The 59423-nt window shown below is 49.1% G+C and overlaps 2 protein-coding genes across 3 annotated transcripts; both read right to left on the reverse strand.

The window, feature by feature from the left end:
• Positions 1 to 889: 889 nt before the first annotated feature.
• Positions 890 to 13412, reverse strand: MAPK12 (mitogen-activated protein kinase 12). 2 transcript variants are annotated; one of them, XM_031938672.1, is made up of 11 exons: positions 12662 to 13412; positions 12180 to 12309; positions 5936 to 5994; positions 3491 to 3602; positions 3249 to 3278; positions 2810 to 2872; positions 2487 to 2601; positions 2092 to 2163; positions 1351 to 1430; positions 1140 to 1218; positions 890 to 996 (listed from the first exon to the last, which is right to left on the reverse strand). In XM_031938672.1, exons 1-11 carry the CDS (start codon positions 12784 to 12786, stop codon positions 986 to 988), a joined length of 876 nt encoding a protein of 291 aa, XP_031794532.1. In that variant the 5' UTR covers positions 12787 to 13412; the 3' UTR covers positions 890 to 985. The 2 variants fall into 2 exon arrangements, with proteins under 2 accessions (XP_031794532.1, XP_031794533.1); XM_031938673.1 differs by having other exon boundaries at positions 891 to 996; positions 2810 to 2857; positions 12662 to 13411.
• Positions 13413 to 18660: 5248 nt separating this feature from the next.
• Positions 18661 to 34033, reverse strand: MAPK11 (mitogen-activated protein kinase 11). The gene is given in 10 exon segments (XM_031940968.1): positions 18661 to 20496; positions 21241 to 21414; positions 23017 to 23120; positions 24729 to 24961; positions 25779 to 25826; positions 26015 to 26044; positions 26200 to 26311; positions 26605 to 26663; positions 26766 to 26895; positions 33787 to 34033. Coding segments are annotated over 10 exon segments (1080 nt in total). The 5' UTR covers positions 33903 to 34033; the 3' UTR covers positions 18661 to 20422.
• Between the last annotated feature and the right edge of the window lie 25390 nt (positions 34034 to 59423).

Below are 59423 nucleotides of genomic sequence, written 5' to 3' on the forward strand. Positions count from 1 at the left end.
GAGGTCTCTATGCCGGTGAAATCACAGGGCCAGGCCCTAGGCCTGTGCTCCTAGTTATGTCCATTAGAATGAAAGTTTCTTGAGGGCAGGAGCCATGATTTTGTCTTTCCTTGTAGCACAGTGCCCCGCATACAGTAGGCACTTAATTAATGCCCTACATACAGTAGGCACTTACTTGGTGCTTGATGATTGGTATTATGAAATGGGGGTTATTATGCCCAAAGGGCCATCAAACTGTGCATACCCTTGGATCCAGCAGTGTCTCTACTGAGTCTGTAACCCAAAGGGATCATAGAAAAGGGGGAAAATGTTTGTGGCGGCCCTTTTGTAGTGGCAAGAAACTGGAATCTGAGTGGCCACCCATTGGTTGGAGAATGGCTGAATAAGTTATGGTACATGAATGTTATGGAATATTACTGTTCTGTAAGAAGTGAGCAGCAGGATGAATACAGAGAGGCCTGGAAAGACTTACAGGGCCAGGAGATCATTCTATACTTCAACAACAACACTATATGATGATAATCCTGATGGACCTGGCCATCCTCAGCAGTGAGATGATTCAGGGCAGTTCTAATGGTCTCGTGATGGAAAGAGCATCTGCCCCCAGAGGGAGGACCATGGGGACTGAGTGTGGATCACAAACTAGTGTTGTCACCTTTTTGTTGTGGTTTGCTTGTTTTTCTTTCCTTTTTTCCCTTTTTAATCGGATTTTTCTTGTGCAGCAAAATCATTGTGGAAATAGGATTAGAAGAATTTAACCTATACCAGATTAATTGCTGTCTAAGGGAGGGCAAAAGGGAGAAAAATAGGGAACACGACGTTTTGCAGGGGTGAATGTTGACAACTCTCTTTGCATGTATTTTTTTTAATTAAAGCTTCTTTATTTTTAAAACACATGCATGGACAATTTTTCATCATCACCCTGGCAAAACCTTGTGTTCCAATTTTCTCTTCTCTCCCCTCAGACCCTTTCCTAGAGGGCCAGTCATCCAATATCTGTTAAACATGGTAGAAATATATATTAAACCCAATATATTTGCATGTATTTTGAAAAAAAAAAAGCTATTAAAGAAATCACGAGTTGTTTTAAAAAAAAATCACAGACGCTAGAAAGCTCTGGCTGCTGGGGCCTTCCTTACCCAAGGGGGTCGCGTTCTTCAGGACGGAAGCAAAGTCCTTCTTCTCCAGCTCAGGGAGACTCTCCATGTAGTTCTTGGCCTGCGTGAGACAAGGGCCCGTCTCCCATCGGGCCGTGGGCTCCCCCATCAGGCCCAGGCCTCTGGAGTCCCATTGAACAAGCTCTGGGCCCGACTGTTGGGAAGCCCCCCCAGCCACTCCCAGGATACTCACGTCCTGACTCTGGAGCCGCTGCACAAACTCCGGGGGAGGCGTCCCGGTCACCTTCATGATCTCCATCAGCTGATCCAGGTCTGCCCAGGCAGGGCCACGTCAAGGAGAGGCAGCTCTCGGTTAGGCCCGGCCCAACCCCCACAACTGGCTGGGGGGGCTGCAGGGGCCCCAGCAGAGTGCAGGTCCCGGCTAAGGCTGGAGCTGGAGAATCAGGAGCCCCCCCCCTCAGTGTATCCCCTCTTCTGTTTTATCCGATCCTGGGGGTTAGTCTGGGAGCTAACCACGGCTTGGGGAAAGCCCCTCCAGTGTGGGAAGCCCCTCCACCAGACAGACACCTTTTCTCTTAGGGAATTCAGTAAGTTAACGTGACTCCCCCGGGAATGGGCTTCTGACCTGGGTCTTAGAGTTTAAGTTCACTCCCACACGCTGCTTCTTCAGCCCTCATTTGGCTTATACTTAAAAACAATTATTTAGGGGATAGAGCCCCAGCCCTGGGTCAGGAGGACCTGAGTTCAAATCCGACCTCAGACACTTACACTTCCTGGCTGTGTGACCCTGGGCAAGTCACTTAACCCCAAGTGCCTCAGCAAAAAACAAAAGCAAGCCCAGTTATTCAGGGATGACCCCCTGGGTCTGGGTGCCCACCGGGGGAGGGGGGGCTCTCTGCTACTCTGAATTCTCCCCTGACCACTGAGAGCTGACTCTGCCCCTCCCGTCCCCCCCATTCCCCACAGAGGATACGGTCACTCCCTTTGAACAGGATCTTGCCGGTGATCATCTCGGCCATGATGCAGCCCACGGACCAGATATCCACTGAAACATGCCCAGCCCAGTCTGTCAGGCTGGCGGGAGAGGAGGAGCGGGGCTCTTGCCCACTCTGCCCCCTTCCTGGGGCCCCAGACGCCAGGCCGGAGCCACCGGGGACCCGTTTTCCCAGAAATCTGTCCTGATTACTGACCCCCAACCCTTCCCTCCCCCAGGTTGCCCCCACCCACAGCCCACTCTCCAGGCTCAGCTTAAAGGCCACCTCCTGCAGGAAGTCTGCCCTGATTCAGGGGCGGCCCTGGGCTCCCCAAAGCCGGGCCTGACCGGCCAGAGGCCCCCACCACCCTCCCCGCCCAGGGCAGTTCTGCTACCTGTCTGCGTGTAACGCATCCAGTTCAGGATGACCTCAGGCGCCCTGTACCACCTGGTCACCACGTAGCCGGTCATCTCGCTGTCCGCCTGCCTGGCCAGACCGAAGTCCAGAATCTGCAGGAAGAGACACAGGGGGTGGGGGTGGCCTCCCCACCCCTGGAAATACCTCCACTCCCTGGCTCGTCTCCCGCGGGCGCCTCCGTGGGTCGCCCGGGCAGATGGCCTTTCCCACGGGGGAGCAGAACAGACAAGGCTGGTCCTGGAGTGCTCTCCCCGGCCCCCGTTCCCAGACACCCCCCCCCAGCCCCTCTGCGTCCCTCACCTTCAGTTCACAGTCCTCGTTCACAGCCAGGTTGCCGGGCTTAAGATCCTGTGGAGGGAAAATCTGCCGTCCCATCATCCCCCTGGGATGCCCCCCACTACTCAATCTGGCATTCAAGGCCTCTCCCGCCCAATCCCATCAGCCTTCCCAGCCTCACCTCCCCAGTCCCTTTGCCAGGTGTCCCCTTTCCCTAAGCTTCCGGATCCCTGGAAGCCCCAAAGGAGCCCTCCCTGGGCACCTCTGCCCACACCAAAGGGGGCAGCCGTGGTCGGGGGACAGCTGCAGAAAGGAAAGAGAAAGGGCTCCCACCTCGTAGGGAGTTAGGGACGATCTATGATGGGAGGGCTGACCACTGGCTCTGGGGGTCTGTTTGGGGCCCGTCTGTGCCCTCAGCCCACCCTGTCCCCCGAGCCGTGGCCACAAGTGGAGGGTGACTCACCCTGTGGACGATGCCGGCAGCGTGGATGTACTACAGGAGAGAGAGGCGGGCAGTGGGTCAGGGGTTTCTGGGAGCCCAGCCCACCCCAGCCCCCTCCTCCTTCCTGGGCCCCCCCTGCTCTCCCCAGGCCCGCGGCACTGCCCCAGCTGGCCAAGGTGGGCATCAGCGGCTCCGGGGAGCGCGAGCCTGGGGGCCTCGGGGGGGCTGGCGCAGGAGCCCTCCCTGCATCCTTAGGGACAGACCTTGAGGCCTCGGAGGATCTGGTACACCAGGAACTGGATGCGGTCGTCGCTGAGCTTCTCGTGCTTCATCAGCTTGCCCAGGTCTGTGCCCATGAAGGGCATGACGAGGTAGCTGCAGGAGAAGAAGCTTGGTCACTGCCCGCGCCGGGCGGGCAAGGACGGGCCGCTGGTGCCGTCGAATGGCGGGTGCCAACCCTCCCCCCCCCAAGCCATCGCCTTCTCTAAGAAACAGTTCCACAGCCCCCCACACGGCCACCCGGGGCCAGAGAACAAGGGAGGGCAGGGGGCATCTGCGCTCAGCCGGACAGGACGGAGGGAGGGCCGGGGCAGGCGGGGGCTGCTCCTCCCCCACTTATTTTTCTTACAGATTATCCTACAAGCAATTATATTATTATACAAGCAAGGAACCTCCCCCTCCCCCCGGAGCCAGGAGGGCCAGACCCTGCCCGGAAGGAGACAGATTCCAAACGTGTCTGGCGTTTGGAGGGCCGTTTGACAGCCGGGCCCTGCGGCAATAGGGAGAAATGGAGTATTCTGGTTATTTCTGAGCCTTGTGGGGCTATCTTGGAAGCTTCCACCAGCCTCTTTACCCCTAGGAGAAGGAGCTGGGGCTTGCTCAGCTCACTCGGCGGGGTCCGGGGCCCCTCTTCACCTTCAGCCTGGGGCTGAATGCAGTAGGCGTTTAATAAATGCAGGATTCAAAGGAAGTGGCACGAGAGCTGCCCCAGGTGCAGGGCAAAGGGAAGGGAAGAAGGAGAGAAGTTCTGAAGCCTCGGGCCTAGGGGCCCGGGGGATGGTGAGAGGGTCCTCAGCAAAGTCAGAAGCGACGGGATTTGGGGGCCGGGGAGGTGGCGACCTTGACTTTGGATCTGCTGAGTCTGGGCAGAGCTGCTGGAGGTGTCCCCAGGCCTCGCAGCACTCGCAGAGAGGAGCTGGGGGGCCAGGGCAGGGCCCAGGGATCACAGACCGGGGAGCCTGGAGTCCAGTCCAGCCCCAGAGGTCGGGGGCACTGAGGGAGCCAGGGCGGGCACCCCAGATGCCAAGCCCAGCAGGAGCCAGCCCAGCGTCCAGCGCCCTTCTCCTGCCCTCCCTGGTTGAGCCCTGGCCGGCAAAGGTTACAGCGGCTCCGGTTACGTCCCGCCCCCCACATCCAAGGTTATATTTCACACTCTCTGCTGCTCGTGAACCACCCGGGCTCGGGGTCACCCCCTCGGGCCCCAGATAGCAGGAGGTGACCTCAGAGGGGGCGGAGAGGGGGCAGTTCCCAGGAAGAAGCCAGCTCTGTCCCCAACTGTCCCCCTTGGCTCTGGGTCTGGGGCAAAGCCCGAGGAGCCCAGAACAAAACCCCAGAATTTCAGAGCTTCAGGACCCCCCCCCCCAGCAGCCCGCCCCATTCTGGGACCACCGTGTTCTTCCTGACCTCTGGCCTCCACCTGCCTCCCCACCCTGTGCCTGGGTCTGGGCTCTGGGGCCAGCAGAGAAGGCTGATCCCCTTCTGGTGCCAAGGAGGCCCGCCTGCTCCGTGCCCTTGAAGGCACGTGGGTGACAACAGGCCCAGCCTTCCAAGTTCCAGGTGAAAGGGAGTCTCTGTTCCCTTCCCTCCCACCCTCACTGCCAAACTCGCCCTAGGGCTTCCCTCCCTCGCTCAAATGCCCTCTGAGCCTCCCCAGCGCCTGGGAACGTCCCCTCCCTCAAACACCCTCTGAGGCTCCCCCGGTGCCTCCAGGGGGGCCTGGAGGGCGGGCAGCTCCCGGCCCCAGTTCCGGAGGAGTCTCTAGGTCCCTTCCAGCCCGGCCGTTTAGAGAATCCTGACAAGTCCGGCTCTGGGACCTCCCCATTTGTCCCGGGCTGTGGGCGCTCAGGGAGAGGGCCGATGTACCCCTGCAGCCCTCAGCAGCTCAGGCAGCCCGTTGAGACAGGAGGCACCAGGGGACGGCCCACCCTTCCTGCCCGGCTGTCACGGTCCCCAGCCCAGGCCCAAGCGGAATCTCTGAGAACTGGGCCGGCTTTGGCTGCACGTGTGGGTGGGGGGGTCTGTGTCCCCACAGAGAAAAGCCCCTGCTTTTCCGGCCATCACTGTCTGTGTTCCAGGGGCTGCTCCCCTTGGGGCTCCTTCCTCAGGGGACCCCCCAAAAGAAGGAGAAACAGCTTCCTGCCTCCACGAGGCCCACAGAGGTTAATGTCAGCTAGGAATCAGTCAGGGATCCACTTGGGGCTGGGGAGGGGCTGGACAGCTGGGCTTGGGGGGGACAGACCCTCTTGGCTCGGCCCCTTTGGCTGCCCATGTCCGGCTGGAGAAAGCAGGAGAGGCCGGGCTCCCTCTGCCCAGCCCTTGCCCAGGTGTTAGGGTTTAGGGCCGCCCTTGTCCCTCCTAGGCTGGCAGATCCCCGAGGGCAGGCGCCGGCCCTCTAGAAGCCACCCTCCCCCCCATCCACAGCCACTCACAAGTCTGTGAAGTCGTCCAGTGTGTCGTCCGGGGTGAAGACATCCAGGAGGCCGATGACCTGGGGAGACAGAACCGCCTGAGAGGCCGCAGACCCCGGGGCGCTGGGAGGAAGGGGCCGTGGTGAGGCGCTGGGCACTGAGGCAGGGGGGTCGGACCCCAGGGCCGGGCTGCCGAGTGTCTGGAGCCTAGTTCGGACTGGTCTGGCTCCGTGCTCTGCCCGGTGACAGGCGGCAGGTGGGGAGCATGAGCCTTGGTTCCGGCACTCGAGGCTTACTCTCCCGAGACTTGTGGGAGACCTGAGGCTTCTCCTCCTGCCCCTTGGGCAGCCAGGGACCAGCTCCCCAGAGCAGAGGCCCAACCCTCACCTGGGCCGGGCCCAGCAGAGCAGTCTGGGGCTCCTTTGTACTTCTGAGTCACGGGAGCCCCCGACAGCGCAGCTCGTAAGCCACAAGCAGGGGTCCTGCAGGGGGGAGTCGGAGCTGGGGGGGCTCTTGGGGCACAGAAATAGGTCCCCTAACGCTATCACCCTCCAGGGGGCTCCCCCATGGTCTGGGGGATTGTATAGTGTGGATAGGACTCTGGGAGGCAGGGTCAGCCCCGTCTCTCCGGCTTCCCTCTTCCGGCCCTGGCAGATGCAGCCCCCAAACATGTCTCCCCAAGCGCCTGCTCAGCCCCTAATCCAGTCACCGGGTCCAGCTGTCTCCTTGGCCCAGCAGGCCGCCCCACACCCCTATTGTCTTCAGAGACCTCCCAAGTCCGCCCCCCCTGGGCTATTTTCAGCCGGTGACAGAGGGAGCCAGGACCTTCTGGGAATGCTCTCCCTCCCTGCTGACCAGGCTCCAGAGAGCCTTCCTGGGGAAGTCAGGGAGCCCCCAAAGCTGGTCCCTTGGGCCCGGAGCCACCCTCAGTCATGGGAGACCCCATGGAGCTGGCCTGTGGCCGTCTCTTTTCCTCTCCCCCCCCCCAGGATTCTATCAGCCTGTGTGTCCCAGGATCCCCAAATCTCTGAGCTCCCCCCAGAAGCCATGGAGCCCAACCCCAACTGGACAAGAAGCCCTGCATCTCCGACCTTCAGGCCCCCTATAACAGCTCCCAGAATGGGAGACTCCCTGCTGTTCCACAGCCCGACAGCTGTTGGCCTGAGCTGTCCCGGCCCCCATGGCTCCTGTTCTGCCCCTGGGGCTGAGCCCCCTTCCCCTCCCGGCTCCTCGGGCCCTCTGACCCCTGCCCTCCTCCGACCCGGGGCAAGATCTGGCCGGGTATTGTCACCCTGGCTAACGCCAAGGGGCTTTGGGAGCCCCGGCAAGGTCGGTGAGAGCCGGCTCTACTGCCCGGTGGGGACACTGGCCCCAAAGGTGGGGGATTGGCCCTAGGGCGGGGGTCCGCGTGGTTCTGGCCACCCTTGCCTGGAAGCTGGAGCATCTTCACGGAGTAGCCGGGGGACAGCACCCGGAGCCCAGGCCCCTGAGGATCAGCTGAGGAGCGGGAGAGCACTTGGGGCCATGAGCTGAAGGGCTGAGAGGGGGGAGTGAGCTCCCTGTCCCTGGGAGTCTTTCAGCAGAAGCTGGAGGATTACTGTCCCGGACAAGGGGATTCCTTCCTGGGATCCCCTTCCAGCCTCGGCAGGGCAGCTGGGGCCCCATAATGCACAGAGCGCCCGGCCTCGGTCAGGACAATGCATCTGAGCTCAGACGCTTCCTGCTTGTATGACTCTGGGCAAGTCGTTTAGCCCCGTGAGCCTCAGTTTCCTCATCTGTAAAGGAGCCTCAGCTCCCAGCAGCCTGGCGGCTCCCAGGGCCCCCCTCTCCAGGACCGGGCCTGGTCCCCAGCCCAGAGGGCCCCTGGGGGCCCAGCAGGGCCTTCCTCTTCATTGATTGAATTGCGGCAAGTCCCGGCCTGGTCTGAGGGAGCTGAACTAAAACCAAACATCTCTGAAGCATTAGCTCACCTCGTTATTTGGGCACAGGCCGTCCTACCCTGGCTCACACGCGGGCCCGGCCAGTGCCAGCCGGCAGGTGGTGTGGGCCAATGTCTGCCTGAGGCCGGTGCTGGGGGCGGGGGTGGCCACCCCATCCCCGGGCTGGGAAAGAGGCCCGGCCACAGGCAGGGGCCTCCCAATGAGCCCAAGCTAGCAAGGACGGGCTCCCCAGCGTCTGCATGGCAAGACTGTGAACTCTCAGCCATCTCATTACTAGGAATCATCCATCGTTTTACAGATGGGGAAACTGAGGCCCAGGAGGTGCCCAGGGTTACATGAGACAGTCAACGGCAGAGCTGGAGCATCAGAAGCCTTCCTTAAAGGAAGTTTGGGGGCTCTGAGGGGCGGAGGCGAGGGGGAGCCGAAGCAGACAGGGGGAAGAGCCTGGGCAAAGGCCTGGAGGTGGGAGATAACACAGCACCTAAGCCAGAAATCTGAGAAATAGGATGGTGTGTGATGAGCCTGGCCCTCCTGCCTGTCTCTCCTACTATTTCTCTCTCCCCGCCCCTGTCCCTGACTCTCAGACACCCCGCCCCACTACAGGAAGAGTAAGGGACATATGCTCCTCTGGCTCATCATCCTCGGCAGGCTCACTCATTTCTCTGCTATCTTCCACCCCCGAGGTTGCTGATGGGCGGGGAAGTGGGCAAAGACAGCTACAGGCCTCTCTGGTCCCAACTCTCCCCACATGGGTCCAAAAGTCCCAAAAACCCACGCAAAGTTTCAGCCAGCACGGAAACCAAATCACCTTTCTGAGCCTCAACTCGCTCACCTGAGAAATGGACTAATCATGCTTGAATTACTCCCTCCCAGTGGGGATGACTGTGAGCAAAGTTTGTATTAATCTGTGATCATCTAGCTTTCCTCAGTAGAATGTAAAAGTCCTACACAAACTGATGCTAAGTGAAGTGAGTGGAATGGAGAGCACTTTGTATATGGCAACAAGATCATGTGATGGTCAAGAGTGATGGACACGTCAACAATGAGGTGATTCGGGGCAATTTTGAACGATTTGGGATGAGAGAGCCGTCTGCACCCAGAGAGAGGCCTGTGGGGACTGAGGGTGGACCCCAGCGGGATATTTTCGTCTTTGTTGTTGTTGTTGTTGTTATTTGTTTGCTTGTTTTTCTCTTTCTCGTTTTTTCCCTTTAAATCTGATTTTTCCTGCGCAGCATGATGAACATGGAAATATATTTAGAACTGCACATGTTTCATCTATATTGGATTACTTGCTATCTAAGGGAGGAGGGAGATAGGGAGAGAAAGATTTGAACACAAAGTTTTGTAAGGGTAGATGCAGAAAACTGTCTTTGCATGTATTTTGAAAAATAAAAAATTATTGTAAAAATTGTTAAATTAAAAAAATGAAGACTGTAAAAGCCAGTGAAAGATGGGGGCTCTTTGTTTCTCCTGGGACTGGCTCAAAGTAGGTGCTTCATAAATGCTTACTGATTGATTTGTAAGTCTCTGAATAAGCCATGGGGTGGTGAGATCTATTACACTGTTGTGGATTTTATTCCACAAAATGTCAGAATTCAAGAACTGCAGCTGGTGAGCACCTCAGGGGGCAACTAGTTCAGTCTCCCTCTGAATGGAAGGATTCCTTAAGGAGTCTCTGATTGAACACTTCTAGGGACTGAAAACTCACTACAGAGAACTCACTGAAGGAGGAGAACACACAGAGGGAGAACTCACTATGGAAGAACTCACTACAGATGGAGAAGTCACTATAGAGGAAGAACTCACTACAGATGGAGAAGTCACTACAGATAGAGAACTCAATACAGAAGAAAAAGATATAAAAGGAAAACTCACCACAGATGGAGAACTCACTATGGAAGAAAAACTCACTATAGAAGGAGAACTCACTACAGAAGAACTCACTATAGTCAAAGAACTCACTACAGATGGGGAACTCACTACAGATGGAAAAGTCAATACAGAAGAAAAAGATATAGAATGAGAACTCACCACAGACAGAGAACTCACTATGGAAGAACTCTCTACAAAAGAACTCACTATAGAAGAACTGTATAGTTGAAGAACTCATTACAGATGGAGAACTCACTTCAGGAGAACTCACCACAGAGGGAGAACTCAAGCTACATATAGCTTGAAATGTAAGGAAATTCAAATTGCTTCCTCTGCTGCACCTGTTCTGCCCGTTGGGGTCCAGCAGAAGGATGTAAGTCCCTGACACATGCATACCTGAAGACAGCTTCATGTCCTACATCTCCCCTCCCAAATCTTCTCGTCTTGAGGCAGCGAGTGGCTCAGGGGATGGAGCACTGTGTCTGGATTTAGGAAGACCTAAGCTGAAAACTGACCTCAGATGCTAGCTGTGTGACCCTGAACAAATCACTGAATGTCTGCTGGCCTCAGTTTCCTCAACTGTAAAATGGGGATAATAACAATATCTGCCTTGAAAAGTGATTGTGCGTGTCAAATGAGAAAATGTGTGGAAAGCACTTAACACATAGTAGGCACTATGTAGATGCTTATTCCTCTCCCATCCTTTCTCAAGGTTAAATATTCCCCATTTCTTCAGCAAAGAATAATTGCCCATTCCTTTGCCATCCTAAATTATCCAGTCTTACTAATGGATCAATCTGGAGCAGACACATACTCCAGATGATAAAATAGATCCAGAAAGGGTAAATCGCTTGGCTGAGGTCACACTGCATTAGTCCATCATGGGGCAGCCCTCTGTCCTGCTGCAGGCAGATCTGGGAACCACTATCTCCCAGAGTCAAGCCTACCAGCTTCCTGCCTCCAGAAGTTGGGCAGAGGGGAGTGCAGGGTGAGAGGGCAGAGCAGAGAAACAAGAGCAGACTTCAGACGTGTCCTCTCCCCTAACACTGGTGTTATCCTTTCTCCCTCCCCCACGAGTTCTTCTGCTTCATCCCTTCTTTACTACGACCCCCAGTTTGGGCGCCATCATTCTGGGCTAACCTGGACCAACAGAACAGCATCCTTGCTGGTCCCTCTATTTCTACACTCTCCTCCTTCCAGACCATCCTTCATACTATTACCAAAATAATCTGAGACCCCGTTTTGACCTGCCCAACAATCTCTCCAAAGACCGAGTGATACTCAGCTCCTTTACTCCAGCCTCGACTTCCAACTTTGGCTCACACTGTTGCCTTCACATTTATACTGAAAGATAATACGGTTGTGTATAGGAAGATGATGGTTTAAATGTGACTTCTTGGAGCCTCAGTTTCCCCATCTGAACAATGGAGATGACACCCTGATTTTTACCTCACTGAGTGGTTGTGAGGTTCAAATGATAATAACAATTAGCATTTTATAGCACTATAAACACTACTCTATGAAGTAGGTTTCTATCGTTCTCTGCAGCTAGATGGTACAAAAGATAGAGTTTAGAATCTGGAGGATTTGAGTTCAAATTTAGTCACAGATACGTACCAGCTGGGTGGCTCTGGGCAAGTCAATTAACCTTATTGCCTCAGTTTCCTCAACTGTAGAATGGGGATGATAATAACATTTACCACCCAGGGCTATTATCCGTAAAATGCTTAACACACTGCCTGGCACATAGTAGGGGATTTAAATATTTTCTCCCTTCTCCTGTGTTTTATAGATGAGTAAACGGGGTCTGAAGTAGAATCAGCTACTTGTTCAAGAAGTGTGTAAAGTATTTTATAAATGCCATAGCACTCTAGAAACAGACATCTCCAGACACCCTGAGTCATTTTGTGCCTCCCAGATACACTCCAAGTTCTGCTTCTGATCACAACTTTCCTCCCTGCCGTAAATGTCATCCTTCCTTCTTTCCCAAAGAGTTCCAACTCATGTTTTAAAGCCGAGCTCAGAGGCGACTTTCTCCAGGAAAGATCTGGGAATAGAGGAAAGGGGGCGGCATTTGAGGTACAGGCTCTAGGCCTTTGCTCTCCTCTTTGACCCACTATTACTTTTACCCTAATAACAGTTCCATCCTGTTGGCTCTGCTCAGCTCTCGGAACCGAAGGGCTGGCCTCCGACTTCCCAGATAATCTGTCATCCGGGATAAAAGAAGAAAGGATTTGGTGAGGGAGTTCTCCCCAATCCTATGCTGCCTCCGAAATGGGGGGCAGAGCCTGCCCCTCTTTCCTGAGAGCCTCTTTGTGTAGGAGGGAAGAGGGGCAGGCCATGGGGGGGGCCCAGCGGCCAATAGAGGGTGCTGAGGGTGCCGGCCCCCATCCCCGGGGAGCTGGCGAGCGGCCCGCGGGGCGGGCGAGCGGGTAGTTGCAGGGCTCACTCACGTTCTCGTGCCGCATGTGTTTGAGCAGCCGCAGCTCCCGGTATGCGCGCTTGGCGAACAGCTCCGACTGGAAGGGACGGTACAGCTTCTTGATGGCCACCTTGGTGCCGGTCCTGCTGTCAATGGCCGAGCTAGGGGCCCGACAGCAGAGACTCAACCACCCCTGTCGGGGAGGCGGGCGGGCGAGAGCCCGGCCGGGAGAGCCGCCTCCCTCCCCCTAGGAAGTCGGGGAGCCCGGAGCTGGAAAGTGGGGGTCCCCGCCTCTCCTCTAACACCTGCGCTTGCTGTCGTCCTTCCCGGGGGCGAGGGGGCACCTCCCGCGGCCGCCCTCCGGGCACGGCGAGACCGGGGCCCTCCTCCGCGGCCAGGGCCGGAGCCCGGGAAGGAGAGGGCCCCATCCGAGCACCCCCTTCCCAGTCCCTCAGCCCGCTCGGGCTCTTCCCGCCGACTCAGCACCCCGCCCCGTCCGTGCCCCCCACTCACCACACGGCCCCGTAAGCCCCCGAGCCCACGGGCTGCAGGTCCCGGTAGAGTTCCCGCACCTCCCACGCAGTCTTAGTGACCTCTTGCCGGTAAAAGCCCTTCCGGGGGGGCGGAGGGGAGCTCATGGCGGCCGGAGGGGGTGCGCGGAGGTCGCCGGCCCCCTGCGCTCACACGCACTCACACTCACCTTCGGACACACGCGCGCGCATGCACACACACACACACACGCACAAACACTACTCCCCCAAAGGCTGACCCGTCAGGGTATTCCCCTGCCCCGGGGAGGCGACAGCCTAAGGCTGGCCCCCAGCGTCTGGCCCCTCCCGCGCCCCCAAAGCGAAGGGTCTGCTTCCCCACTGCCCCTTGCCCGCTTCTCCTGGAGCCCCCGCCCCTCTGTCTCTGGCTGTCTCTTATCTCTCGTCCCGTTCTTTATCTGCTTTCCTTTTGCATTCGTTCTCTGGTACTTTCTCTTTCTTTCTGTCCCTCAGCTCTGGCGCTTTCTCTCTGTCTCTGTCTCTGTCTCTCTCCTTCCTCCTCCTCCGACTCTCTTTGTGTCCCTTTCCCCCTCAGACGCGGGGCTCTCCAAAGGCTCTGTTGATCCTCCGGCAGTGGGGTCCCACGTGACCCCGATCCTTCTTCCTCTTCCCCTGGGAAACTTCCCCAACTACCTGCTGAACGGGGGGAGCAGCAGGGAGGCGCCCTTCTCCATCCCCTCCCCTCCCGCTCCCTTTCCCGTCCCCTCCTCTCTTTTCCCTTTCCTTCCCTTTCTAGCCCAGCCCTGCTCTCCCCTCCTCTTCCTCTGGCATCAGTTCCCAAGGGGACCGGGGTGGGGGTGGGGAGGAAGCGCGGCCCAAGTCTCTGGAGCTTTATATGACAACATCCTCTTGCACGCTGAGTTACAAAGTGCCTTCCTCACCAGAACCCCACGAAGGAGTCATCTCCATTATATTAAGTCGGGAAATCAAGGGGGGCCTGGGGTGAGGGAGGGCCTTATCCGAACTCACCCATCCACAACTGGTCTCTTTCCAGGAGAAAAGAGCTTTGCTCCCTGTCTGAGTGCAGCTCTGACCAAACAGCCCCAGAAAGTTGGGGTAGTCCCAAACTGGCTGTGAAATCTGAGGCTGTCCACGACCTACAGTTCTTGAGTCTGTCAACACCACTCCCTTCACTTAAACCCTCTTGGCTGCTGCAGAAGCTGTCTTTGGGGGGGTTTCTTGGGTATTTGTGGGTCTGCCCTTTCTGACTCTCCTCCTACCTGGCAGACGGCCCCTGCTTGGTCTTTTGTCTAGGATTAAGAAAACGATACAAAAAACTGATGATAATGGATGTTAAATTTAAAAGTGGGTCAGGTGTACAGGTTTTTTTCCCCTTTTAAGATGATCGTTGATCATTTACCACCACACATCGTTTACCAGTGGTCTCCCGACTCCACTTTCACTTCTAAGAAAGGAGGGACCCCACTAAGTCTGAACTTTGGGTTCAAGGAAAAATTATTCAGGAAGCATTCCTTCTGGGGCCTTAGCAAGTCTAAGTATGCTTATTATATCAGTGATTCTAGAAAATGCTTATGTCAGTAATTTTCACAGGCCAGCCTAGGGCCCAAAGTCAGGGTCCAATATGTCCCGAACAAAGAGATTTCAGAGGACATGGGAGGAAGGAGGAGGAGAAGGAGGAAAAGGAGGAGGAGGAGGAGGAGAAGGAGGAAAAGGAGGAGGAGGAGGAGGAGGAGGAGGAGGAGGAGGACGAGGACGAGGAAAGAAAGAAAGAAAGAAAGAAAGAAAGAAAGAAAGAAAGAAAGAAAGAAAGAAAGAAAGAAAGAAAGAAAGAAAGAAAGAAAGAAAGAGAAAGGAAGAAAGGAAGAAAGAAAGAGAAAGAAAGAAAGAGAAAGAAAGAAAGAAAGAAAAAGAAAGAAAGAAAGAAAGAAAGAAAGAAAGAAAGAAAGAAAGAAAGAAAGAAAGAAAGAAAGAAAGAAAGAAAGGAAGAAAGGAAGAAAGAAAAGAAAGAAAGAAAGAAAGAGAAAGAAAGAAAGAAAAAGAAAGAAAGAAAGAAAGAAAGAAAGAAGACCCTCTACATCATGCACCAAAGTTGCTTATCCATCCTACATTTGAAGATTCCCAGTGATGGGTATCTCCGTCCCTCCTGATACAGCACATTCTACTTTGGTGAGACAATCCTCTTTGTTAGAAAAGTTTGTCTTAATTCAAGGTAAAATCCTCCTCAACACAAGCAGAGCAAAGTTAATCCCCGTCCACTTCCATACAACAGTCCTTTAATTACTTAGATACAACTATCACACCTCCCTGCTAAGCCATAGAGTGGATGGATTGAGTTCAATGAGACATCCAGGTGGAGCTGTCCAGCAGACAGCAATTGGTGAGGGGAAGGGAAGGAGGGGAGGGGGAAGAGAGAGAAAGAAGGAGAGAGAGAGAGAGAGAGAGAGAGGGAGGGAGAGAGAGGAAGAAGGAAAGGGAGAGAGAAAGAGAGAAGGAGAGGAAGAAAGAAAGAAAAAGAAAGAAAGAAAGAAAGAAAGAAAGAAAGAAAGAAAGAAAGAAAGAAAGAAAGAAAGAAAGAAAGAAAGAAAGAAAGAAAGAAAGAGAAAGAAAGAAAAAGAAAGGAAGGAAGGAAGAAAAGGAAGGAAGGAAGGAAGGAAGGAAGGAAGGGAGAGGATAAATTAATTGCAAATAATCACAGATGGAAGTTGCTGGAATTAATTGAGGATCATCTGCATAGAGACGCAAAATGAGTCTATGAGAATTGAAATTACCAAGGGAGAGTGGAAAGAAGAGAAGATGACCCAGTTCAGAGCCCCAGGAGGTTTTTACGTTTTAGGTTTTGTAGAAAGGCAATGACATTTGAGAAAGAAGCATCCGATAAGCTTGTTTGTCACTAAATTAAGGAATAAACCAATCAGTTAACTTAACTAGGTGATTTAAGTCTCTCCCCAAATCTTGAACCTCTGTAGAGGCTCCCCTTGATCTCTAAGCCACTAAGATTTAGAATTTGTCTTCCTTTAGCTTGGCAAAGAGGAGACAGGGACATTTGAGATGGCTTCAAGTATCTGGAGGCAAATCCCAAGTATTAGGTGGAGGCGGAATTAACTTAGTTCGGCTTGGCCCCAAAAGGGCAGGATGAGGAGCAGTGGGTGGAAGTATCAGGGACAAATGATCTCAGGGCTGTCCAGAGATAGGAGGAGAAGGGGGCTGCTCTCACCGGAGTTCTTCAGGCCGGTAAAGAGAAGAGCACTGCTCTCATGCAGGTCTGAACCTTTCAGCCCTGATGTTTTGTGAACCCCAAGTCTCTTCTCCCTCACCCAGCCACAACCCTAGTTTGGCCCCCATCCTCTCTCAGGCAGACCATCAATTTCTCACCTTGCTCCAGTTTTTGCCTTCTCCAGTTCATCTTCCACATCTGTAAAAAGCATCTCACTCGGGCACAATTCAGAGCCTGATACCCCTCTCCTGAAAAACTTTCAGCAAGTGGGTTCTCCCACTCCACCCAAGGGGCAGCACAGGTTTCCGAGTCCCCTGCCTCACCCTCCCCTCTTCTGTTTCTCATTTACAGATGAGCTGGGGAAACCCCGAGCAGCTCATTCCCTCTAATTTATTTCCAGGAGTGTTTGGGGACCCATGAACTCAGGCAGCCAGAGGATTGAGGAAGGAGCTGGCTGGGAGAGCCAGCATGACTGTGCCAGGCAAGGCCGGAGGGACGGTGTTCTGGATCGGTTTCTGTAAACTGCTGTGTCAGCCTGACATTCAAGGCTCTCCTTTGAAGCTCCCTTTGTCTGCTGGTTCTGGCCCTCAGCCACGCTATGGAATCGATTCCATTTGTCTCTATGACACGCTCATCCTTACCCCATTCCCCTCACTTCCCTGAGGGATCCAAACCTTCAAAATTCAACCTGGGTCCAACCTTCAAACCTCCAAGCACAGCTCGGCCCCCTACTCTAATGCTGGCATTTCCTGCCTGGAGATCCTCTTCCATCCTCCTTCTCTGCTGGAGGACAGTGAAATCCAGGGAACTCTTCTCTCTCTCTCTCTCTCTCTCTCTCTCTCTCTCTCTCTCTCTCTCTCTCTCTCTCTCTTTTTTTTCTTTCTCTCTTTCTTTTTTGCTGAGGCACCTGGGGTTAAATGACTTCCCCAGAGTCACACAGCTAGGAAGTATTAAGTGTCTGAGGTCAGATTTGAACTCAGGTCCTCCTGACTTCAGGGCTGGGGCTCTATCCATTGCACCCCCTAGCTGCCCTCCAAGGAACTCTCTTAAGAGCACAGTGAAGGGGACAGAGCATGAGTAAGAAGCCAGATTTCCTTTCCCTTCTGAAGACTGGCCTTTCCCTGAACCAAGTTCACCATCCCTCCAGATCTGAAAAGCTCAGTCATCACCTCCAGGGCATCCCTTCTCCCTCCAGAGGCCTTACCACCATAGGAAACTTTTCCTGGAGTCTTTGATCAGCCAAGAAGCATTTATTGACCACCTACTGTGTGCCAGGCACTGAGGGTACAAAAGACCAAACTAGGAGGGGTACCTGTCCTCACGGAGCTTACACTCTGCTGGGGGAACGGTCAGGTACACACATAATACAAAATATACACAAAGTCCATTTGCTTGGTTGTAAATACAAATCTCACGAGAACAGAATTCACTCTGGGAAGTTTGTCCTTACATGGAGCGATGGCTTTCCCCTGTGACTGCTCCCACTTGTGCTCTCTGGGGTCAGGCAGAACAGGCTAATCCTTCCCGTACCTGATACCCCTCTAGTCTCCAAAACAAGCTGCAGTATCACATCCCCTCTGAATCTTCTCTTTCCGGGCCGACTATAATAAGTGCCTCCAACTGATCCTCCCCCTCCTTCCCCTCAATCACCCCATTTCCCCCACCTTTCCTGAAATGGCCCGGCTGGAACTCCAGGGCCCCCCGCCGAGAACAATTTCCCGTCCTGGGCCACCTCTCCCAATACGGCTGGCTATGTCATGCTTGTTGATTGATTAAATCCTGATTGCTATTTGGGGCTCGGGGCGAGGAGGAGGTGTGGCACCAGCGGCACTCCCAGGATCCCCTTACAGTAACAGGATCCTGGGGGGACCAGCCCAGCCCCAAACTCCACCCGGCCCTGGCCACCCCCGGCCCCCGCCCTCCTAGTCAACCTTCCCGGGCTTGTTGTTTAAACGGCTGGGATTGGTATCAAGCCTGCACACAAAAGGCCCAAATCCTCTAATAAAGGTAACATTTCATCTCACCCGGACCCCGCTTGGGACTTGTTAAAGCCCACACCACGCATTTCCACCTCCCGGCCTGGGCCAACTCGCCCCACCCCAAACAGGCCGGTCCCCTAAACAGGCTTCTCCCAACCCCGCCCCCACTACAAACCCAACCCCAATTCCATCAGGGCCCCCCTCCCAAATTCAAAACAAATCTTCCTTCGCACAAAAATACAGGGAAAACCCCCCCCCAGGGTTTTTCCCCTCTATTCCCATCCCCTCCTCCCCAGTTCCTCACAAATTTCTCCACAAATGCTACTCCTCTCTGTTGGGGCTGGGCAGGGAAAAAACCTTCCAGCCCTCATGGTAACTGCAAGGCCCCTTCACCCCCTATACCCACCTCATCCTCCTCCCGAAACCTCCTCTAAACCCTGCTTCCCTTTTTCCCAGCCCTCTAATAAACTCAATCTCACCCCCCCAATTCCTCCCTTTTCGGGCTAAGCCCACTCCCTCCCCCACACTGGAAGCTCCCAGAAGGCAGGACCTTGAGATCCCAGCTGAACCCTCCATTTGAAACCCCCCTTCGTGGCCCGGCTACTACACACTAGTGCTCTCTAAGAACCTTATTTCACTTTTGGACAGAAGTGAGCAGAATCCTGGACAGAACAAGAAGCGAGTTTAGGCCCTGACTCCAAAGCTTCCTAGAGATCTGAGCGCAGGCAAATTGCCTTGTTTCTCTGAGTCTCATTTCCCCAACGAGGCAAAAAAAAAAGGGAAAAAAAAAAGTCTGATTTTTCTAATGCAGTGGGTGGTGAAAGCTAGAGAAATGGGAACAGCTGGCTTTCCCTTCCCTAGTTCTGACGGGGCCCAGCTGGCCCCATCCTCCCCGCCCCTGGAAGAGGCTAGGACCCCAAACCCACAAATCTATTTTCTTGGGTCTTGGTCCCTCTTCTTCAGCAGGTATCTGAGTGACTTTTCAATCCAGGGACTCTCCTGGAGGAAGGGAGCCTATGGGGGTGGGGGAATGCAGCTCCTCCCCTAAGCCACCAAAAGTGGTGCTCCCACTATAAAACGGGGTGTCCTGTCTCCCCCCGACAGAGTCCTGAGGGCCTCGCTCACCGTCAGAACCCACACACCCACGTAGGCACTTGAATCACCCTCTAGTCCAACTCAAAACTGAACAAGAATATTCCTGATAAGTGGTCACTGAGCCTATTGGGCGATGGGGATCTCACTACTTCTCATGGGAAAACTGGATGATTTTCCTTTTTTCCAATTAAAAGGTGTTTGTTTTTTTTTCCACTTTATCACCCACTGTTTCTGGCTCTGCCTCCCGGGACTAAGCAGAAGGAGGCTGTCCTCATGATCCGTCATCTCCAAGGTCCCAGGACCTTCCAAATGAACCCTTGCCACCCTGGTTTCCTTCCTGAGAATGGGTGCCCAGGACTGAACCCGGAGGAAGCCTGATCAAAGCAGAGAATATCAGGAGCCTCCCCTCCCTGCTCCTGGCCACCATTAGTCTGAACTCAGGCTGAAAACCCAGTGGCTTTTCATGTTAGCTTGTAGTCACTGAGACCCCCAGATCCCCTTCAGACAAAATTTTTCTCTGGTGACATTTTATCTCACTCACTCGGCCCAGAGCTCTAGGGCTTGCCATGATCTCTTGGCTTTTGTCGGCCAACATCAGCTCTCCCCTCCCCCCCCCCCCCCCCCCCCCCCAGGATCCGTGTGTCTGTGTGTGCACGCGTGTGTGTGTGTTAATGTGCTTGTGGAGGGGGCGGGAGAGCGGTCAGCAGCCTGAGGATCCCCAGGAGCTTGTTCCTGTCTGGGTCACTTTGGCTCATTCTCACAAGGAGCTGAATCTGGCTCCTTGGGCCTCCGGACCACCGCCTCCTTCCCCGGGCATGCACAGGGTAGCCAGTCGCCCCGAGCTCCCCTTCTCCAGACTGGGGGTGTTTGCCTCAGTTCCTCCTGATTGGAGGGGGCCCCTGAAGCACCCCAACGGTCCTCCCCTGGGCTTTGTCCAACCCTTTGGTGTGCTCCCTAAGCAGGGTGACCCGCCTCCCCCCTCGCCCGTCCACACTCACAGCCTGCCTAGTTTCATCCCTTAAATGCGTCCTCGTTCAAACACCCCCCAGCCGCCAACCATGGCCCCCCCACCCTGCCCCCCCACGTCCAGGCCAGAGAAGCTAGAGATCTTCCCTGGCTGGCCCAGGCTCCAGCCCAGAGAGGACCCCTTCCTCGGCCTCTCCCCCCACCCTGGCTCCCAAAGTCTGCTAGAGAACGGGGGGGAGGGGGGGCTGCACCCCCTTGTAGCCACGTCACTGCTCTTCCTGAGTCCTTGGGAGTAGCAGGCTGAAAGCCTCCGGCATCCTTTATCCTTGTTTATCCATAACTGTCCTGCGGTCCAGGGGAAGAGCCCACCCTGGCCCCAGGGAATGAGCTTGCCCTGGAGCGGGGCAAGGGCCTGCTTCCTGAGTCCGCTCTGCGCCCTCTGGGATGGGTGAAGCCGGGCGTGGGCCGGGCCCTGCCTGGGCGGTGCCTTTGGCCCCCCTCCCCGGCCACCTCACGGCTCAATCTCCAGGCCGTCCATCGGCAGCTCGGGGGCCTTGAAGCTGATGACCTCTTCGTAGGTGAGCTCTGAGGGGGTGGGCGAAAACCAGCGGGCAGAAGGACCGAGAGACAGGTAGACAGAGCGACAAAGACACGGGAAACAAAGGAGTGAGTTTCAAGATTCCCTGATCCCTGCTATCTCCCTCCCACACACACCTGTTGTCCCACCTCATCGCTCAGGCCCCCAACCCAACTTCCGGTCTGAGGAAGGTGATGGGTCAGGGAGGGGGCCACGTGGCAGTGTTAGCCAGGACTCTGGCAAGACTGCATTCATCACTGAAGCAAAGGCTAAATTTCAGTTAGAGATGAGTGAAATAAAGAGCATTTTCCCCATCCAGGCCCACTGACCCCCTCCCCAAATCTATCTGGGAACCCAAAGTTACAATCCTCACCCAGATAACCCCAGCCCCCCTCTTCCCCAGGATCGGCTCTGAGAAGGGTTGGGGACATCTTTCCTGTGAGAAGTGGAGCAATGTCTTTCCCCGGATCTGGGGAAATGGGCGCTGGCCAGACGGTTGAGCAACAGCCGCCAGCCTTGCCCTGCCTCACAGACCTGCCCTTGCAAAGAAGGGGAAGCTGGGAGCGGGTGGGAGAGGAGCTGGCCCAGGTCTCCTCCCAGCTTCAGCCCTCCCGTCCTATAACAGCTTGAGGAGATCGGGATTCAGAAAACCAGGGAGAACCCCAGGGGAAGACAGGGGGCTAAGGAACAAGGCTCAGTGAGCCCCTGAGGCCCTGTGGTGCCCCTGGGAGCCCGACAGCCTCTCCCCTCACCCTTCCACTCCTCAATGGTCCTTTCTTTGTTCTCGATGCTCTCGTCATAGGGCTCTGCCTCGGGCTCATCCTCGGGATCGTGGTATTGGGCAAAGTAGGGGTGTGCCAGGGCCTCCGTGGCGCTGACCCGCCGGTCACTGTCCAGGACCAGCATCTTCTCCAGCAGGTCCACGGCTGGGGGGCGGGAAAAGGCATTGAAACATGGGCCAAGGGACCCGCAGCTCCGTGGCCCTGCGCCCAACAGACTCTCGGTCTCCGTCCCACCATTTGGAAAATGGGGATACACCTCTACCTCAGGAGCCACCCAATGATGTTTGCCCATCTCTAACGTGCAATCATGTACCACTGTGCATTACAGCATCCCTCTGTTACTTTATCCTGTCTACAGATATGGCTGCTTGCTTGTCGTCTGCCTCATCAGCCCGGGAGCTCCGTGGGAGTTTTTTCTTATTGCATAGTGCCTGGCATACAGTAGGCAGTTAATAAATGCTTAGTGACCAACTGATTGTCTTATCCACTGTTGGTCTAGAAATTCTGTAAGGGTATAGACTAGATCTTGTCTACTAAACGAAGCCTGAAAGCACTACATGAATCATAAAAGTATTATTACTCTATTATATTTTCCCCAGTGCAGACCAGGGCATGCAGAAGGAACTTAATAAATGTTTTTGGTATGGATGAATGGATGAACTCCCCACCCCATCTCTACCTGTTGATTCTTCCTGCTCCCTCTTCCCTGCAGGATAGGAGCAGTGTTGAATCCTTTCCAGGCATTTCCTATCTCCTTCCTGCAGGGAGTAGTTAGGGTGTGATCTTTGCTCAGTCTTCTCCTCTAAAGATACAAGCAGCTATACCCTAATAAACAAGGAGCTCGTTTTTTAGCCTGAGGGCAATATGATGACCCCAATTTCCCAGTAGTTCCCGACTCTGTTTTATAGAGATTCTAGAAGATGAAAAGTTCTTAAGGCAATCACGATAGCTCTGAGCCCCAGTTGGGAAAATTCCTGCCATTAGGAGACAGTGTTCAAGTGGAAAGAGCAATGTTAGGAGAAAATGCTACTTTTCACCTGTGTGACTTTGGGCAAGTCCCTTAACCTCTCTGGGTCTCAATTTTTTCATCTAAAAAATGAGAATGGGCTAAATGACATCTGAGGTCTCTTCTCTATCTATATCTCTGAAGTCTCAGTGTCCATCTCCCTTCAGATGAACTCAGCGTTCATCTCTTCCTTGAAATTTGTTCTAATTACTTATCTCCCAGGTGAAAATAACCTTTCTATCATATCCCTTATCATACTTTTGAGGGGACTAGTTCACTGCCTTTTGACTTATCTCCTTTTCCACAGTCGAAAAGCTAGCAAGTTTTGAGTCCTCACTCACTTATCATTAACCTCAGAGTTAATGGTGGATTTGTCCCTTCCCTGTTTCAGCTGGGGTGGGACAGGCTGTCTAGCTGTCTCTCTCTTTCTGGGCATCCCCAACACCAAATATGGGCCCATTACACAGCAAGGGCTCAATACATGTTTGTTTATTGAATCAACATGTTTACTCCCTTCTATGAGGAGGAAAACTGAGCTCATCCTAACTTGTCTCTGTTCTCCTTGGTACCCACCCTTGCCCTCCAGATCCTGGTGCCCTGTGCCCTCAGTCCTCACGGCTCTTCCCTCGTTCCTTCATCACCCTTTGCTATACTCCCCATCACCCCACCCAACCCCATCTTCCCCTTGAACCCCTGCTCTCTCTCCCCTTCAGACTCCTAGCCCATCTCTTCCTCCTTACCAAGGGGGTTGGCTCCTCGGAAGATGCTTCTCAGGTCCTTCTGGGGCATGTGGGGCAGGGACTCAATGTATTTTCGAGCCTGGGGAGGGTGGAGGCAAGGAGATCTTAAGTCTTTTCCTTGACACTGGAGAACTGGAAAAGGGAGGAAGGGGAAAAGGAGAAGGAGGGGAAAAAAGGGGAGAGGGGAAAAAGGGAAAAGGAAAGGAAGGGAAGAAAGAGGGAAGAAGGGAAAAAGGGAAAAAGAAAGGGAAAACAAAAAAAAGGGAAAGGGAAGTAAAAAAAGGGGGAAAAAAAGAAAATAAAGGAAAAACAAAAGAAAGAAAAGAGAAAAAAGGGGGGGCTTCCCCCTAAATACCCTTTATATTGACTTTCTTATATTTTCCCTCCTAATCTAAAACCCCCCATTACTAATAACCAAAATTTAACCTTGAAAGGTTCCCCACTCCCAAATTTCCTTTAGGGGGATTCCCTTTCCCTACGGGCTCCTAACACCCTATTTTTCCTTTTTCCCCAAAATTGACCCCCACCCATTTTAGAAAGTTTTTTTAAAATTTTCCTTTGCACCCCCCTTTCCCTCCTTTTCCCTCCCCCCCTTCCCCCTTTCCCTTTTTCTCTTTTCCCTCCCCCTCAATTTCCCTTCTTTTAAAAAATATCACTCAAACCGCAAACCTTTCCCTATTCCCAACCTTTACCCCCACAAAAATGTTTAAACCAAAAAAAACCCCCAAGGTTTTTAGCCAACGAACCAAAGTCCCCAAGGGAAGGGACAAAAAAACCCCACCCCCCCCCCCCAGAAAAGGCCCAAGGGCCCCGGGGCAAAAAACAGGAAAAAACCGAAAAGGGCCAGGGAAGACCCAAAAAAAACCCAAAAATAAAGTAAAAATTTTTATTAAACCCTCCCCTAATCTTTAAAATTCTGAATTTCTTTAAAACCCCCGGCCCCAGGAAACCTTTCCCCCTAAATCCCAAAACAAAGAAAAAAGGGTCCCCCAAAATTTTTATTTTCCCCCTGTTTACCCCCCCAAAGGAAACACCTTTCCCTCCTGTCTTTTAACACCAAAAAATTCACCCAACCCTAAACTTTTTTCCTCCCCCCCCCCCTCCCCAACAACTCCTCCCCCGGGGGGAAAAAACCCCCAAACCCCTTTTCTAACCCCAACAGTAGAAAACAAACCCAAAAATCCAGGGCCCTGGAGCCACACCCAGGAAATAAATCACTTTTAAAAAACCCCAGAAGGGAAAAACTCCCTTTTCAAACCATACAACATTTTTTTTAAAAAAAATTTAAATAAAACCAAATCCACCAAACATTTACCCGTCCCCCTCATTTTACCCTAACACCAAACCTTCCTCAAATCTCACCCGGAAAACTTGGGGGAAGCCCGAAGGGAATTTTTCCCGTCTGCAGGCGGTCCGGGAAAGGATTGAAATTGGCCCAGACTCCATCTGAGTATGGTCTTTCCAGGGCACTCCCAGGTTCCCGTGCCAGTGCAACGGCAGTGTTTGACAGGGCAAACATCGGTTTTAGGTTATCGGGGGGCACCCGACTTGTCCAAGCATCTCGTGTCCATGTTATTTTAAGGCCCGTCCTGACATGGAGCGGTCTCAGCTAGGAGCCTTTGCTGACTCTGGACCCTCCCACTCTCAATGCTCTGCAGCCCTCTGAGGGGATTACTTATAGAGAAGGCACCAATCGGCCCCGAGAGAGGGACTTTTCTCCCCTGGGAGTCTTCCAGAGCAATGAAACTAGAGGTCCGGCCCAGAGGATGTTTAATTATCTGCCCCCTGGGTTTACCTTCTCCCCCACGTGAAACACTGTCTTGCCTTTACCTGTCTGGTTGTAATGCATCCAGTTGAGCATGATCTCAGGGGCGCGATACCAGCGCGTGGCAACGTAGCCTGTCATCTCATCATCTGTCTGGCGGGCCAGCCCGAAGTCCAAGATCTAAGGAGTCACAACCAAGGCTGAACCCTCCGGGCCAGGAGGAGGAAGACCTGGTCCCTGGGAAAGCCCCTGGTCTGAGAGGGCTCCAGGGACATGTCAGGGGCAACATTAGAACCCCCAAATGAATGCAGGGCCCGTGGAGCCTAGCTATCCCAGGGAGACATCAGAGGATCACTTGGGGAAAATTCAGGACAAATTGGGCAGCAGCAAAAGGAGCAAGCCCAGCTGCCCGCTCTCATTGGTCAGGAGACTCTATACAACTACTTATTTCAGTTAGTATGGACAATGCCCAGTGGACCAAACCAAAGGTCTCAGGGCCGGCAAGTGACAGTTTGACCAAGTCCACCCCTCTATGTTCGACCCTGCAGACACCCGAGTCCGTTCCCTCAACATAAACGTGGCACAAACGGAACCAACGTTGGGTTGCACGAAAAGACAACTGAGAGGTGAATGAATTGGTTTCCATGTCTGTTCTTAGGTCTGACTGCCTGGATGGAAGGTATCTGCATACAGTGAGCCCCCAGGGCTTGCAAGTGCATTTTCCTGTACTAGCCAAAGACCTTTAAGAGAGGTTTCTATCATTTCACTAAGCAAGGACCTTTAGGGAACAGACACATTGAGGCAGAAGCACAATTCATTCAGCAGGAATCCTGGTTGGGAAGGCACAAGTGGGACCCGGCTCTGGGTTCTCTCTTTGCCAGCAGTTAAGTCCATCCTTGGAGGCCAGATACCGGGGTAGGGGGCTCAGGGGAGGGGGAAGGAGAAGCCAATAAGTTCCATTTTAGCCCTCCCTGTGCCCAGGCAGTGCCAGCCTCACCCTCAGCTCGCAGTCCTCATTCACAGCCAGGTTACTGGGTTTCAGGTCCTGTAGGCAGGACAGCAATCCCAGGTGAGTATTTCTGGATCCCCACACTCCTCACCCCACACTGTGTCCTCCCTTCCCTTTCCCTGTCCTACTTCTATCCTCTTCTTCCCTGCCCCTCCTGGAGGCCCAGAGACCGGGACCCCAAAGCCCCCCAGTGCTCGGCTGACCTAGTCCCCAACCATACTCACTCTGTGGATGATTCCGGCCGAGTGGATGTACTGAGGGATGCAAGACAGAGAGGAAGGTGAGCTGTCAGCAAGGCCTGGGACCCTTTTGGTGACTTATCCAGCCCAAAGGAGGGAAGGAGACAGGGAGACATCAGGCACTGGGCACGGGGGGTGGGGGAGGTCCCGGGGCCCTGCTCATCTCTCACCTTCAGCCCCCGCAGCAGCTGGTATGCCAGGAACTGGATATGTTCATCAGTTAGCTTCTGGCACCTGACAATGTTGTTCAGGTCAGCCCCCATCAGGGTGGTCACGAGGTACCTATAGGGAAGGTCAAGGGTCAAAGATGGAGGGCCCAGGAATCAGGGGCCAAAGGAAGGATCCACTGATGATAAGAAGGCTCAGGACTCTGGACAAAAAAGGGCCCAGTAGCTGTCAGGAGACCCAGGGATCAGAGATCAAGGATGGAGGGCCCAGGATTTGGGGACCAGAGAAGAGGGGCCCAGAGATAGTTAGGGCTCCAGGAGGGGTCAGGGATCATGCAGGCCCCTCACCACTGAGCCTCAGGCTACCACACGGGGGTCATGGGCAGGAGCACCCCACATCCCACTCACACTTCGTTGAAGTTTTCTATAGATGTGGCTGGCGTGAAGACATCCAGGAGGCCGATGACCTGGACAGAGGCAGGGGGTTTCTGTCAGGGGCCTCCAACCTCCTGCCGACCGCTCTCCTTGCCCCCCTGCCACCACCGGATCCCAACCCCCGGCCTCCTCACATTTTCATGTTTCATGTGCTTCAGCAGCCGTAGCTCCCGGTACGTCCTCCTGGCGTGGACCAACGACTGGAAGGGACGGGACAGTTTCTTCACAGCTACTTTTTGCCGAGTGCGGGTATCATATGCCGAGCTATAAAACAGGCCCAGTCGGGGATGGGGATGGGTTAGGACGGGGTGGAGGGAAGCAGACAACGGGCCTGGGGCCTGAGAATGCCGGTCCCTCTGCCCCTTTCTGCATCCAGAGAGGGAGCCGGGGACACCCTGGAGGTCAGGCAAGGAGATGTTCAACAGCAGGACAGCACCTTTGAGGACCAGTGTAGACTGGCCCCACTCCCACAAGAAGAAACAGTCAGGGGGGAGGCTCGGACCCCCAACCTTTCTTCCTGCTTATAGTAACCCAGGGCATGGACCCCTGGCCTTCTTCCTGCTTACAATAACCCAGGGCATGGACCCCTGGCCTTCTTTCTGCTTATAGTAACCTAGGGCATGGACCCCTAGTCCTTCCTACTTACAATAACCCAGGACATAGACCCCCAACCCTTCTTCCTACTTACAGTAACCCAGGAGTGAACCCCTGGCCCTTCTTCCTGCTTACAGAAAGCAAGTGCTGGGGGCTTCACTGGCCCTCAAGTCATCCCAACTGCACTTCTTGGTCACCCATCAGCTTTCAGAAAATCGCCTGCTGCTTTCCCATGAATGCTTTCCCACTCCTTCCATACTGATTTTGGTCTAAGTTATCCTGTGCTCCATCATCCTCCAGCTCATTTTCCACTTTTCGCCAGGAGTGCAGCACAGCTCCCTGTCCCTCCACCTAATCCCTGCCCTCATGCTCATGGCCATGGTTGGGCCTCCAAGACTCTGCCCTCCCAGACCTCCACCCCCCTGGCCTCCCTCTATCTCCTCCACCTTCTCTCTTCCTCAGGCTCGGCCATCACTTTGACCATGGCCATCTCTCCTAATGTTCTGCCTCCACAGTCCAGCGTTCCGACCACAACTTACCTTTCACTCTCCCCTTTGGTCTCACCACAGCTAACCTGTTCTTCGTCCCAATTCCGATTTCCTCCCTCCTTTCACAGTCTGGACCATTTAATCAATCAGTTCAACCACCCTTGACTTCTGGCTCTCCCATCACCAGTTACACCTCAGCAAGCCCCAGTCCTTGGTGGCCCTTACTATTCCATCTACCTTTTTCATTTCTACTCATTTACTTCTAAATGCTCTTAGCACTCACCACTGCTTAGAGAGCTTGTCATTCTGCCCTAATTGATTTTGTCCCACTCTCCACAATGATTATAGCAAACTTGCTCTTTTCTCTGCAAACCCTTTTCTCTACCCTCATCTCCCTCTTTGCCAAGGCTTTCACCTTTTACTTTGCTGAGTAAACAGAAGCCGCCTCCTGTGAGCTCCCTCTTCCCACTTCCATCACACCTCAAAGCCTTTACACCAATCTCTGATGCAGAGGGAGCTCTTCTTGTCAAAGCCCACTCTACTCGTCCCCTTGATTGCATCCCATCCCATCCTCATATGATTGCTCAGCACTCCTCCAACTCTGATTCTATGATTCTTCACATTTTCCCCAAACCCATCCCATCTCCATTTTCCCTCCTTCTGTCCAGGGCACCATCATCCCTCTAATCTCCCAGGTTCCCAACTTCCAAGTCACTTTTAACTTTGTTCTACCTTCCTAAACCCCCATAATGCATCAGTTATGAAGTCTCATCAAATCCCACTTCCACAATGACCCATGACCTTTTCCCCACTCATTCTTCCCCACTTCATTCTGGTCCATATTGCCTTCTTCCTGTGCTACTGCAACACTCTCCAAATCTACTTTTATTTTCTCTCCTTTCCAATCCATTTCCCACAGAACCAGTAAGTTGGTATTCCTAAAACAAGATTTGACTTTGCCATTCACTTTCTCAAAATTTTTCAATAGTTTCTTATTGCCTCTAGGACCAAAAACAAAATCCCCAGTCTGGCATTTAATTCATTCTCCCCCCCTTCTTCCTCCCCGCCCCACTCCCAATCTGGCTCTGACCTTTCATGAAACAGCTCTGCAAATGCTCTATTCTAGTCTCTCTAACACCATCATTCCCTGTACTCCAAGTCATTTCTTGTCAGTGATCAGCAATAAAGGGCCCAGGAATCAGGAACCAAAGGAGGGGGTTCAGTGGTGATCAGAAGGCCCAGAACTTTGTAACCACAAGAAGGGGGCCTAGTAGTGGTCAGGAGACCCAGGGATCAGGGAACAAGGATGGAGGACCCAAGAATCAGGAGCCCAAAGGAAGGGTCCAGGGGTGATTAGAAGGCCTAGGACTCCGTAATCACAAGAAGGGAACCCAGTAGTGATCAGGAGACCCAGGGATCAGAGATCAAGGATGGAGCACCCAGGATTTGGGGACCCGGGAGGCACGAGAGGCCTCCTATGTTCCCCAACCTCATCTGGAATCTGTTCTCTCCTCACTTCGATCTGGTAGCTTTCCCTCAGAGCCCAGCTTCTTGTCCAGGAAGCCTTTCCTGACCCTGTCCCTGACCCTGGGCCTCAGCTTTGGCTCCTTCTGGCTATGACTTCACATATACTCAGCACTAGCCATATACAGCCGAACACGAACCCCTTGAGGACAGAGACTGTGATTTGTGTTTGTTTATCCCCAGAGTCTTGCACAAGTAGGTGGTCAGTGAATAAATGGCTTTTAACTTGAATCTCTATCACACTTTCACTTCTGTGTCACAATAACTCTGAGAGGCCAGAATTGAAAGTGTTATTATCCCATGAGAAAACTGAGGTTAAGTGGCGTCCTTAAGGTCAGCCAGCTCACGAGTTCCTAGCTGGGTTTCTAACCCAAGTCTTCCAAGACCAAAGGTAGCCTCAGTTTCCCTTCCTCAGGGCCTCAGCTGACTTCTGAGACTCAGATATCATTTAGCAGCTAGAACTGACCAAGTCCGGGGTGCTCTGGCCCTCTCCTTCCTTGACCTCCTGGTACTGAGGTAGGAAGGTATTACTGGATCATGGAGGCCCAGCCTCCATTGCTCAGGCAGAGCACCTGGCTGACATGCTGGGGTACGGGTAGGGGATCGGTAAGCACCTAACAGGGCAGTATCTCACATGCTCTGGGCTTTGTCATTGATTCTACTTTTCATTTGTGACTTATTAAACCCAAGCCCAAGGGAAGAAGCCGTTTAATTTCTGTCCCTAGAGATAAGCAGTAATCACTGGAGCCAGACAGTCTGGCAGGTACTAAGGACTCACGTACACACACACCTGAGCTCAACCTGGTATCCGGGAGCCCAGGGTCACTTGCTCAGCTGGTGCAGCCTCTCAGACAATAACACCTTTCCCCTGCCCAGACCCTGGTCCTGATGTCGGTCTCCCCCTACCAAGGGCACCGACAAACCAGCGCCCTATTCTTGGGGGCCAGAGCTCCCAGAGCTTGGGGCTGCTAGTGGGAGCTCCCCAAAGGTGGGCTCTGGGAGCTGATTCTTCTGTACCCCCAGGCGGGGAGCTCCCTGAGGGCGAGGCTTTGATCTGTTCCTCCTCTGACCTCCAAATTGGTGGCTCCTGGAGGAGAGGACTAGGAGTCTTATCTGCAGCCCAGAGGAGCTGCATTGGGCAGAGACATAAACAGGAAGGGGAGGGAAGACAAATGGGAAATAGTGGAGGAATTCAGCAGCCCCACACTGACTAAAGTGTTCTCGCTCACCCTCCTCTGGTGGCTGGAGGTTCAAACCAGGGTCAGGTCAGGCATGAGCAGGACCCCTTTTGTGGGTGGTCCAGACTAGGAGGGGAGGGGCATAGTACAAGAGGCAAGGTCCTGAGCCAGAACAATGAGGGGAAGTAGAGGAAGCGGGGCTGGGAGAGTGGCTTCCTGGCTGTGGGCAAGGACAGAGAGGGAGGAAGGGAGTTTCTTGTTACAAAAAAAGTTCAAAGCTTCAGGACTGCAGTGGCCCAGCAGTTCTCCCCAGGGCTGGGGCAGCCTGTGTCCCGTTTGGCTTACAAAGGGGCTTGCAATGGTAGGACGGAGACAGTCCTCTCCAGGTCTCTCCATTATCCCCAGGCTTGGACGTGGGCTGGCCCACTCCTAACCACCCAAACTGGAAGACCTCAGCATCTGGGGATCCCACTGAGACTGACCAAATGGAGCCAGGTAGCTTCTCCCCAAACCTGCACTCCTTCAGGGAAGGGTTCCCACCCCACTTTGGCCGCCCTCCTCTGACTGCTGGCCCCTAGAAGTGGCCACAGGACTCCAGACATGGTCTGAGCTGCGCAGGGGACAGGGAGACCAGCAGCCTCCTACTCCTGGACATCTTGTCTCTTTTAACACAGCCAGGCGGTGAGTTCCATTTTTGGCTTCCATGTGACGGAGTTGACTCATATTAAGGCTGTGCTTTGTCACAGAAAGGACACTGACTTTGGTCAGAGGATCTGAGTTCGAATTCCAGCTGTGCTACTATGATATGTGTAACCTCACCAAGTCACTTCTCCTCTTGGGCCCTCAGTTTCCTCATCTGTAAAATGAGTGGGTTGGAACAATCACTAGAAATCCCAATCCTGGTGTGAATCCTAGACTAGCAGTCCACTAATATCTCACTTTTTTTTTTAAACAGAAATTGCTCTCTGGTCTACAGCTGGTCTTTTGAATCAGAGCACAAGAATTCCCATTTTCCCTTCAATTCCCTCTTGTTAGTTTCAGCCCAGTGTTCTCCTGTCAGGACTATTTTAGCTCCTCTTATCTGTTATATCGTTGACCTCAGCTCCCTCCTCAGATAAGTATGTCTTTTAGGTATCTGCCAAATCATTAGTGAAAATGTGGAGCAGCAAAGGACTTTTTCATATTTTGAACTCTGTGCTACTGTAGGGAGAGCCTTGGGGCAGCGCCGCCAGTAACAGCCTCCTTGGGTCGGCACTGACCATTAATCGAGGCCCCTCGGGACCGGTTCTTCCACCAATTTTGAATCTCTTCAGTCTGCATCGTTCCCCAGATCCTGAGAGAACCTGTCAAGTCCTGCGCTGAATACAGAAACCCACTTCCTATGACATTGCTCCGATCTGTGCAGTCAGACAAGCCAGGCAGGGCCAGAAACGAGATCTGGCTGACCTGACGTCTGCTGGTGAGCGAGAAGTGCCCCCACGCCGGCCTGCCACGTTCATCTGCCTACAGTGTCCGTTAAATTATGTGACTCGCCTGCTCTAGACGCTTTAATAGCTCCCTGGGATGTACAGGAGAAACCGTCTATACATTTCAGCCTGACACTCCAGACTCCAATCTGTCTCCAGCTGGGTTCTCACTATTCCCCCTCAGACTCCAGATGCTCCAGCTTTCAAAGCAAAACATCAGCCCGGTTTCTTTCCCCACACCTTTGCACACACCGTTCCCTCTGCCTGGGACACCTCCCTCCTTTCCTAACCCTTTATCTCTTTCTACTGGCATCACATCCACACTTCAAGATCTACTGAGGCTTTTCCTTCTTCCTTTCTCTGGAGTGCCTTTCCTGATCTTCCTTGCCTACTCAGGGCCTAAACTGTCCCCTCCATTTCCAGAGTCCCTGTCTGTCCCCTTTTATGGCCCTTGATCTCCCACTCGGGTGTCACTTTTCTCCTGTTTGTTTTTCAAGGTTCCTGAGACCCCTTGCTGCTGAAATGGTCTAGACCACATCTCCCCTGTTGGAAGGTAAGCTCCCTGGGGGCAGGGCCAGAGTCTCTTTCAGCCATCTCCTCAGAGGTGGCCGGCGCACAGTAGGTGCTCAGCAATCACCCACAGAAGTGGGACAGGAGACCTCCTCGGAGGATGCCGCTTCCTCTCCAGAGCTGGGGAAGTGCCCGGAGACCTCTTTCTTCCCAGCAGTCTCTTCCTCCTGCTCTCTTCTGCTTGGCTACAGCTGTTACCACAGTGAGTCTGCAAAGCCCGAGCTAGCCCAGAGCCAAGGTGGGGCCCTGTGTGCCCCCTGCGGCCTGGCTCTCCCTGAGCCTCAGCTGCCCACCTCTCACCAGACGCTTCTCCTTCTCCTACTTCCAGCCCTCAGCTCTCCCATGTCCAACTCATGCCTGCTCCTGGAACAGGACTGTGGGCTCATCTGCCTCTGCTTGGATCCTCCCTCATCCCTGTCTTCCCCATTCTGAGCGAAGGCTATTTGTTTTTCTTCGGGAAGAGGGACTCCCACAGAGCCGAATCTGTCCCCAGAAGGGAGAGCCCCTGGTCTGTGTCCGGCCCTCAGAAGGAGAACTCCTCTAGAGCCAGGGCTGCCCTTCAGAAGAGGGAGCCCCCAGGGCTGTGAGCTCCCCCACCCCTGACCTGGAGTTCTCTGAGACAAGGCCCTGCCCCCCAGCCCTCCTCACAGAATGGCTAATGGTCACAAGGGGCCCAGGGTCAGCATGTGTACAATTTATTGGGACGGAGATGGAGCTAAGAGCCAGGGCAGCAGCTGATCAAAGGCTGTGTAGCCTTCGTTCTCCCCCCACCCACCCTCATACATCATTATTGAGGGCTCCCAGGCCCCGGGGGAGTCAGTATGAGCCGGGTCAGACAGACAGACATCAGGCTAGCCCGGGAGAGGAAGCCCACAGTCACACAGTAAGTACCCTAACTGCCTCCTCCCCCCGCCCCCAAACAAGAGACTTTTCACTTGTCTCCAGCAGTAGCCAAGGACCTCAGCCCCAAAGCCAGACCTGCTACCCCGCCCCAACCCTGGCTCCTGAAAGGGCTGGGGGGCGACCTGGGACCCGGGGCTACCAGCCGAGCGGCCCCTTCCTCCCCGAGATGCAGGGGTGCTTCTGCCAGCCAGTGCCGGGGGAGGGGGCATCTGAGGTTTCCTCCGCCTGCGCTGGCGGGAGGGGGAAGGGACCTTCCATTCATCCCCTCTTTCATTCGTTCGTTCATTCATTCATTCAATCCGGGAAGGGCAGGGGGGGGGGGGGGGGGGGGGGGGGGGAAGGTTTCTCCAGCCGTCACCCGGGCTCCTCCCGGGACCCCCTCCCTACGTGCCCTCCCTCTCCAGCCCGCAGCCCCCGCAGCCCGCCCGGTACCAGACTGAGCCGTAGGCCCCCGAGCCCACGGGGCTCAGGCTCTGGAAGCGCTCGGGGACCTCCCACAGCGTCTTGTTAAGCTCCTGTCGGTAGAAGCCGCCGCGAGGGGCCGACATGGCTCGGGCCTGGGGGACCGAGCTGGCCTCGGGCGGGCCCGGCTCTGGCCCCGGCCCCGGCCCCGGCTCGGGCTGCGATCGCTCCAGCAGCCTGGATGCCCGGCTCCACCCGCCCGGCCCGGCCCGGCAGGCGGAGCTCAGTAGCTGCCCGGGGGCCCCAGGGGCGGGGCGGGGCGGGGCGGAGGCGGGGCATGGGGAGGGGGAAGGGGCTCCGGCCCCCGCGACCCCGCCCTCGGTGCCTGAGGGCGGAGTCCCTGCCGCAATTTGATAGAATCTCCACAAACGTGACACCGCCTCGCCAGAAGCTCAGGACACGCCCACCGTGCCCCCTCCCCATCCTCTGTCCCCTTCGCGGTCCCCTCCCTCTCGGCTGCCGCCTCCCTCCATCATCCCTCATCCTCCACTCTCAGCCCCTGAGTCCGCGGGCTCCCGGGCGGATTCCCAGCCTGCCTCCATCCAGCCTCCCAGTCGCGCCCCTCCTCAGCGTCACTCAGGAAACTCCGGGGGCTCCCCGGGGCACGAGCAACAAAGTTCAAACGCCTCCGTCTGACGCTCGGTTCCAGCCCGAATGGGCCCCTCGAACCTCCCAGGAGCCTGCGGCGTTCTATCCGGGCTCTCCGGAGCCGCCCGCGGGGTTCCTGCCTTCCTTCTCGGGTCGCCCCGAGCCTCCCCCGCCGGCTTATTCTTCCCTGCACACGTCCCTGCGCCGCCGGGCTGGACACAGGCTCCTTGAGGGCCTGGCCCGGGCAGCAGATCCAGTTTACTCACATTTGTTAAATGCCTACTATGTGCCCGGCACGCTGCGCTCAATGGTGTGCGCACAGAGAAAGGGAAAAACAATCTTTGCCCTTAGGCAGCTTGAATTTTAACGGGGAATCCCTACTAGGCAAATTAAAAGGCGTTTAGTAAATGCTTAAATTGAGTTGGAATTAAGGACTGGTGTAGCGGAAAGAGCGCTGGATTGGGGATCAGAAGGTCTGGGTTTGAAAGTGGCATCAGATTCCATAATCTGTGAGATCTTGGATCTGGCATAAATTTAATAATCTGGGAGGTCTTGGATCTGGCATCAGATTCAGTAATCTGTGAGATCTTGATTCTGGTATAGATTCAATAATCTTGTGAGATCTTGGATCTTCCTGGGACTCAGTTTCCTATTCTGTAAAATAGAGTTTGGACCCTTTAATCATGAACGTGATTTCTAGCTCTACACCTTTGGTTCTGTGTGTGCTTAGAGATTCGTTCATTTATTCATTCAATAAACACTTATTAAATGGTACTCAGTGTTTGATTTGTGCAGGATTTGAATTCAGGTCTGCACCACCCACCCACCTCTGAGTTGTCTAGACAGAAATGCCCCTTTTGACAATTTGAGAGTTCATCAGTTTGAGACTTAGTTGTGGCAATAGAATCACCTACTGATACTGAAATCACTTGAAGGAGGAAGCAAACTTGGGGGAAAGGAACCCTCTGAGCCCAATATAACTATGAAATGAAGAGAAGGTCATCCTTGGTAATTGAGAGGCAGCATGGAACCCAGTGGGGTAACCCACCCAACAGAGTTGCTACACTTAAGGGGGAAGCTGTGTGAGATCCCTAAGAAGAGAAAAAGAATTCTAAGCCCTGCCTTATCAGGAGTTGTAAATTACCTTGATTATCCCTATTCCACACCCGTGTGCCCCATTATTTTTGCACCTGCTTGTTGGGGAGTGTTCCAACTTTATATTGGGGGCTGTTTGGCAATTATTAATATTGGTACATAGTAGACACTTAATAAATGTTTGTTGACGTGACTTCTTATTGTGCCATCTTAATCTAAGAATCAGTTGTATCTAGTGGCTGATTATTAGTGGGAAACACCCAAAAGGGGCAGGAACTACATAAAGGAATTGCTATGGGTGCCCAGGAAAAGGACACGTGTACAAAAAGATTTATAGCAGCCCTTTTTTGGGGGGGGGGGTGATATTCAGCAATTACAAACAAAAGTGATGTGCTCATTAATTGGGGAATTGGGGAATGGCAAACAATTATAGCATATCAATGGAACATATTTTTATGCCATGAGAGATGAACAAGCTGGATTCAGAGAAACCCGATGCAGAGTGAAATGAGCAAACCAGGAGAACAAGCTATACAACAACAAAAAAGTTGGAAAGAATCTGATCAACGCAATGACTTGGGGGCAGTGAGATAGCACAGTGAATAGAACAAGGACATGAAGTCAGGAGGGCCCGAGTCCCAATCCAATCTCAGACACATATTAGCCGTATGAAGTTGGGCAAATTACTTAATGCTGATTACCTCCATACACAGAAAAAGCATGATTCCAGAAAGCCCTTGTTGACCATGCTACCCACCTGACAGGGAACTGATGGATTTAAGTTCAGATTGGGATATTTTTTTTAACCTGGCCATTTTGGAAATTTGTTTTGCTTCACTATAAATATTTGTTATGAGGATTTTGTTGTTTTCTTTTTGTTTGTCATTTAATAAAAGGAATGGATCCCCACAGGATAGCCCCCTTGAACCTTTAGGGGTTAACTGCCCTCTAGGGAAGTTGTCTTGAGCAAGGTGCTCCAATTAAATGAGAAGTACATCATGAGAGGCCCATAATAAAGGACCTGGGGTGGGCAGGAGGTCAGAGTTCTCACTGAAGTCGAGGAGAAAGAGCAGTCTAACTGTTCAGTGGATATGGAAGCCAAAGTGTTAGGTTCAAGTCCCTCTATGAATGACCTTCTATCAATCTCTGCCCCACTCTAGACTTTACTTTCTGTAAAATGTAGAAATCCTATTCCTTCCAATTTTGATGGCCTATGAGCCTTTAAATCCAAAATTAGGAAAACTCTGGATGAGTGTGTGTGTGCGCGTGTGTGTGTGTGTGCAGGACTAGGGCCGAGACCCATCCCGCTATACCCATCACCCCTATTTTTGCCTGAGGGGAGGGAGAAGTGGGCCTGAGGAAGAGGGGAGGAGGCTTGAGCTGGCAGCCCTCCTCCATCCTGGGTGCCCCTTCTCTCTCCTTCTTTTGCTTTCCCTCCTCCAGCCTTTTCACTTGGCCACATTTGAATCTCAAAGGTGAGGTCAGAGCCTTCTGGGGGCCTTTTTTACTGGAGACAAAGAAGCTTTCCCTCCCCCTCCCCCACCTTCCTCTCGGTCTCCAGGACCACACTTTTCCCTTCACTGCCTACCCCCACTCCAATCATTTTGGACCTTTGTTTGGGTCTATGGAACTGGGACACGGGCAGCTCCTATTCCAGTGTACAGCCCTCCCTCCACCCCCAGCTCCTAGAACTTCCCAGGATCACTTTGTATTCAGAGATGTGGGAAGAAGGCCACAGCAGGTTGGGGAGGGGTGTGTGTGTATGGAGAATGGGAGGACTGAAGGGAAGGCACATGAGGAAGAAGGAGTCACATGGGCCTTCATCTATCCCACTGGATGGAATCCCCAAACCATGGGCTGATGGATTCAGCCAAATATTAAAAAAAAAAAAAAAAAAAAAAAAAGTGATCTGTGAAGGTGGCCATTTCAGGCTTTCCACCCATCCCACTCACCCTAGGAATCTCCCCTAACCTCTATCTGAACTCCTCCTCAGGGAGCTCACTACCCCATGCGGCAGGCTATCCACACTGTTGGACAGTTCCAAAAGCTCAGACAATTTTTAGTATAAACTGAAATAGGTCTTCTTCTAACGTCCCCCCACATCTCCTGGAGAGCTAAGGAGAGACTGATACTTAATTAAACCCTGCCTCTGAATAGTTATGAAACTACTGACAAATCATACCACCACTCTGCCTCAGTTTCCTCATTTGAAAAATGGAGATAAGGCCTACCTTAGGAGAGTCTCCTCTGTATGATCGATTTAGGTCTAGCCTTAAATGAACCCCGAATATCCTCTGTCTTAACTTAGTCTATGTTGAGGGAAGTCTGATTTCTAGGGCACATTCCCTACCATGGAGAGCTCCTTGAATGCAGGATTTGGGGCTGCTCTTCCTTAATCCTCCCAGATTAGAAACTGCACATTCTCCAATGTCGTTTTAGCCATAGCATCCCCAACTCCACTACTGCCCAGGCCCGCAAGGGGTTGTTTGTGTCCTGAGAAGTTGCCAGTCTTTGGGGACAGAAGCTTTGCCTTCAGAAACTCACCTTACTTATGATCTCAGTCAGGTAGTTTGTGGCGTGGTGTTCATGGCAGGATTCCTATGTGGGATTTTTTTTGGCAAAGATACTAGTTTGCCATGTCCTTCTCCAGCTCACTTTATGGATAAGGAGTTGAGGCAGAGGTAAGTGACTTGACCAGGGTCACACAGCTAGTAAGTGTCTGAGGCCAAATTTGGACTCAGAAAGAAAGATCAGTCTTTCTGACTGTACCACCCATATTTCATGAATCCGGGTAATTAAGTGAATTACAAAGTTCCTCAGAAAAGAGGCTGATCCAATCCCAGGTATCAGATTTGGCAGCAGGTAACTTGGTGATCAAAAAGAAAACAGGTTAGGTGGGAGAAACAGGTTGATATCATTTGTTAGTATGAAAATCTGTGACTCCTGAGCAATGTTTATAAAGGAGAATATTTGGACAAGCATGAGAGGGAAGAGAGTTGCAGTGTGGGGTAGTCTGAGAGCTGGACCTTGGTTCAAATCCTGTCACTTAATCTCTGCCAGTCACAGTTTTCTCCTCTGTAAAATGGGGACAAAAACAGCATCTACTGCCACAGTTTTTATGATAACTAAATGAAATAGCAATTGTAAAATGCCTTGCAAACCCTAAAGTCCTATATAAATGCTATTCCAATTCACTTGCAAGTCAAGACATCACCTTTTGGAAGTTATTAGTCCTCTTCAAAAATGAAAGATAAATGACAACAATGACAAATGCTGACTGTTTTAAAAAAAATATGCCCCATTCTGCAGCCTAAATCCTCCACTCCTCTGACAGGAGGTGGGCAGCATTTTTCATTGTGAGTTCTCTGGAACTGTGCTGGGCCTTACATTGATCAAAGTTCTTAAGACTTTCAAAGTTGTTTCTCCTGGGAAAAAAAGAAAGCATTAAAAAAAAAATTTAAACTAGGTTTTGTCCAATCTGTGTCAGACTTTCTGTGAGCCCATTGAGGGTTTTCTTGGCAAAGATACACAGAGGTTTGAAATTTCCTTCTCCAGTTTATTTTGAGGATAAGGAAGCTGAGGCAAACGGGGTTAAGTGAGTTACCTAAGGTCACACAGGAGTAAGTATCTGCTGCCAGATTTGAGTTGAGGAAAATAAAGTCTTCCTGACTCTATCCCTGCACCATCTACCTGTTTCTCTCTTTACCATGTTGTTCAAATGCCAAATGTATACTTGCCAAAGAGATTATTTTATGGATAACTCACATATGGCAAGTACTCACAAGGTGATCAGAAAAAAACCAATACAAGGACACTCTCAAGATCTCGCTTAAGAACTTTAGAATTAATTGCATGATATGGGAGACACTGGCACAGGACCATTTAACACAGTGTGCCCTCATCAGAGAAGGAGCTGTACTCTATGAACAAAATAGAATTAAATTAGTCCAGAAGAAACGAGAGAGAATCCAACCCAATGTTCACAGGGACCATTTGTGTATGAGCTGTGGCAGAACACTCTGACTTCTTATTGGTTCAGTCAGACACTCTGAACCTCCATTCTAACATAGTGATGACATTTTGGTCCTCTTTGAGAATGAAGGATAACAAGTAACCAATCTCTTTACATGTTTTCATTGTTATTGTATAAATTTTTTTCTTTTTTTCTCAATTCACTCAATTCGTGCATCTGTTCATACAAATCTTCCAATGTTTCTCTGAAATCATCCCCATCATCATTGCTTAGAGCACAACAGTATTCCGTGCCATTTATCCATTTCCTAATATGGGTACCACACTCAATTTCCAATTCATTGTCACCACAAAAAAAAAGCTGCTTTCAATATTTTTATATGGATGAGTACTTTCCCTTTTTCCTGGATCTCCTTGGGGTGTAGGCCTATTAATGGCATCATTTGTCGGTTCAAAAGATACATACAATTTGGTAAATTTGGAGCAGAATTTCAAATATATATACAAAGAGCCATGAGCCAATTGATAAATGATGAAAACACACGATCTATGCCCAAAGGACTTTAAATTTATGCAAATCCTTTGGCCTAACAATATCACTATTAGGCATGAATACCAAAAGATACTTTAAAAGGGGAGGAAAAGAACTTATATGTATGTACAAAAATATTTGTAGCAGTTCTCAAGGCAGAGAATTGGAAATTGGGGGATTGGCTGAATCAATTGTGGTGTATGATTGTCATGGATTATTCTTGTTCTATGGGGAATGATGAGCAGAAAGCTCTTGGCGGGGAAAAAAACCTGGAAAGTCCTCAATGAACTCAAGCAAAGTGAAACGTACTGTATTAAAAGTAATAGCAATGTTCTGGAATGGCAGGCTGTAAATGACTTCTCTATTCTCAGCAGTACAATGATCCACAATTACTCTAAAAGACTTCTGATGAAAAATCCTCTCCATACCCAGAGAAGAAACTGATTGTGTCTGAATTCAGGTTGAATCATTCTCTCTCTCCCTCCCCCCCTCCCTTACTCCCTCCTCCTCTTCTTTTCCTTCCTTCCTTCCTTCCTCTTTCTCTTTCTTTCTTTCTTTCTCTCTCTCTCTCTCTCTCTCTCTCTCTCTCTCTCTCTCTCTCTCTCTCTCTCTCTCTCTCTCTCTCTCTCTTTTATTTTTCTTTTGTTTTTTTTTATTAGGGTGGGAGATCTATGTTTTCTTTCACAACATGACTTTCATGGAAATGGTTTGCATAACTAACTTCACAAAGGACAGAATCTGTAACTTAAAAGTTTAAAAAAACAGATGTAAAAAAAAACTATTTTAGATGTAACTGGGGAAAATACTAAATAAATAAATAAGATTTTTGAAATGATGAATCATAGTTTAGCCAGCCTGAAGTCTATGGGCATCTACTTTGTTTCCAGTTCTTTGCTATTACAAAAAGTCAGCCCTCCTTGCTAAGGCTAGCTCCTCTGGCCCATCCTGAATTGTCTCCCCTGCTCCCCAGCAGGGATGCCTTGTCACATTAACCAGACAGCATCCCCTTCCCCATATACATCTCCTCTCTCTCTCATTTGTGCCTATTTGTACAGGTTTTCTCAAGCGGGTTGTTGCCTCCATCTCCCTCTCCTTTCCTTCATGTTAAAAATACTGGTAAGAGCTAACTCTTCCAGCTATCTCTACTTCCTTCCTGTCCATTCTTCCCCCAGTCTGTGGGCACTCATACCTCTTTGCTTCCTCAATAGCCACCAAAGCCTGACCTCCACATCCTCCTCCCACCTCCTGGGCTTAGCTTCCTTGATTTGTCTACGGTTTGTGAAACTGTTAAGCCCTCCTTCTTCTTGGACACTTTGGCCTTCCTCACCATGAGTGTTCCTGGTACCTCTCCCACTGCCCCTTCTCTTTCCCATCAACCCATTGTCTTCCTGCTTTTTTTCTCTCCCTGGACAATTTCACTTGTTCTCTTAGCTTCAGCTCCCTCCTCGTTGGTATCTCCAGGTCTGATCCAGGTCAGAGGCCACCCCCATTCCCCAAACCCTAAAACTCACCCTGTTTAAATAGCTTAGTCCCCCATCTTCTCCCACTTGTCCTTGAGACTTCCCAGCCTCTGCACTCCTCATCCTGTCTCTCCTCCTTCCAATCTCCTGACCATCTCCTGCTCCTCTGTCTTCCATACCTCCCACGTCTGCTCAGTCACATGCTCCAAACAGATTTCATGTCAGTACATCTATGCTCTCCCTTGTCCATCACTCCATTCTTTAAAGGATTCTCTTTTGAACGAATCTGAACCTGAACCTCCCCCCCTCAAAATCCCTCTGTGCCTACCTACTGCCTAAGGAGTAAAATTTGGACTCCTTGGCCTGGTGTTCAAGGTCCTTCATGATATGGAACCTTTTTAATTTTACATCCTTGGTTCTCTTTGTCTTACAGTCATGGAATTAATCTAATACCCTGGGAGTTTGTGTCTTACCCAGAGGGTCACGTTAGATTGTAAGTTTCTTGAAAACCCCTTTTTTTGTAGCTCCAAGGCTTAACACAGTGCCTGGCACCATGTTCATTGACCATCGACTATTGATTATATATCAGCGTCTGGAATTAAATTCAGGTCTTCCTGATTCAAAAGCCAGCTCTCTATCCACTACCGAAATTCTATTCAACACTCTTCTTCAGATATTCTATACTTCAGCCAAAATGGAGGATTCCCCATCTCCCAAATCATACTCTCCTGCTTCCAGGTTTTTGCTCACTCAGTTACCTGGAATGTGCTAAAACTCCCCTGACAAATGGTCATCCAGCCTTTGCTTGAATGCCACCAGTGACTGGAAACTCCTTAGCTATCAATTCATCCCATTTCATCATTGGATGGAAAAAGTACTCGCCTGCTCTTCTCTCCCTCCACCTTTGGGATTTCATGGGCAGGTCACTTTCTTTCTCTAACTCCTTCTTTAGCTGAGTAGCCCTGCAGATTGAATCTTTCCTGATTCCAAATGCATTTCTATCTTTCGGTCACTGTCTCTGGAATGATGGGAAGCCTTTGATGTGTTCGGGAAAGGACAATAGGAGGGAGGCTCCCTGCTTCTGAAAAAAAAAAAGCTTTTTATTATCTTCCATAGGACCTAGGCATCTAGGTGGCTCAGCTAGTCCTGGAATCAGAAGGCCTTGAATTCAAATACAGCCTTAGACATTTATTAACTGCATGATCCTGGCCAAATCACTTAAGCTCTGTTTGTCTCAATCCACTGGAGAAATATTGGACAGTATTGGGATGTTATGGGATCATGAAGAGTCGGAACATGACTGAATGACTAAACAACAAACATAATGTTATCAGGCAGATATAGTGGACAGAATGTCAGACCTGGATTCAGTAAGTTGAGCAATCGTGGGCAAATCACTTCACGCTGTTTACCTCAGTTTCCTTACCTGTCAAATGAGCTGGAGGAGGAAATGGCAAACCTCTCCAGTATCTTTGGCCTCAGATGGGACTGTGAAGGCTTGATCACAAGTAAAACAAGAAAAAAACAATAACAGCAGCATGGGGCTATGTCCTCATGACTCTGTAACTATGGTAATTAATCCTGAGTCACAGGTTTTACGTCTTCTGCTATTTAGGAACTTTTAAAAGTTATTAGATCAAAATCACAAGATTCTTTTAATAATCTCTAAGCAGATGATTCCAAAATCTAATTCTCTAGCCCTAGTGACCTTCTCTTGACCTTCTCTTCTGACCTCCAGATCACATCATCTATTGGATATTTCTAATTAGATGTCTCTAGGCATCCCAGACTCAATATGTCCAAAAGAGAACTCGTTATCTTTCCCACATTTCTTCTGAACTATTATGATCAAGCATCCCACCTTGGTCTAGGCCTCAGTTAATTTCTTTCATTTACTCCACATATGGAATCTTGTGATTTTTTTTTAAAAAACACTATTTTTTTGGAAGGTAAGAGCGCAATACATCCCTTCTGCTCCACTCAAGCAGTCACCATCCTAATCCAGATCTTCACCACTTCTTCACTGGACTATTGCCATAGGCTTCTGATCTGCTTCCTGTGTCAAGGCTTCTATACAAATGTTAAGGTGATTTTTCTAGAGCACAGATCTGATCATGCTTTCTTTTTCCAATCCAGTCCTGTTACCCACTAACTGTGTCACTCAACCATGGGCAGATCGTTTAAACTAAGCTTCCAGTTTTTTCAATTATAAAATGAGGGGGATTGGGAGGAGGTCTTGGTGACCTCTAAGTCAGGTCACTTCCAGCTCTCAATCTTTGATTCTATGAGATCTTTATTGGCGTGATCTCTCGTAACCCTGTTCTCCTTAACCTTTTTATCAAAGACTTAGATGAAACTATATGATCAGTCTATTTGATAAATGTGTTTGTCAAATTCATTGGATCATTTAAAGCTGGATGAAAGAACTGATGTCAGATAAAAAAAATCAGAATCCTAAAATCAAAAATCTCAGAAACATCACAAGATTAAATATAAAATTTTGATTTTATAGTTTTAGTTTTAGGGTGCTTTGATGTTTTGTTTTGTTTTTTTAATCTACTTGGATATTTTCTTCCGAATCTAAAATTATAAAGCTAAACCCATTGCCGCCTCAGGCAATGATCAGAAATCTAGGAGAGAGAAGCTTGGAGGGAGCCAGGCTGCCCTTCCCCCAACTAGGACACATGTCTTACATGAGGCAGTTAGATTGCTTCAGATCTGAACACCAGGCATTCCTTTTGTACTGCCCTACCCCCCCTCCAAACACCACCACCAATTTCTGCATTTCCTGGACACACCAGCATGAGGTGTTTGCTTGGCCACAAACTAGGTGTGTCTACTTTATGAAGATAGGAGATGGGTATTTGAGAAGCAAACAGATTTTGCAATGTCTACCAAGTCACAGCTCTGTTTCACTAAGTTTTGGAACAACAAACAAACCTCTAGCCAAAAAAAAGAGGAATTTTTGAAGCTGCCTGGAGCAAATAATCATTAACAGAATTGAGACCCTTCTTAGAACATTATATTGGCGAAATCATTCAAGTTTTCAGAGAGACAAAGAAAAACACCTCCAAAAGGGGTAGAGAAGGGAGTAGAGTGATACTAAGGAGCCTTGATAAATGGGAAATCCAATTAAAGTGACTTACAGAGTTCTTAGAGTGGTTCTGTTAAGTTGGGATTAATAATAGAAATAATCAGAATTAGAAATTGAAGATTTTTTTTCTGAGAGAATAACTGAAGACAAATCTAACATTATAAGGCTAAATGAAAATAAGTTGATCTCTCCAAATAAATGCAAAAGAATTACAGAGTCAATGACAAAAATCCAGTTGAGCTGTTTACTGGAAACATATGTGATTGAAAAAGATCTGAATCAAGTCACTAAAGGTTGGTCTAAGAAGTACTGATGCATTTAAAAAAAACAAAAACAAACAGAAGTGGTGTGGAAATATTGGATTATGTGGAATCGAACCAGAAAACACTATTTAGGTTTATTTAATATGTTAAAGGATATTTAATATGTTAAAAAGTTTGACGAAAAATGAAGACATCCATTTTAAATCTGTCTACTATTTAACAGTTCTGTTAGGAAATTCTCAAAGAAAAAAAATCACAGCTTTGAAGGAATAAATAGATTTTAAAAATCAATAATGATAGTTGTTAACATTCCATTATCAGTATGCAATCAATCCAAAAAGGAGAAAAATAGAAGAAATCACAGAGAGAAGAGTATTAATAGACCATCACATTGGTTTAACTTCAGTTATTCTCTCAAAAAAATCTTCAATTCTTATTTCTATGATTAATCTCAACTTAACAGAACTACTCTAAAAAGTCACTTTAACTTGGATTTCCTCTTTATCAAGGATCAGACTTTCCTTTTAGTATTACTTGGCTCCCTGCCCCTCTGGGGAATGTTTGTCTTTGCCTCTTTGAAAATCTTATTTATTTATTTTAATAATAGCTTTTTATTTTTAAAATACAGGCAAAGATAAGTTTCAACATTCATCCTTGCAAAATCTTGTGTTCCAAATTTTTCTTCCTCCCTTCCTCCTACCTCTCTCCTCTAGATAGCAAGTAAATCAATGTAGGTTAAACATGTGTAATTCTTCTAAACCTATTTTTACATTTATCATGCTGCACAAGAAAAATCAGATCAAAAAGGAAAAAAATGAAAAAGAAAAACAAGCAAGCAAGCAAAGAATAACAAAAAGTGAAAATATTATGTTGTGATCCATATTCAGTCCCCATAATCCTCTCTCTGGATGGGGATGGTTTTCTCCATCACAAGTCTATTGGAACTGGTCTAAAGCACCTCATTATTGACAAGAACCACGTCCATCATACCTGATCATCATATAATCTTGTGGTTGCTGTGTACAATGTTTTCTTGGTTCTACTTACTTCACTTAACATCAATTCATGAAAATCTCTCCAGATTTTTCTGAAATCATCCTGCTGATCGTTTCTTATAGAACAATAATATTCCATAACTTTCATATATCATAATTTATTCAGCCATTCTCCAACTGATGGGCGTCCACACAAACTCCAGTTTCTTGCTACTACAAAAAGAGCTGCTATAAACATTTTTCTACCTGTGGGCCCTTCTTTTATTATCTCTTTGGGATACAGACCCAGTAGAGACAGTTTGACAGTCCTTTGGGCATTATCTGAAAACTTTAATGATTTCACCAGTACAGTGGTCTAAGAGGGGTCTCGATTCTGTTGGAGATTGGCTTTGGGCAGCTTCAAATATTACTCTTTGACTTAGAAGTCAAAGATCAAGAGATCTGAATTCTATTCAGTGTCATATCTGATTTGGTCACTAGTTGACACTCTACTGGAGCAGTGCCTGCCTTTTGACTTGCCCTGGACTTTTTCGAGCTTGCAATATCCACGATAGCCTCTAGAGGACGATCAAAGCCAGAACAAGCCTGGGATACTTTGTCCCTCTTAGGGAGTTAGAAATATTTCTTGTTTCTCCAAGCCTTAGTGTAGAGGAGATCAAATATTAAAAAACAAAACAAAACAAAATTTAAAGGACGTTGCCATAGGCAACCTTCTTTGGCTCCCATTCTTTGGACCCATTTAGTTCTTGTGCCCCTGCCTATATTAATTCAGAGATTCAACATATGGTTTCCTCCACTTATGCAGAGAATCAAAAAGAAAAGGAAATGTAAACATCCCCTCTTCCTGTCCTGAGCAGTGAAATTTATTGCTAACTCTCTCCTTGTTCCTGCAGGAGGAAGCATCCAAGGCCACTTTGCTCTGAGTATCAACAACTTGCAAAGACCAATGTGGTTCAAGCAGCCATTCAGTTAAGAGGCATAGGAGACCTTAGACAGAGCTTAATGGGGTGGGAGGGGAAGGGAAGGTTGCTGAGGAGGTCAGAGCGGGGCAGGGCAGTTATTCCCTGGGGAGTGATTGTGCTGAGGACATATTATCTAATATCTTCCTGTTCCATTATTAATGGATACATTCTTGAAAACTAAGTTCAGTTGTTTCCACCCTGAAGGTTCAAATGCTTTCAGCCCCCTCTAAATTTTATCATCCTGGGACAGAACTCTTGTTGCCCCACCCTGGTTATTCCTCAGCCAAGAGAATCGCCTAGAAGGGGCCCTGCTTTCTCAGCAACCAGAAGAGCTGACACAGATGGATCAAGATAGAACGAGGAAGTAGAAGCAGAAGGAACCAGTGGGAGAACTGACTGACCTGGAAATAACATAGGAACTAATCGTGCAATCTCTCATTTTCTTCCTCTATGAGATGGCATCACACAACTTTCACTTCCTCCCAAGAAAGGGCTTTGGAGGGTTTTGTTCCTATTAACATCACCTATAACCATGCCAGCTTAAGTGCTCAGAGGCACCAAGGAACAGGTTGTTTTATGAGCTGATCTTACTAGGAAGGACTGGCTAAAAAGCTGAGGAAGGAGCAGTGGGCAGACTGTGTGGCTAGAGAGGAGGATTTGAAATAAATGACAGACTTGGGTTCCAAGCTCCCGGGGATAATTCCTAGCTCTGGGACCATTCTGACCCTCAGATTGAAAATGGGGATAACTGAAGGGGAGGTTAACTGGCCCATAGGGACTAGCCTGGGAAACTTCAGGAAACTCCAGGGGCATGAGACCCAGCTCTTAGGCATTTGGAAAGGGACCAACTTCCTTGTTGCTTTCCAGCTATGTGGTAGCTCAGCAGTGAAAGGACTTGGCATTTTAATTCAATGCAGACAATTCTGAGGGTCCTTTGGTTCCTCCCCTGGATGGGGAGTCCCCTGGTCCTCCCCTCCCTGACCAGTTGAATAGGGAAGAGGCTGCATCAGTTAAAAAGGATGTAAGAAAGACAGCTTCTGGATGGTTTTCTTTTTCTTTACCCATCCAGGGGGGCAACATGTAACTCTGGGATCTGCCTGGAATGGGGATGGGTGAAGGCTGGTTCTTCCCACTATGCCACTTGTGGGAGGGCTTGAGACTGTTTTTCCCCTTTGTGGTTCTTTTCCTGGATAGGTGGGGGGAACATCACTCTGGAAGTGGGCATACAGTCCAAGCTTGGAGGTGACCTTGTATATGTCAGAGGTCAGGAGCAGCCCCCTGAGTTTCCCCTGCTGCTAACCAGTCTCACTCATGGGACTCCGAATGGCTAGGGCACTAACTTCACAAGATTGCCTCTAAGACTGGACCTCTCTGGGCTTGCTCCTTCAGAGCCATTCATGTGGCCCTCCTCACTTGGGGGGTCCTGAGTAGCACAGAGGGTGACAAAAATCAAGTGTTTGCCAATTTAAAGGGTTAGAAAAATGCTGGGCTACAAGAGAGGGCTCCTCTGAGGAGAAACTCCTGAGCTGTAGGGAAGGCACCAGGGTAGCAGAGCCTTGGGGCTTGGGGCTGCTGGGTCAGCCCAACCCACTGCCTGTCCCGGAGAGCTCTGGGTCAATCTCTCCCCTTATGCCAGCTTGGAAATGGGGCAGGATGGGGGAGTTGTTCTGGTTCTTCCCTTAGCACTTCCATTAGGCAGGAGGGAAATGCTGTTGCCTCTACCTTCTCTTCCTGCTTCCTTTCATTCCAGCCCAGGAGACCCTGGGGGAGAGAAGGCGGGAAGGAGCTAGGGGGTTTTGTTTGAAGTTAATGAGGCTTCTGTAAAAGAGAGGGAGGAGAGTCCTTTCAATCGCCTCAGCTTGGGGAACATCTGTCCACAGAGGCAGAGCAGCTGTCGTCCGGGAAGGGTGGGTGGGGGAATCCAGGAAAGGGTCCCCTCCCCTCACATGGAGAGGGGAAGAGGTAACTGGGTTCCCAGCCTCTGGGAGCCCGGCCTGCAGTGGAGGGAACTGGTTCTGGGCAATAGACAGGATTTCACATATTCTGGAGCCAATTTGGAAAGGGTCCCGAGACCAGAACTGTCATTCAGTAATCCCCAAGTGTAAAGATGAGCCCCAGAACAGAATTTTGTGAATTTCCCCAGCTCCCTTTCTCAGGAGCCCAAACCCTCTTTCCCTGTTTCTCCCTCCTACCTCCTGAAGAGTTTGGGGTTAGGATGAATCCCTGGGCCCAGAAGCTCCCGACATTCCCATAGAGATGGGAAAATTGAGCCCCAGAGAGGAGATCTTACAGTAAGTCCTTATGTGGAAGGAACAGTGAGATCTAGGCCCTTGGGGAGCCCCTATCCTGCCCCAAGCTTGTGCGGGAAAGATGAGAAGGGGACCTGGGGAAGGATTGAGCAGGTTGGCAAGAGATGAGAGATTTCTATCTCTAGTGCCCTCAGAGAGAGCCTGGAGCAGAAGCACATTAAAAGAAACTCCTGGGAGGTAAGAAGCCTAGTTCTCAGACCCAGTTCTCAGATTCTCAGAATCTCTCTGGGGCCTGACTCCTCCCTACCTGACAAAGGACTCTATGGAAGACATTTGGGGTCAATGGTCATTCAGCCTTGGCTTGAACCTTCCAGTGATATAGAGCTCCCTACCTGCACTGGGGCAATTTACCCAAGCCTAAATTAGTCTGCTTATCACTTTCTGCCTTCTGCACTTACCCACCCCCCCCAGGGGGGTACTAAAGAAGGCTTAACTTAGAGGCCTGAAAACTCCCCCAAGTTTTCTTTCCTAGTTAAAAACCTCCAGGTACTTCCACTAATCCTCTAGTTCAATTCAATCTGTTATGCATCTATTAAATACCTACAGTATACTGAACTAGGCACTGGGACAAAAGTGAAACTTCCCTCAAAGAGTTTACTTAAAATATCCTGGGGAGATAATAGCATGAAAAACAGGAAACGACATTCAAGAGAGGCTGAAGGTTCCTAATTTTCTTTGGTTTGATTCATGGATTCTGACTCCTTGGGACTTTCCAGTGATCATCTAATCTATTTCCTAATGCCCTGCTTGGCTATGCCTTTTTTGGGGTATCTGAGGAGTGGGAGAGAGGAACAGGTAACTATGGGAATGGATGGGATTGTGATGCCAGGGAAGGCCTATAATCTCAGGGACACTGACTGACACTCAAGGACTCATCCTAAATCCTAAGGACTGTCATGTACTTCAGAAAACCTTAGGATTCAGTATGGGACCCATCCTGAACCTCAAGAACCCATCCTGAACCCCAAATTTGTGAGGAAAGAGAAGCAGTTGGAGTTTTTATTATTGCTAAAAATAACAAAATGGGGCCCAGCATTAACTTCCCAGAGAGAAGGAACTCTAGCTTCTCAGTGTGGTTTCAGAATGCCTTCCTGTACAGCTCTACGGGCCTTTGTCTTTCCCAATAATTCATAAAGGAAATATGGATTGGGAGTTCAAAGTATCTACGTGGGAGTGGCAGGGAGGCTACTTCCATGCTGGGTGACTTCAGGCAAATTGCTTTCTGTCTCTAAAACCTGCTTGTAAAATAGAGCTAATAATGATCATCTTCCCTTCTCCTTGCAGCTCTTGTGAATGAAAGGCCAGAGACTCCTAATTCTAATGGGTCACATTTTACATTTAGTTTAATTTATACATTTTGATGTATATTTTAATTTATGTCACTTAAATGAAAGCAAAGGCTCACAAATCTCCAAGTGTGACTGCATTAATGCACTTCCTCCTAGGAGGCTTTTTTTGACTCTTCATTTTCCTCAGCTGCTGATCCAAAGAGCTTCATAATGAGCCTGAACCTGGCTGGTTGTAGCCCTGGCCAACAGGCAGTTCCCAGGAAGGGTCAGGAGAGGTGGATGAGAGGGATAGAAGGTAGCTCTCCTGGGTAATGTGTCTGGGATTTCCAAAATCTCATGGGGAGCCCTGGATATTGTGAGCCCCCATCCCCAAGCTCTCTAAATGGGAAGGACGAGCAGGCTAAGGAGAATGTGATAGGAGGGAGTTTGTTCTGCTGGGAAGTTTTCTCATGAGCCATTAAAACGATTACTATGTCTGTGTTGGTGATTCTCGCATCAATTTATCCATCTCTACTCTCGCCAGGCTGACATCTCTGTCCACCTGCTGGACAGCTCAAACTGGATGCCCCATAGACATCTTAAACTTGACGGGCCCCAAACTGAATTAATTATCTTTTTTCTCTGATCCTTTCCTCTTCCCAACTTTTCCCTTACTGCAGAGGGTTCCACCATCCTCAAAACCTAGATGTCATCCTTGAGCCTCCCCTTATAAACAATCTATTTGTTGAGCATTTGACCCTTATGACAGCTCTTTAATACACCCCCCCCCTGCATTGCCCCCACCCTGGCACAGCCCCTTCTCCCCTCAAGTCTGGATTCTCTAAAAGTCTGACCCACACCTCTCCCCATAATAGCTCAGTCTCCACTCAGCTAGCAAAATAATCTTAAAAAAAAAATTATAGCCTTTTATTTTTCAAAATACAGGCACAGATAGTTTTCAACATTCACCCTGGCAGAACCTTTTGTTCCATTTTTTTTCTTCCTCCCTTTCCTACTCCCCCTTCCACACCAATATAGATGAAACCTGCAATTCCTCTAAACATAAAAATGATCTTGATGGCCTCAGTTCTAGCCATCTTACTCCCCTACTCAACGAACAGCTGTGGCTCTTTCACCTTCAGAATGAAATGGAAAATCATCTTTTGGCCATTAAAAGCTCTCCAGAAGCTGGATCCTCTGACCTTTCCAAGATTTCTTAGAGTCTACATCTCTCTGGGTATTCTGCAATAGCTTTCTGTGTTCCTCAACAAAGACACACTCCATCTTGTGATTCTAGGCATTTTCTCTGAGAGTCTATCAGGCCTGGAACATTCTCCTTCCTCTACTCCCTGGCTTCCTTCAGGTTTTAGGTAAAATGCTTCCTTTTAGAGGAAGCCTTTCCTAATCCTTCTTAATTCTAGAGGGAGCAGTTGGTTGTTTCCAGTCCATCCTGTTGATATTTTGTTTATACAGAGATTTATAGTTATTCAACAGTTAGTTCAATGCTGTCTCTCCAGTTAGACTGAGCTCCTTGCAAGCAGGGACTGTTCGTTTGAACAAGGTTGGCCCAATGTGGGCACTTAACAAGTCTTTAGGGACTCAAAGGCCTTTTTTGTAATGTCCTGCTTAGGGTAATTTTTATCTGGAAACTCTCCTAAGGAGCTGAGGGTAGGAAAATAAATCTTTATTTTCCTGAATCTCTTTGCCTCAAGTGGCAGGAAAATGTTTTTCCCACTAGATGTCGCCCCAACCCAAATCAAGACTACCCTCTGTCTTCCAGTGGAGAAGCATCTAGTCAAATCCACTTTTTGAACAGAAGGGGAAACTGATCCTCCTCTGCCTCCCCTAATCCTAGTTTGGTGGAGAGGGATTAGGAGTGACAGGGAGTTTTCACTCTCCTCCTGAAGATCCTTTGGGAGCAGCACAGGAAAGATGGAACCCTCTCTTTTACATACTAGGAAACTGAGGCTTGGTGTTTTTAAGTGACTTGCCCAAGATCCATATAGGTAGTCCGTGGCTGAGCAGGACCCCTGCCTTCAAGTCCAGGATTATTTCCACTGTGTCACCTGAGGAGAGCTGGTAATGAGGGAGAGAGTCTAGGTTCTGCAGCAGCCTCCACTGAAAAGACCTCCACTATAGCATACCCAACAAGTGGCTGCCCATCCTCTGCTTGGAAGCCTCTGAGGAGTGGGATTTACCATTTCTGGAGGCAAGGCAATGCCTTCCATATTGGGATAGTTCCAATTTTTTTTTCTTTCCTTTTTTTAAATTAAAATTTTTCTGGTTATACATATATATTAAGAACAGCTCCAATTGTTAGGAAGTTTTCTGGATCTCTAGCTTACAAATACTCTTTGCAACTCCTCCCTTGCCACACCCATGGCCCCTGGTTCTGCCTTCTGGGGCCAAGCAGAACAAAACTGAACCCTTCCCCTCAACTCACATAACAGCCTTTCAAATACTTGAGGACAGGCTAAATATTTTCAGTTCCTTCAAGTTATGTTCCTCTATCATGCTTCAAGGCCCTTTCCTATCTTCCTCTAGACACTCTCTCCAGCTCATTGAAAATTGGGGTTCCATGCTATGTGCACTTCTCTTTTTTTTCTCTCTCCCAATTTCCCTTTTTTTTTTCTATTTCCCTTTTGCTCTGATTTTTCTCTCAACACAACTCATTAAATAATGTTTATTAAAAATAAATAAATTGGAAAAAAACAGGAAAAAAAATCAGAATCCCTAGAATTGAATGCAATCCTCCCAATGAAGTCTGCCAAGGGCAGAATACAGTGAGATCATGTCCTTCTCCTTAAAAGTTCTGCCCCTTTTTATGTAGCCTGAGAGTAGATTAGGTTTCTTGATACCACATTTCATTGCTGATTGAGTTTGGGATGGACTCTCAAGTCCTTGGGGTATTTTCAGAATTACAGCCTCCTTCTCTCATACATGTGAAATCACCTTTTATTGGATCCCTATCCACTTATCCCTATTGGACATCATTCTAGTAGATTTAGCCCACTGCTTCAGCCTGCCAAGATCCCATTGGATCCCCACAGTCATCTCTGCATTAGCTCTTGTCCTCAGCTTCGGGAGGGGACACACTCGGTAAAAGTGACCTCTCTGCCTTCATCTGTCCATGTCACTGATAAAAATTTGAGCTGGCCAAGCCCAGATTCATTCCTGAGGCACTCTGTTGGAGATGTCTTCCGGCCATCTTGACATTGACCCATTAACAGCTCTTCTTGGAGTCTGGCCACCCAACCAGCTCAGAATCCATCTGACTATTGTCATTTCACCAGGGCTGCTTCTTCTTCTTCTTTTTTAAAATAACTTTTTATTGCCAGAACCCATGACTGGTTAATTTTTTTTTTTTTTTACATTATCCCTTGCACTCACTTCTGTTCCGACTTTTCCCCTCCCTCCCTTCACCCCTCCCCCAGATGGCAAGCAGTCCTATACATGTTAAATATGTCACAGTATATTTACCAGGGCTTCTTAAGCATTTTCCATCTTGTAACCCTTTTTTTGACTTTTACACGATCCCGGGTATTTGGCATATAAAACAAGTGTGCACATTAAACATTTACTGACAGTCAATCATAAAGAAATTTCTCTTAAAACAATTCTTTGGGATACATATAATTTTTGACCATTTGTTAAAAATGAAAGCAAATTTGCATAGTAATGAGATGGATGCATCTGTTTATTTTAATAAAGAATTAAACAGTGGTGGAATATTTGCTACTCTTTACTGCTGCCAATTTTTTCGCAACACCCACATTCGGTTAGTGCCCCATATGGGGTCACAACCCACAGTTTAAGGAGCTTTGACCTAAATTACATCTCCGGATCTCCTCCACAGGGACAGAATCAGATACACTGTTAAAGCTTTACCAGGGTTTGGGGAAACAGTATCTACTACATCCTCTCCTAGTTTAGTAAGGAAGGAAGTGAGATTGTCTGCAGGTCCTGTTTTCTTCCCCTTTTTTTGATAATCCGGACACTATTTGCCCTGCTCCAATCTTGGGGCACTGCTTCCCTTGATTTTGTTCAAATCTCCTGGCAGCAGCCCTGCCCTCCTCTCTGCCGGTTCTTTCGTGATCTGAGAACGCTCTGCATGTGAGACAAAGTCCCAGGAGCGCGCAGGTGCTCGCCTTCTTCCTGTCTCCTGACTAATCTTGCACATCAGCTCCCTGTTAATCATTTTTTTGTTCCTTTATGTCTGGTGCAAAGGGCATCTCTCCCTGGCAAAAAAAAACAAGCAGAACAGCAATCGATCAGTTCGGCCTTCTTCTTTGTTGTCCATTAGATGGCGCAGTGAGCAGAGAGATGCTTGTGTCCAGATGGCCAGCATTGAATTATGCCTTTGCTGGTTCTATGACTGTAGACAAGTGAGTCTTCTTTTTCTAGCCTGTGAAATGGGAATAATAATAATAGCACCTACTTTATAAGGCTAGTGTTTATGACGGTAGGCAAGTCATTCAACTCTGGGTTTTGGTTTTCTTTCTTTTTTGGATATTTTCTTTTCTTTTTCTTTTTTTTTTTTTAATAATTATAACTTTTTATTGACAGAATCCATGCCAGGGTAATTTTTTTTTTTACAACATTATCCCTTGCACTCACTTCTGTTCCGATTTTTCCCCTCTCTCCCTCCACTCCCTCCCCCAGATGGCAAGCAGTCCAATATATGTTAAATATGTCACAGTATATCCTAGATACAATATATGTGTGCAGAACCGAACAGGTCTCTTGTTGCACAGGAAGAATTAGATTCAGAAAGAAAAAAATATGGGTTTTGGTTTTCTAGCCTGTGAAATGGGAATAATAATAATAGCACCTACTTTATCGGGTTAGTGTGAGTTTCAAACTAGAAAATAAATAGAAAATTTTCTGTAAATCAGAAAGTGCTTTTTGAATGTTAGCTATTATTATTATTATTCCACTCATTCTAAGCAAAGGGCTTATCCCATTTGGAGTCCTTTTTTTCCTTCTCTTAATATAAAAAACAAAAACAAAACTCTGCCCTTTTGTAGGTCATTAACTTCTGTCACCGGTTTCAATTCTTTTTTTTTTTTTTTTGAGTGATTCGAATTTTTAAAAATGTGTTTTATTTATTTCATTGAATATTTCTCAATTATATTTAAAATTTTTAACATTCATTTTAAAAAACTGAGTTCCAAATTTTCTCTCTCTCACTTGCCTTCCAATACAGTTGAAACTTTAGATGAGACTTAAAGAAGGCCAGGGAATGCAGGAAATAGAGATGAGAAGGAAGAGCATTCCAGACTGGAAGTGGGGGACAGCCAGAGATAGATTTCTGATATTAATTTTTTTTACTGGATTTTATAATGTTTTATATTCTCCTATTAACCTGGTTTTGCTGCTATAGTACACTCTGAAGATGGCTCTCTCACATCACAAATCTATTGGAATTAGCCTGAATCACCTTATCGTTGAAAAGAGCCACATCCATCACAGTTGATCATCGCATAACCTTCTTGTTGCTGGGTACAATGTTCTCTTGGTTCTATTCTCTTCACTTAGCATCAGTGGGGCTCCTTTTCCTTTTTCAATTTTCCTTTTTTTAAAATTTATTTTTAACATACATTGCTTCATGAATCATGTTGGAAGAGAAAAATCAGAGTAAAATGGAAAAACCATGGAAGAAATAAAAATTTTTAAAAATGGAAGAAAGAAAAAAAAAAAAGAAGTGGACATAGCATGTGTTGATTTACATTCAGTCTCCTTGGTTCTCTCTCTGGATGCAGATGCCATGTTCTGTCCAAAGTCTATTGGGATTGCTTCGGATCACTGAAGCACTGAGAAGAACCTAGTCTTGCATAGTTGATCATCACACATTCTTGCTGTTACTGTGTACAATGTATACCTGGTTGTGCTTGTTTCCCTCGCCATCAGTTCATGGAAACCTTTCCAGGCCCTTCTAAAATCAGCTTGTTCATCATTTTTTATAGAACAATAATATTCCATCACCTTCATGTACCACAATTTGTTCAACCATTTCCCAAATTGATGGACATCTACTCATTTTCCAATTCTTTGCTACCACAAAAAGAGCTGCTACAAACATTTTTGTACATGTGGGTCCTTTTCCCTCCTTTAAGATTTCCTTGGGATACAGACTCAGTAATGGCACTGCTGGGTCAAAGGGTATGCGCAGTTTTGCAGCCCTTTGGGCACAGTTCCAGATTGCTCTTCAGAATGTTTGGATCATTTCACAACTCCACCAACAATGCATTAGTGTTGGGGCTCCTTTTCCTAACCCACACATAGACTATCTCTTCTCATGCCTCTGGAGTAATACTGAGGGGCTGGAGATATCTAATACTATTATCCACAAACTCCCAACCAGTGCGTTTCTCTCCTATACCACATAATAATAACAACTCACAAATATCAATTAACCAATTTATAACAGAGTTTTTTTTTAAATACCTAGGGATTAAAAAAATATATAAAAAGGTGTAAGAGGTCCTCTCAGATTGAGAACACACTCTTCCCTTTATACATCTACTCTTTAGGGAGAATGAGCCCACAGCTTAAAGTGGTTGCTTTAAAATATTCTGCCCCAACCAAGTTCACTTGTAGGAGTGCTGAGGTGACCCCCTACATGCAGGACTCAGTACCTTAAATAGCTGATTTGCTATCCTGCTGGGGCTGAGTTAAGTTGATTTCTCTTGGGGGCTAACTCCTAACTGGACCTGGCTATTGCTACATTGGCTTTGACGGCTGAAGGGACCTTGGATGGCCCCGAGGGTCTCTGGAGCCTCCCAGGATCCTAATTTGGTTCTAACTGCCCATCTCTGATACTTATCCATCTAAGCTGAGAAACAATAAATACAAGAGGGAGAACATGTAGGGGCCACGCATCTGCAGTCATGTGGCAGATGGGGTGAAGGGAGAGACTGAGAGTTCTGGCCTCATACATCACTAGGGAAGGGTGAGTGTGACCAGTCAAACCTTCCGTGTGTACTTTTGCTTCTGGCTCAGCAGCTGATTAAAGGACATTTTTTTTTTTAACACCATAGAAACAGCAGATGTAGTCAGAAAGATATGATAAATGATAGAAGTGGTCAGAGGATATTTGAGTTTACTCCAAAAGGGGAGGAAAGGGATCCTCCCTCCCACATGGCAGCCTCCATATGGGAGACTGGAGCAGGGAATGCTTTAAAAACTGGGCAGGCCTTCAATGGTTCTTCAGATTTTTATAGACTTTTTAAAAAAACCTAAACTGGTTGGTGAGTTCCCTGTGGATCCACACCAGTCTCTTCAAATCCCATTTGTCTTCCTTGGTGGGATTGTTCTCTTTTGGATCTCCAAACTTCATTCTTGTGCATTTCCTGCCTCTCTAGAGGATGATGTCCTCATAACAACTCTAGTTCCTGGCATCCTATCCATTTTTCCTTTGAATACTTTGAAATCTGCTTTCCCCAAATCTTGGCTGAATGTCAAACTAGGCCCAGATTTCCTCTCTTTTTCTATCGCAAACTTTAGAAAGGAGTTTAATTTTGGGCCTGTTTCTTACCAAGAGATCACTGGGGTGGACCTAATAGGAAATCCCCTTAGATCTCCTGGTTGGTTCCTTTAGTTTTTGAAGGATGAAGAAAGTGTGAGCTGTTCTATGAGATGAGAGAGAGAGAAGAGAAGGGATAAAAGGGGGATAGAGAATGGGAAGAAAGAAGGAGAAAGAAAGGAGAGAGAGGATAGTGAGGGAAAGAGATAGAGACAGAGAGACAGACACCGAGAGAAAGAAAGAGAGACAGACAGAGACAGAGTGAGAGAAAGGAAAGACAAAGAGAAGTGGAGAAAGACAAAGACAGAGAAAAAGAGTCAGAGAGAGACACATAGAGAGAAAGAGAGAGAGAGAATAAAAAGAAAGAAAGAAAAGAAAGAAGAAGGGAGAGAAAGAGTTAGAGAAGAAGAGGAGAAAGAGAGAAAGTTACCAAGAACTAAAGAGAAAACTAGAGAAAGAGAAACATGCCAACAGACATGCCATGTCATGTTACTATGTCATGAGGCAATTAGGTAGTGTAATGGATGGAGAGCTGGGCCTGGAAAGCCTCACTTTAAATATAGCCTTCAAAATTTACTGGCTTTATGACTCTGTGTAAATCTCTGCCTTGGTTTCCACAATTGTAAAATGGGAACAATAAAAGTACTTACCTCCCAGAGTTGTGAGGATCAAATGAAATTGTGAAGTGCCAGGCTCAAAGTGGTCGCTCAGTAAATGCTTGTTTCTTTTCCCTTCCCTTCCGCTCTGTACCAGGCTCGTGATTGCCTTATAAATTCCTCCTCTATTTCCTCTTTCTGTTCAGGTGGTCTGCGGTCTACTCAGATAACCAAAATCACTTTAACTTCACCCAAGTGCTTTCACTTATACTAATGACATCCATTTTCTTTCTTTCTTTCTTTCTTTCTTTCTTTCTTTCTTTCTTTCTTTCTTTCTTTCTTTCTTTCTTTCTTTCTTTCTTTCTTTCTTTCTTTCTTTCTTTCTTTCTTTCTTTCTTTCTTTCTTTGATTCTGGTAATTTGGTTTTCTTTTTTATTTAATTTTTCTATATTAAATTAATCAAAACTGTATGTATTTTAGTTTAGTTTTTTTTTTTTTTACAAAACCAATTCAATTTTGTATATTCATTAGTTTCTTTACTTTCTTTTTTAAAAATTTTTTAATAACTTTTTATTGACAGAGCCCATGCCAGGGTAATTTTTTACATTATCCCTTGCACTCACTTCTGTTCCGATTTTTCCCCCTCTCTCCCTCCATCCCCTCCCCTAGATGGCAAGCAGTCCTGTACATGTTAAATCTGTCACAGTATATCCTAGATACAATATATGGTGCAGAAGCGAACAGTTCTCTTGTTGCACAGAGAGAATTGGATTAAGAAGGTAAAAATAACTCGGGAAGAAAAACAAAAATGCACACAGTTTACATTCATTTCCTACTGTTCCTTCTCTGGGTGTAGCTGCTTCTGTCCATCACTGATCAATTGAAACTGAGTTAGATCTTCTCTTTGTTGGAGAAAACCTTCCATCAGAATATATCCTCATACAGTAT

This window comes from Sarcophilus harrisii, chromosome 5, assembly GCF_902635505.1.
Source record: "Sarcophilus harrisii chromosome 5, mSarHar1.11, whole genome shotgun sequence".
Taxonomy (NCBI): Eukaryota; Metazoa; Chordata; class Mammalia; order Dasyuromorphia; family Dasyuridae; genus Sarcophilus; species Sarcophilus harrisii.

Excerpts from the sequence above, each read along its gene's own strand:
- MAPK12 (XM_031938672.1), bottom strand. The coding sequence starts at position 12,786 with ATGAGCTCCCCTCCGCCCCCCCGGAAGGGCTTTTACCGGCAAGAGGTC. Across the intron at positions 12,310-12,661 it reads GGGGCTTACGGGGCCGTGTG|CTCGGCCATTGACAGCAGGA; the intron begins GTGAGTGGGGGG and ends TCGGGCCCCTAG. Across the intron at positions 1,219-1,350 it reads AGCGGCTCCAGAGTCAGGAC|GCCAAGAACTACATGGAGAG; the intron begins GTGAGTATCCTG and ends TGTCTCACGCAG.